General features: G+C 38.7%; 3 protein-coding genes across 4 annotated transcripts; all 3 read left to right on the top strand.

Annotated features, from left to right (window-relative positions):
• LOC109226754 lies at positions 27,619 to 31,371 on the top strand. The gene is made up of 3 exons (XM_019391604.1): positions 27,619 to 29,798; positions 29,918 to 30,000; positions 31,006 to 31,371. The coding sequence occupies exons 1-3, from the start codon at positions 27,911 to 27,913 to the stop codon at positions 31,108 to 31,110; spliced, it is 2,076 nt and encodes a 691-aa protein (XP_019247149.1). The 5' UTR covers positions 27,619 to 27,910; the 3' UTR covers positions 31,111 to 31,371.
• On the top strand, positions 37,675 to 41,414 carry LOC109226755. 2 transcript variants are annotated; one of them, XM_019391605.1, is made up of 3 exons: positions 37,675 to 37,816; positions 38,919 to 39,853; positions 41,120 to 41,414. In XM_019391605.1, the coding sequence occupies exons 2-3, from the start codon at positions 38,921 to 38,923 to the stop codon at positions 41,123 to 41,125; spliced, it is 939 nt and encodes a 312-aa protein (XP_019247150.1). In that variant the 5' UTR covers positions 37,675 to 37,816; positions 38,919 to 38,920; the 3' UTR covers positions 41,126 to 41,414. The 2 variants fall into 2 exon arrangements, with proteins under 2 accessions (XP_019247150.1, XP_019247151.1); XM_019391606.1 differs by having other exon boundaries at positions 37,814 to 37,902.
• LOC109227732 lies at positions 47,875 to 48,979 on the top strand. Its single transcript, XM_019392930.1, has 3 exons — positions 47,875 to 47,963; positions 48,049 to 48,178; positions 48,470 to 48,979. Exons 1-3 carry the CDS (start codon positions 47,875 to 47,877, stop codon positions 48,977 to 48,979), a joined length of 729 nt encoding a protein of 242 aa, XP_019248475.1.

Raw genomic sequence — 72,089 nt, forward strand, 5'->3', positions numbered from 1 at the left:
CTGCTCAGGGTTTTTGGGAGGCTTCTCTACTTCAGCTGAGAGATCAAAACGGGGAGTGTAGGAACATGGTTCTGGTGGTTTGAAGGTGGGTTCGGGTGGGTAATATTGGTTATCATGGGTTTGAAACAAAGGTTCGCTAGAGGATCTGTGTAAGGCGGCAGGTGGAGGAGCCACAAACACAGGGGTAACTGGTGGTGGAGGGCATGGGATTTGTTTGGGTGGTGGAGGTGGTGGTGCTTGGGAAGTGGTTCCGTAGTACTGTTGGTAAGTAGGAAAGGCCGGAGATGGGTTCACTGTGGGGGGATCCTGAGGCTGAGCTAACGGTGGGATGTAAGCAAGGTTAGCAGGATAGGCTGGTGGTGGATGTCCCTTTGACCAAGCCTGGTACATCTCGGCCATTTGCGCCTTTAACTTATGCATCTCCTCCCTCATTGCATTAATGTCCAACTCTTCCTCCTCCCTCGACGGGTCGACGATGCTTGCCTCTAACTCCTGGTTGATCATGTTTGATTTGTTCTTAGACCGAGTGTTGTAGGAATGGGTTACCAGAATGCCAGTCAACTAACCACCTACCTGGACTCATCATCAACAACAACTTTGTTAGCGGTTAGGGCATTAATAGATAGGTAGCCGCATATTTGGGGAATGAATGCACCTAAGCAGTTAACCATTTCTATTATGCCTTTGCCTGGTTGCATGCGTCATCCCGGCTGTCCTCTTTCTGTATTTGCCATGCCTTTCCTCTCATTCTTCCCTCTTGTTTTATCATTGTTTGTTTCTTGCCTTTCCCTCTTTTCTTTTGCTTTTCTCTCTTATTTTCCCTTTTTTCTTTTTCCTTCTTTTCCTCTTGCCTTGGTTTTTCTTGTTCCTATTCTCTCCTTTCCTCAAAATTGTTTTTCCGCTCTTTTATTTCCTTTTCTCTTGCTCTCTTTTTATTTTCTCTTGTTTGCCTTTTTTGTTTTTGGTTACGGTCGAATCCTATGGAGATTGCCTACGTATCATGACCCCGCATGAATCAGACCAAGCGTAGTTCTTGCAAATAAACGCAAAAATAAGGAAATAATTTTGGAATTTTTCAAATTTCATTAATAAAACCCCGATTACAAAGCTACTAGATTACTTGTTTTTCTTGAAAAGGAAACTACAAAAACAGACTCAAAATAACAAAATACAGACTCGATGATTAAAACTAGATTAAGAGTACATCAAAGCTTCAAATCCTGGGGCCCGCGGGGCATCATTCGGCATCGCCGCGGGCCTGCGTGCAAGACCCCTTTGCAACTGATCCAAATCATTCATAACCTGGCGAACAAATATCATCACTGAAGCAAAGAAAATGGTACGACCCATTNCCCCACTAAGCTTTTGCAATTGGGAGACTGGTAGTGAGCCTCGACATCCTTTCTTCTTTGTTTTGAACGCGACTGACATTGGAATATCTTGAAGAACAAACCTCAAAAGGAATGAAATGCAATGACCTTGAAAGTTAAGGATAAAAGAATCCATAACCGGACGATTTACAAAAAGGAAAGAAAAGGAAAAGGGACTTATCTGAGTGGAACAACTGGTACCATTGATCATGACATGCACTTCGGACTAATCGGCCCGATCCGTCCAACCAATCAATTTTCACCTGCCACGCTTTGTTGCCCCAGAATCCCATAATCTTGATTTCTTCAACCAAACCCTAACCTTGTTCATCCTGCAGCGTCTTGAATGGTTTTCACCCAAAGACCTATCTCATTTGATTTCTCTCAACTCACTTTCGTCTTATGGTGCCCGTGAGGGTTTTCACCAATAAGACTCTCTCATTTTTCATTTCTCTCAGCTCGCGTCGCCTTACGGCGCCCGTGAGGGTTTTCACCAATAAGACTCTCTCATTTTATTTCTCTCAGCTCCCGTCTCCTTACGGTGCCCGTGAGGGTTTTCACCAATAAGACTCTCTCATTTTGGATTATTCCTGCTTGAACCAGAGTGTTGCCCCTGACATGAATTACCTTGACCCGCTTGACTTGGCATTTCTTGAAGACTGATCGGAAGGTCTTTCTTTGGACCGTAATATGGGCTTTTGGATAGGGTTAGAAAGAAAGGGCATCAAGGGCTCAAAACAATTCAAATGGGTTCAAAATTACAACTTTCGAAATCAGATCTCTTGCACAACCACAACTTCTGCCCCAGTTTCTTCCTTGGGGACTTTTGGATTTTATTTTGGTATGGCTGAACCTTAGAGAGAGGCTGCCTACGTACGATTTCGGGATCAAGTCAAACGTAGTTCAGGTCATAGAAATTACTTTGTTGTTGTGATTTTTCCTTTCTTTTTCTTCCACTTTCTCTTCTTTTCTTTTCTTTCTTCCTTTCTCTTTTTGTTGTTTGTTTTTTTCTTTTTCTTTTTCTTTTTCTTCTCTTTCTCTTCCTTTTTTCTTTCTTTTCTTCTTCCTTTTTCCTTCTCTTTCTTTTCATTCTTTTCTTTTCTCTTTTTCCTTGACTTATCTTTCACGCTTGTGTTTCTGATCTTTGCTACTGATTCCGAAAGAGGGGTATGAAAGAAAATGAATGAGGCTCAAAGGGGGTAACAAAGGATAAAGTGTTTGGATAGCAGAACAAAATGCCTTCGTCATTCCAATCTTCAAAATATGCCAAGTACAAACAAATACAATTAAAACAAAGAAGATCATACATAATATCTCTTGACTGCATCAGAGTTGATAGCCATTTTTACATATTTCCCTTCCACACCCGTCAAATATAATGCACCATTAGACAACAAATGGTCCCTGCCAGTTTGGGGCAAACTTTCCTTTTGCTTCAGCCTGATGAGGCAAGATACGTCTCAACACTAACTATCCTACTTCGAACTTCCGTGGACACACTTTCTTGTTATATTCTCTCGCCATTCTCTGTTGCTACAATTGGCCATGACATACTGCTGCCAATCTCTTTTCATCAATCAGACTCAATTGCTCCAGGCCGGTTTTGACCCACTCATCATCGTCATGTTCCAATTCATCATCACACTCAATTTCTTGTATTATTACTTCAGAATTAGACCGGCTTTTAAGACTGGGCCGAAGATTCCTCATGCATGTCATGTCATTGAGACCATCATAGAAAGAACTGTACAAGAAAGAAAAGAAAAACAAAAATGAAACTATCAGGAATGAAGAAGAAGGGAAATTGCATTTCATTGAAATTGAAGATAACAAGGTTTAACACGTTTAAACGGACGGAACGTAGAACCTGAATCACAACCCTGGAATAATCCAGACAACTAAAAGAAAATCAAATCCCACTACCAAAACTCCCTCCGAGTAGGAAGAGGAGTAGCTTCCCAATTGTTGATCTTCACATTAGGCCTGACAAAATGCACTTCTCGTCACCAGAACCTCCCCCAATTTCCACCGTGTTTACTTCATCAAATAAACTTTGGACCCTCTCAAATCAACTCCTCATCACAGACAACCACAGGCTTCGGAACCGCTGACACCGGATGCTTCACTGCCTCTGGCTTGACAATGACGGGATCTGTGTGGGCACCCTCCACAATCACGACAGGCTTGTTCGACACTCCTGGCACAACCACTTTTGCCCTTTCTTGTTTCATTGCAACCTCACTTGAGGACCCTTTCTTGACTACCGCAGATGGCTCACTGTCTGTCCCGCCCAACCTGATCACTGATTTCCCACTTGTTGACTTTTCAACCAGCCCGACCTCACTGGACCGAATCATCATGACGGTCTGTGAAGGCTTCTTAGGCTCCCCTCCCTTATGCACTATCTCGATCATATTTGTCTCATGATGGGCTAGCAATGGATTTTGGTTTATATCGGGCGCCTTTTGTTGCCCATGCTTGATACATCTTGGCCATCTCTTGTTTCAGTTTATACATCTCTTCTTTCATCACATTAACATCCAACTCTTCCACCTCTCTCGAAGGATCGATAACACTCGCGTCAAGTTCCTGGTTGGCCATGATCAACTTGTTTTTTTGACCGGGTGTTGTAGGAGTGAGTTGCCAGAATGCCAGTCAACTAACCACCTGCCTTGACTCATCATCAACAATAACTTTGTTAGCGGTTAGAGCATTAATAGATAGGTAGCCGCACATTTAGGGAATGAATGCACCTAAGCAGTTAACCATTTCTATTATGCCTTTGCTTGGTTACATGCGTCATCCCGACTGTCCTCTTTCTGTATTTGCCATGCCTTTTCTCTCATTCTTCCCTCTTGTTTTTCCATTGTTTTTTTTTCTTGCCTTTCCCTCTTTTCTTTTGCTTTTCTCTCTTATTTTCCCTTTTTTTTCTTTTTCCTTCTTTTCCTCTTGCCTTGGTTTTTCTGGTTCCTATTCTCTCCTTTCCTCAAAATTGTTTTTCCGCTCTTTTCTTTCCTTTTCTCTTGCTCTCTTTTTATTTTCTCTTGTTTGCCTTTTTTGTTTTTGGTTACGGTCGAATCCTATGGAGATTGCCTACGTATCATGACCCCGCATGAATCAGAACAAGCGTAGTTCTTGCAAATAAACGCAAAAATAAGGAAATAATTTTGGAACTTTTCAAATTTCATTAATGAAACCCCGATTACAAAGCTATTAGATTACTTGTTTTTCTTGAAAGGGAAACTACAAAAACAGACTCAAAATAACAAAATACAGACTCGATGATTAAAACTAGATCAAGAGTACATCAAAGCTTCAAATCCTGGGGCCCGCGGGGCATCATTTGGCATCGTCGCGGGCCTACATGCAAGACCCCTTTGTAACTGCTCCAAATCATTCATAACCTGACGAACAAATATCATCACTGTAGCAAAGAAAGTAGTACGACCCATTCTTTCGCCGGCTTGACATTTCATGACAATATAATCTGCGATGGTTCTAATTCTTTCCCTGATCTGGCACTTTTCCTGGAGTACTCGGCTTATCTGCTAGTTGCGAGCCTCTAACACCTGGGAGTCGTGGAAATGATAGTCTTGTAACAGCCTTATTTCTTTTTCCATCTCGGCCATCAGCCTATAGCACTGTTCCCTTTCAGCCTGAAATTCTTTGTCCTGCCGGGCTGCCTTATCTTCAAGGGTGTTCATCTTTCTTTTCAGATTAGCAATGGTTCCCTCATAATTTCTTTTCATTCGTTGCACAAATTGGGCTCTTTATTCTGTCTTCTTTGCCCATTGTGCCCGGAGTTTCGCCATATTCCCCTCAGATTTCTCCAACTCATCTTGGCACTCTAAGACTTGCTTTTTCAGCCCATTTATCAATCTCTCATCGGACCGACTTCTTTCTTGATTTTTAACGGCTATTTTCATTTGTCAGATTTGCTCTTTAAGAACCTCATTCTCTTGAGTCAATTTCTTTTTGTCACCTTCATCAGCCGCAACTTGCACACTCTTTTCAAATTGAAGATCTCGGACTTGCTGCTCCAGCGCCCCTATCCTGGCTCGGTATTCCTTTTTCTTGGCTAGCCAATCCCATTGGACCTGGGCTCTGTCAGTGAATTGCTGTACATGTGGCCTTTTGGCGGGTCTCTCGGGAATCTGAAACCTTTTGCCGAACCAGGTCAAGTATTTGGGGTCTACTTCGCCTTTAGCCCGATCCTGTACCATAGTCTTAGGCTCAAGGTACCTGCACTCATTCCATATCTGTCGGATTTTCCCTTCCGGAAATGCAGCTTTTGGACCCAACTCAATGGTTTGTCCACTCAAGTCTTCATCATTGTGAACAGTTTGGAATCTTCCTAGTTGCCTCAGAACTCGATAAGGAGCGTAAGGTTGGATGCTTCGAATGCCCATCAAAAGAATATAAGGTACTTCTATCGATGTGTACACAGCCTTAGTAGCGGGAAGCCACCCGAAAGCCCATTCAACTTTATCTGCAGTCAAAGATCTCAAGCATGACAACCAAGCCTCAGTGCCCTCGGGGAACTCAATACCTGTTACCCGGATTCCAAACTCCTCGATACAACTTAGCCCAGTTAACCCATAGTTCATATACCCCGTGCGATGACAAAGGTGCTCCTGTATCCATAACTGTAACAACAGATTACAACCCTGAAAGAATTTTACACCTTCTCGGCATAAGGTCAAAGCTCGATACATTTCTGCCACAATCAGGGGAACTACCGTGCTGTTAAACTTCTTTATAGCAACATCCAACATTCCTACAAGGCCAATGTCTATGTGGCTGTCTTTTCGAGGACAGATTCTAACTCCCAAAAAGGCTACCATGAACGCCAACCCCCGTCGGGCCTCCCATTTATCTTTGTTCCCGGCGTGTGTCAAACCGGTGTTAGGCTCCTCGAAACCTCGCGGGTTGCCATATCGGTGGTATAAGAAATGGAGTGTGCAACATCCTTCTGCTAGATGCTTATCTTGAATGTCCCGAATAATGCTCAACAGGTCCAAGAATCTGTGGAGGGTGGCTGGTCTTGGTGCCAATGGGTATCGACCCCTGAGGTTCCCGTTAAGACCCGCCATCTCCTCTAAGGTAGGTGTAAGCTCGAAGTCCGAGAACCGGAATACGTTACGGGCTGGGTCCCAGAAAGGTATTAGTGCTTCAACAATGTCCGTCCTTGGCTTAATGTTCAACAATCAAACGAGACCACCCAGAATCTTTACCACTATTTTCCTGCTACCTTTTCCTAAGTCGTTCCACCACATGTGAAGCTTCAAAGGGATCTCACTCAGGACTGAGAAGGTTTCAATGTCAACTGTACTCATCCTGCACATTTATTTAAAGGAATTTAAGGAGAAGTATGACTATTTTAAGAAAATTGGCTATTTAATGACTCATTTTGACTTAAAAAAGAAAAAATGGCTATTTCCGAAAAAATTTTATTTAAGAAAATAAAGACTCGGTTTTGCAAATACGGCCTTTCAACACTTCCGGGAGGGAGATTTTAAGGTTGTGCCCGCAAACCATTTAAAAATGACTCAGGGTGCCTGTTCTTGCAAAAACAGCCTTCCGGCACCCTTTTGGGGACATTCGGCTTATTTTAAACAAGAATGGCGTCACCCGAATTATTTTGACAAAAAATAAAATTTTTGGCATTTCTGGCTGTTTTTGCAAAAGGGAGGTTGGACCCGATGAGGGTTGCCTACGTATCTCACGCCTGATGAGAATCAAACCAGCGTAGTTCGGTCAAATTTGTCAAAACCAAATATATTTTTTGAACAATCTTTTTTTTTTCAAATATTTCCATTTTCATTTTTCAAAAATCCGACAGCATTTCGGTACTATTTGGGCATTGGTTTTTCAAAACTAGCGGTTACCCTCACTTAGCCCTAACACTGTTATTACTTTTTTTTTTTCATTTTCTCTTATTACATACAAGCCGGTCAACATGCAAAGCCGAGCAAATAAATGCGCAAGTAGCACGTAAGATGCATCAGGATGGTCTTTTCATTTCAGGTCACCTGTCCTAGACGGACCCAACCCCTGTGTTGAATCCCCTAAGTCAAATGCACATGATGCAAACAAACGTTCCTACTGGGGATCCGGCATGAGGTTTTGTTCTTCTAGGTTTAAACCCTAGGTTTATTGGTCTAGACCTGGCTTACCCGAGTGGACAACTCGGCCCGAGGGGGAGGCAGCGTACCGGGGTTACAGAAGCTCCGCCGGCTTAGCAACTTATCCAAACCTCGTTCTAAATTGGGAAAGACTCTAAACAGAAGAGAAGCTACACGAAGTGCACCCTTCTCCATGATGTAGAAGACTTAGAGAGAGGAAGGGATTCACGACATTTTATATACAATTCAACAAATATCAAAGCGGTAAAACATTTAGCACATATAGCATGGAACATGTAGAAAAATCAGATAAAGCCAAATATAACAATTTAACTGAGCTTGAATTCTTGAACCCTGAACCGAAATTCTGGTTTCTTTTCCCCAGCAGAGTCGCCGGAGCTGTCACACCTCCTTTTTCGCTACTACACCCCGTAAAGGGCATAATAAGGGGAGTTTTCCAATTAAAGGACAATCGAAACGGGACTTTATTAAGAGATTCAGAGTCGCCACTTGGGAGATTTATGGTGTCCCAAGTCACCAGTTTGAATCCCGAATCGAGGAAAAGGTTTGACTTTGTTTAACAGTCGCGAACCAGAAATCCGAGTAAGGAATTTTGTTAACCCGGGAGAAGGTGTTAGGCATTCGCGAGTTCCGTGGTTCTAGCACGGTCGCTCAACTGTTATCTCTGGCTTAATTATCTGATTTTGTACAATTATGAATCTATGTGCAAATTTTAAAATTATTTACCGTTTTTAATTAATTTTAAAGAATGGTGAACGTCGTTTAAAACATGCCTTTGGATCGCGTCACATGAAATGCACCTGCAATCTTAAACATATTTTATTCAACGTTTTGGGATTTGGATTTGGGTCACATGAAATGCACACCCGAGTTTAGGAAGGTAAGATTTTTAAAGAACGCACCTAAAGCGACTAACGTATTATTAACTTTGTGGGAGGCCATGAAAATTCGCTAAACGGCACGTCCCGAGTTCTAAATATTTTAATAAAGTAATTAAAGAGGGCCACGCAATTTGTAATTTTATTTGGCGTGGCGCACCTCAATTTGTTTTTTAAAAGGACATCCTAAAGGAAGTACGATTTTCTATTAAAGTATTGTCTCTAGAAAGAAACTTAATTTGTTAACATTATGAATTAACTAACAACAAGGCAATCAAGGACATGCGGGCCCCAAGCTCAAGTCCAAACTCGAACAAGGACAATCTCCGTTACTGAAAAAGATCCTTAGTTCGAGTCTGCTACCTAACTTGAAAGGCCCAAAGCCTACCATTTAATTATTAACAAACCAATTACTATTTCAGTCCTGGGCCCAAAAAGAGCCCAGTCCACATGAGGCACGCCAAACAGACTTCACGAAAGGGGCTCACTTCGAACCCCTGTGACAACGATCAGACTAGCACCTTTATAGCAATTATAATACACACGGCAACTCAACCTCCCAGCTTAATGTTCACAAACGATCTCAAAATACTAATATTATGCTTAAAGGAAGTCAAGATTTAATACTAATTTATTAGACCTCTTGAGTCATACTGGCATTGAAGAATATGATCCATTAGCAACTCATTCATTATCGCCCTATTATGTTCATCTACACAATCTTGAACGAAACAACATTTGCGTGGTTTTAAGATATACACAAACGCCTATTAATACCTATTTCCGTTGGGGACTTATTCCTCTAATCTATGTTGGTCATCTCCGTAAACATGAATCATGAATGCATCCTAACAACATACATCAATTTTAAGCATGACTGAAAATAGATCTAGATATGTATGAGTCATTTGATTTATCTAATACCATAACCCCCCTAAAATTAACATTCAGATCCATCATTACCGACCAAATTCACAATTATGGCTAACATTCAACAAATAGCAGGCCAAGGAGTAAACTTACACAAGCTGTAACTAGATTAAGCTTGACAGTACAGGAGCCAACTCAAAATGGAATAAAATGAACATATAAACCTAGATCTATCATTACTGTCAGCAACATATATCATGATAAAACCATATGGAGTTATCCACCAAATGTAAACAATCGTTTGCAGCATATTTCCTGGTAACTACATACGAGCCATGTATTGAAAAGAAAGGAAGAACAGAGGATTTACATTAGGATATCAAACTTTATTCAAACTTGTATTTCGCTATTATACATCAGTTGATGTCCGTGGGATTTTGATAATACCTGGCAAAAAAACAATAAAGAAGATGAGAGGATCAGTAGTGCAAAGCAGTGACACTTAGCAACAAAACAGCCAATAGACAGTAAACCCAGGTCAAATTCAGTTCAAATCCAAGTTGAAAATCAACACACCGAATACCAAACTCAACTCAGACCAAAAGAAAAACTCCAATTCTGAACCCCGACGGTGATATCATATAAGGCTCAGAACAAAAATCCAATCAAAAGTGAACCAAAACTCGAATACCAGCAGATTCAGCTCATTTTCCTGCCTTTAGTCGCTTGAAACTGTTTCAAAATTGATGTTATAAGAGATTTCCGTCTAAAAAGTTTCCAATAGAACAGTGGTTTTTTCTTTGAATTTTTAACCGTCTGGTTTTGTGTGTTTTTTGCTCTCAAAATCTTTTATTCTCAGAATGTTCAAGGCTCTCTCCTCTGTATTTTTTCGGCTCTCAAAACTCTGCCTTCTCAGGCAAGAAAGATTGCCATTATAGGCAAGTAATTAGGGCAGCCCCTGCAGGTTTTATTTTGCATTTTAGTCCCTTTTAAACTCTTGTTTTTAGCTTAGAAGTCCCTACTTACTGACTTGCTACCCATCACACCACTATAATTCTGAAATTCAATTGACCCCTTCTAGGTGCTTCTAGTGGCTTCTAATTTCAGTTACTAAAGATTCCCTGATTCTAAAATACCCAGACTACCCTTTTCCAATTCTGAAAATTACTAAACTAAACCATCCCCCTTTTACCCTGATAACTTGGTCAAGAAGTGACCATGGTTAAACAAAAATCTAGCCTATTCAGCTATAACCAAACAGCTCTTTAATTAACAAAATCAAACCAACCTATTTTAATCTTGAATTAACTACTAAAATCAAAATTAAAACTACTAATATCTATTATCAATCAAACAGAATTAAGAATCAAACACAAACTTAAAGAAAACAGAATCATGTAAAAAAACAAAATCACAGAATTATGAGACCTCAAATCAAATCCCTAATTCTATGAACTTTTAACAAAACAATACAATCACTGCCATAACCCTACAGTTAAAACTTGACCTAAATTATACTAATTCAAGAAAGGGAATTAACCCAAAGCTAGGCAGAGTAAAACCCTAAATTAATCAAACCTAATTGACTGAATGAACAGAAACGGATCAAATAAAAGAAGAGATTGGGGAATAGAACAAAAGGAATATAACAGATAAAGAAGAAAAGTACCTAAATAATTTGAATCATAAGAAGAACAGGACCGGCCTTCCGGAAAATCTCTCCAATTTTGGCTCACCTTGAGATTAAACATGTATTTTCTTGTCGAAAATACATGCATAACCTCAAAGTTGAACCAAAACTCTGCCCGGAACTTGAGAGGTACGACATCGGCACTTTAGGGCTAAACTGATTCCAAGATTTGAGGTGTTTCAGAGTTATTTGAAGGCAAATAATGGTGGATTAGTGATGGGGTGGTTGGGGTGGACCTGTGATGTGAATATAGGGAAGATTGGGGTCAGCGCCGCTGTACACGCCAGAGGCGGCGCTAGGGTTTCGACTATTTGAGGAGACTGGGTGGGATTCGGGGGAAACTAGTTACGGATTTGGAATGGGGAGGATGATGGGAGTCCATGGTGTAAATTTGAGGGTGTTTGGTGGCCGGCCGCCGCCGTGAGGCGATTTCCGGCGGCGGTCTAGGGCGGTAGATGGCGGAGATGGGGGGGTCTCTGAGAAGGTCATGGAGAAGAGTGAGAGGGGGGGGTAGAGGGGGGTGGGCCTTTTCAGACACTTTTATATTAAAGGAGGGGACTTCTCGACCGTTGGATCAGGCAAACCTAGACGGCTAGGATTACTTGATACCAAACGACGTCGTTTGGAATAGTGGGGCTGGACCGGGTGAATTATGGGTTTGGGCTAGATTAGGACCAGATTAGGGGGAAAAATTATTTGGGCCTTGAGGAGATTTGGACTGACCAGCCCAAAAACGGGCTCCCTCTTTTGTTTTCCTTTTTTTCTTTTTATTTCTTTATTCTAATTTCTTTTAAATTAAAAATAAAGCCCCACTTAATTCCTAATCAAATTATCCTACTATATTAAATTAACTAACTCTAACTAACAATTACCACAAATAATTATAAAAGAAAAACTACTAAAATTCCAAAATTTAGAATTAAAAACAAAAGTAAACTATTTTTTGTGATTTTTTTTTGTATTTTTGTAAACTTCTAATTACTAATTAATTACAAAATATGTAAAATTAAACCCTAAATGCAATGCATATATTTTTTATATTTTTATATGAATTAAAAATGCACAAACAAATGCAAGGAATTAACAGAAAATGCCACAAAATCAACAAAAGTAAAAATAATGAAAAGAAATTATTTTGTTTGAAATTATGGGAGTAATTCATATAGGGCAAAAATCACGTGCTCACAGGTTGTTCACATAAACTATATTGATACTCTCATAGTTCATCCTCAAAGCATGTTTTAGACTCTTGGTTCATCATGTTGTTTTTATAATTAAGCTGAAGGACTTTGTATTTGAACATTTTAAGAATGTGAATGCTTCTGTAGTATAGGCATAAGCCAGTTAGGGAACATTATGATGGTTTGGTTTACATTTGCTTAGGTTAATGATATAATTTCAGTTCATGACTAGTATATGGCATGATTACATTGCCTTAAGTTCTTTTTTTAGGATTTGGTTCTGAGTTTGCATAATGTTGAGGATTATAATTCAAACAGGGAACTAATTACAATTCTATTTTTAGTAAAACACTTCAAAAGGATATGTAGCCTGTCATTGGGGTGTTAAAGTTTCAAAACCTTGCATTTATTTTATCATAATATGTTGATTTGTCATTAGAACATTACTCAGGCTTGGCTGATTCATTTGTGCCTAGTTTGAGGCAGGGATTCGATCCCAGGTTCGTGTGTTTGGGCATTTACCCGCCTGTGAAGTTTGGGTTCAAATTGGGCCCAGATTCTGAGTTCTCTTGGAAACAGAATAATGGCCTATTAGGGCCCTGTATGGTTCTGCTTTGAGCAAACTCACTGATGGCCATCATAAGCCCAAACTCGTTGTGTGCCATGTTATACCACTACAGGGATTCGATTCTTGGTCCCCGTTTTCTAATTGCAACAGGTTTTAAATTGGGCCTTCCATTGAGGCTTAGGCTTGAATCGTTTTAAACTCAGTGGCCTTGGCATTAAAAATTTTCAATAAGTTATTGGGCTTAGGTGTTAAAAGGGAAATGGACTTTTGTTTGTTTATTCTATTTTTTTTTTAAAGTTTGAACTCTAACATAGAACGCCTTTTGAATTCTTTTAGGTTTTTCCCTTAATTAACTTTGACCCTTTTAAGTAGAATAATTTGAGGTGCACCTTGCCGAACAAAAATGACAATTGCGTGGCCCTCGTTTTAATTAGTTTTAACTTAACCTTAGAATTCGAGGCGTGCCATTAGAAAATTTTCATGGCCCTCGCAAAGTTAACAACGCGTAGTTGCTTTTAGGCGCGTACTTTAATAATATTACCTTCCTAAACTCGGGTGTGCATTTCATGTGACCCAAATCCAAATCCTTATAACATTGAATAAAATGTGTTTCGGATTACGGGTGCATTTCATGTGACGTGATCCAAGACATATTTTAGACGACGTTATATCTTCTTTTAAAAAATGAATTAAGCGGTTAAAAATAAAAATGCACATAGGTTTAAATTGTTTCTAAAATCAGATAATTATGCCGATTATAACAGTTGAGCGACCGTGCTAGAACCACGGAACTCGGGAATGCCTAACACCTTCTCCCGGGTTAACAGAATTCCTTACTCAGATTTCTGGTTCGCGGACTGTTAAACAGAGTCAATCCTTTCCTCGATTCGGGATTTGAACCGGTGACTTGGACACCATAAATCTCCTAAGTGGCGACTCTAAATCTCTTAATAAAAAATTCTGTTTCGATTGTCCTTTAATTGGAAAAAACTCTCTTATACTATACTCTTTACGGGGTGTAAATAAAAAAGGAGGTGTGACAATCCTCTCCCACTTCCACTCCGGAATCTCTATCAGCTGAAGCAACCCACCCGGTCTCTAGTGCTCGTACTTTACCTGCTGAAATTGAGGCACCGAGCTACAAACCCAAATATATCTTTTTTCATCTGCCTTCACCAATAGTGCTGTCTCAAATCCTGGTACATCTTTGCGGCACCCAGATGAATGGAATACCGCGAACTATGGGCCTTCTCTGGAATCAACTCCCGAAGCTCATCAACATTCGGTACACATACCTGATCCTGCATCCTCAATACCCCATCATCACCAATGGTCACATCTCTGGCATCACCATACAGAACCTTGTCCTTGAGGAAAAGCAAATGAGGGTCATCATACTAACGCTCTCTGATACGATCAAATAACAAAGACCGAGAAATCACACAAGCAAGGACCCGACTGGGCTCCGAAAGATCCAATCTCACAAACTGGCTGGCTAAGGCCTGAACATCCATCTCCAAGGGTCTCTCCGTTGCTCGTAGGTAAGCCAAACTCCCAAACTCGCCGCCCGGCGACTCAAAGCATCGGCCACCATATTGGCCATGCCCGGGTGATACAAAATAGTGATATTGTAGTCCTTCAGCAGCTCGAACTAACTATTTGGCATATGTTCATGATTCTAGTGTTGAGGTCCCTTCTATTGATTATGTCCCTGTAGTTCGTGAGTTCCCTGAGGTATTTCCTTCAGACCTGTCGGGTATGCCACCCGACTGGGATATTGACTTTTGCATTGATTTGGCCCTAGGCACTCAGCCCGTTTCTATTCTGCCGTATCGTATGGCCCCGCCTGAGTTGAAAGAATTGAAGTAGCAGTTGCAAGACTTGCTTGATAAGGGCTTCATTAGGCCCAGTGTCTCGCCTTGGGGTGCACCGGTGTTGTTTGTCAAGAAGAAGGACGGATCGATGAGAATGTATATAGATTACCGGCAATTGAACAAGGTCACAATCAAGAATAAGTATCCATTGTCGAGGATCGATGATTTGTTTGACCAGCCTTAGGTTGCCCAAGCGTTTTCTAAGATCGACTTGAGATCTAGCTACCATCAGTTGAGGATTAGGGTATCAGATATCCCTAAGACAGCTTTCCGCACTCGGTACGGGCATTATGAGTTCTTGGTGATGTCATTTGGATTGACAAATGCCCCAGCAGCTTTCATGGATTTGATGAACCGAGTGTTCAGGCCTTACTTGGATTCGTTCGTGATAGTCTTCATTGATGATATTTTGATTTATTCCTGTAGCCGGGAGGAGCATGAGCAGCATCTGAGAGTGGTTCTTCAGACCTTGAGAGATAGTCAATTATATGCTAAGTTTTCGAAGTGTGAATTCTGGTTGAGTTCAGTTGCTTTCTTGGGACATGTGGTTTCAACAGAGGGTATTCAGGTAGATCCAAAGAAAATAGAGGCAGTCAAGAACTGGCCTCGACCCACATCAGCTACAGAGATCCGGAGTTTCTTGGGGTTGGCAGGCTATTATCGTCGGTTTGTGGAGGGGTTTTCATCTATCGTAGCCCCGATGACCAGTTTGACCCAGAAAGGTGCTCAGTTTAGGTGGTCGGACGAGTGTGAGGCGAGCTTTCAGAAGCTCAAGACAGCTTTGACTACAGCGCCAGTGTTGGTTTTGCCCACAGGTTCAGGGCCATATATAATTTATTGTGCTGCATCTCGTATTGGACTTGGTGCAGTATTGATGCAGGATGGCAAGGTCATTGCCTATGCTTCGCGTCAGTTGAAGATTCATGAGAAGAACTAGTCGGTCCATGATTTGGAGTTAGCCGCCACTGTTCACGCATTGTAGATTTGGAGGCATTATCTGTATGACATGGCATGTGAGGTGTTCACAAATCACAAGAGTTTGCAATACTTGTTCAAGCAAAAGGAGATTGAGTAGGAAGTCAGCCAGTATGGTCAGTCTTGCGTAGATTTAGGTCGGTGAGAGACCCCTTGCTCTGGATGTTCAGGCTTTGGTCAACCAGTTCGTGAGGTTGGATGTTTCTAAGCCCAGCCGTTTATTAGCTTGCACAGTTGCTCGCTCTTCTTTATTGGAGCGTATCCGAGATCGGCGGTATGATGATCCTCATTTGTGTGTCCTTAGAGACACGGTGCAGCACGGAGGTGCCAAGCAGGTTACATTAGGAGATGATGGAGTTTTGAGGCTGCAGGGTCGAGTTTGTGTGCCTATTGTGGATGGGCTCCAGGAGTTAATTTTAGAGGAGGCCCATAGTTCTCGGTACTCTATTTACCCGGGCGCCGCCAAGATGTATCAGGATTTGCGACAACATTATTGGTGGAGGAGAATGAAGAAGGACATTGTTGCATATGTGGCTCGGTGTTTGAATTGTCAGCGGGTTAAGTACGAGCATCAGAGACCTGGTGGTCTGTTCCAGAAGATTGAGATTCCTGAGTGGAAGTGGGAGCGTATCACTATGGACTTCGTTGTTGGACTCCCACGGACTCAGAGGAAGTTCGATGCAGTGTGGGTTAGTGTTGATAGGCTGACCAAGTCAGTGCATTCATTCCTATGGCAGTCTCATATTCTTCTGAAAGGTTAGCTGAGATCTATATCCGGGAGATTGTTCGCCTTCATGGTATGCCCGTGTCTCTCATTTCGGACCGAGGTACGCAGTTTACCTCACATTTCTGGAGAGCAGTTCAGCGGGAGTTGGGCACACGGGTTGAGTTGAGCACAGAGTTTCATCCTCAGATGGACGGGTAGTCCGAGCGGACTATTCAGATTTTGGAGGATATGCTCCGAGCTTGTGTCATTGACTTTGGAGGCTCGTGGGATCAGTTTTTGCCTTTAGCAGAGTTTGCCTACAACAACAGCTACCAGTCGAGTATTCAGATGGCTCCTTATAAGGCTTTATATGGTAGGCGGTGTCGTTCTCCGGTTGGATGGTTTGAGCCGGGAGAGGCTCGGTTGTTGGGTACAGATCTAGTGCAGGATGCCTTGGACAAGGTCAGGATCATTCAGGATAGGCTTCGTACAGCTCAGTCCAGGCAAAAGAGTTATGCAGACCGTAAGGTTCGTGATTTTGCATTCATGGTCGGTGAGCGAGTATTGCTTCGGGTGTCGCCTTTGAAGGGCGTGATGAGATTTGGGAAGAGAGGCAAGCTTAGCCCTAGGTTCATTGGCCCGTTTGAGATTCTTGATCGAGTGGAGGAGGTGGCTTACAGACTTGCGTTGCCGCTGAGCTTATCAGTCGTGCATCCAGTGTTTCATGTGTCCATGCTTCGGAAGTATCAAGGCGATCCATCCCAGATGTTAGACTTCAGCATTGTCCAGTTGGACAAGGACTTGTCATACGAGAAGGAGCCGGTAGCTATTCTAGACCGACAAGTTCGTCAGTTGAGGTCGAAGAGTTTCCCTTCTGTTCGTGTTCAGTGGAGAGGTTAGCCTGCTGAGGCATCGACCTGGAAGTCCGAATCCAATATGCGGAGCCATTATCCCCATCTTTTTCCCGACTTAGGTACTTCCTTCTTATGTCCGCTCGAGGATGAATGGTTGTTTTAGAGGTGGAGGATGTGATGACCCAAAAGGTCATCACTTGTTTTAGAAGCAAATTCAGTGTTCTGAGGCCTAAAAACCTCCTTTTTACCTCACCTTGATTTGCGTGCATGGTCCGAACCTATATCCGGAAAGCCTTCTATGTGAAAAGATGAGAAATAGAAATTTTTAGAGTTAAAAATTTGATTTTGGTTGACTTTGTTCAACATTTTGAGCAAACGGACCCTGATACGTGTTCCGACGATCCCGGGAGGTCCGCAGTAAAATATGGGACTTGGGCGTATGCCCGAAAATGAATTCTGAGGTCCCAAGCCTTAGAAATCAATTTTTGAAAGAAATTGTTTTGCTGAATTATCTAAGAAATGAAGAAAAAAATTAATGTTTGAAACCATTGGTATCGGGCCCGTATTTTGGTCCCGGAGCCCGGTACAAACTTGTTATAGTATTTGAATGATAACTGTGAAATTTGGTGAAAAATGGAGTCTATTTGACGTGAGTTGAACTTCCGGTTGAAGAGTTATGAACTTTAAGTGTTCTTGATGAAAATAATGAGTTTTGAGGTTTAATTCATGGTTTTACATGTTATTTTGATGATGTGATCGCACGAGTAGGTCCATATGTTGTTTTTGAGTTAGTACGCACATTTGGTTTGAAGTCCCGAGGGCTCGGGTGAGTTTCGGGTAGGTTCTGGGATGTTTTAGGCTTAAAACATAGCTGTTGCAAGTTTCGAGAAGTTGCAGATCTCTGAACCCGCCAGTGCGGTCCGCAATGATTTTGTGCTGCCGCGGAGGGGCCTTTGCGGCCACATTCGATTTTGTGCGGTCCGCGGTGAGGAAGAATCCGCAGGTTCACTGGTCTGACTTCGGAAGCCTATATCTTTTGATCTACAAGGAATTTTGAGATGATGAAAGTCGTAGCCCTTCGTGTCTAGTTTCCAGAAAGGTAAAGAAATCACAATTGGACATCTGTAGAGAAAGTTATGGCCAAAATACTAAAGCATGTCACTGCAGTCAACATCCTCCGCGGTGAGCTCCGCGGCCGCACTCCTTTTTGTGCGGTCCGAGGAGGGGGTCTGAGAGGGGTATATTTAAACGGGACTTTCAGGTATTTTTCACTTTTCAAAACCCTAAAAACATAATAGGCAATTTTTCAAAACAACCTTTCTTCTCCAAAACATTAGTAAGTGATTTCTAACTCATTTTCTTTACTCCTTAATTTCTTTTTACAATATTTCATCCTATAATCTAGGGTTTTCATGGTGGAATTGGGAATTTTGGGTAAAACCTAAGAATATTGAAATTTGGGGATTTAGACCTCAAATTGAGGTCGGATTCCAAAACCAATTATATATCTAGGCTCGGGGGTGAATGGGTAATCGGGTTTTGGTCCGAATTTCGGGTTTGGACCAAGCGGGCCCGGGGTCGATTTTTGACTTTTTGGGGGAAAACTTTAGAAAACTTATTTCCATGCATTAGAATTTATTCATTTAGCATTTATTGATGTAATTAAGTAACTTGTGGCTAGATACAAGCGAGTTGGTGGTGGAATCAAGAGGTAAACCGGTAGTTAAGGCTTGAATTGTGTTCGTGGCATCGAGGTAAATGTCTGGTCTAACCTTAGCTTGAGGTATTAGGAGTTGGGTCTTATCTGCTATGAGCTAATTGTGGAGTACGACGTATAGGCATGGTGACGAGTATCTATATTCGGTGTCAAGCATGCCCGTGAGTCTTGTATTGTAATCGTCATGACTCCGTTGTGGTTTATTGTGCTTCATATGAGGATTATCATTATTGTTACCTTGCCGGGATGTTATTGTGGTATTATTGTTCCCTTGCCGGGATGTTGTTGTAATATTATTGTTCCCTTACTGGGATGTTGTTATTATGCTATTGTTCCCTTGCTGGGATTCTCTTATGATTGGTGTTGATATATGAAATGGGAGCGGGTTGCATGCCTGCAACGGTAATATATGAAATGGGAGCGGGTTGCACGCCTGCAACGGTAACATATAAAATGGGAGCGGGTTGCACGCTTGCAACGGTAATATATGAAATGGGAGCGGGTTGCACGCCTACAACCGTACTATATGAAATGGGATCTGGTTGCACGCCTGCAACGATATTACATGTGTACTTGTTCTTCTTATTCCCTTATCTTTGCTGGTAATTGATTTATGGCGTTCCTTACATTTCTCTATTGTTGTTATGTTGTTATCTGTTACTCCCCGCAGCATGTTTCCCCCGCCCAACTTTAGTTGTAATTATCTGCTTCTATTTCCGATGTATATGATTTAACTGCACAGGTTTATTTGGTAGTCTGGTCCTAGCCTCGTTACTACTTCGCCGAGGTTAGGTTAGGCACTTACGAGCACATGGGGTCGGTTGTGCTGATACTACACTCTGCACTCTTTTGTGCAGATCCCAGTGCTGTAGACTTCGGACCGCAGTGATATTGCTATTTCTTGTTCATCAGGCGACCCGAGGTAGTCCTGCAGGCGTCCGCAGGCCTTGGCGTCCCCTTCTATCTACTATTCCTGTTTCTTTCATGTATTTCCAGAGACAGTATTGTATTTATTTCTTTCAGACCTTTCTTTGTAGTACTCGTAGACAGTCTGTGAAGTTGTGACACCAGTCTTGAGTAGATTTGTTATGGATTGGTATTAGCAGTATTATTAAAACTTTACAATGCAGCCTTCCGCTTATTCAATCCTGTTGTTATCTAATTGTTGGCTCTTAACTGTTATCGGATTAAAAATGGAAAAAAGGTAAATGGTTCAGTTGGTTGGCTTGCCTGGCTTTCACTAGTAGGCGCCATCACGACTCCCGAGGGTGGGAAATCCGGGTCGTGACAGAGTAGGAATTAGGCTAGGTAAAATGGGCAGTGGGTATGGACTTGAGCGAGTTGGGCTCAGATTTGGGCCTTTAGTGGCCAAATTTGTGCTCCAAATTTGGGATTTCAACTCTTAAAGTCCATCAATTAAGAAACTTAATAATTTTAATATATACTATTAATATAAAATTAATTCCAATTAATTAAGACAAACTATATGAAACTATTTTTTTGTATTTTTCAATTTTTGTGCTTTAAAACTAGAATTACAATTAATAATAAAGTAAAATCCTATAGAAATAAACTTAAATAAATATTTTAAAAATACTAAGACTATTAAAGATAATTCTAATGTGCGGGTCAAAAATTACGTGCTTACACTGCTGTTTGTTGGTTGCTCACCAACCGAAGGCGAAAGAGGACCAGTACTTGGCCTCACAGTACCGGGAGCAACAACTGAGATCGGAAAGGGAAAATTGGCATCCTACACCAAGTCAAACTCTTCCTAGAGTGCTTCGGCATCGTCCTAGGTTAGGGTTATAAGCTCTTCAGATTGATCATTATGTTGAGCTGATGAAGGATGTTCTCTCTTTTGTAGGGAAACCCCTTCATCACTGGCTTCCTATCATCGTCAATAACCACAGTGGTTGCAGCTGGCTCGGGTGCGGCTTTCTTCACCTTTTTATTCTTGCCTTCGTTTGAGGAAGAACATTGCCTTTTTGATTCCTTGTTCTCCGGTCGGACTCTGAGAGGAAGCGCTTTCATCGGAAGCAGATCCGATGGCGCCTGTTCGGGTGAAAGCCTCCTTTAACAACCTTGAGCCTCTACGGAATCAACCAAAATATCCCCCTCAGGGATGGTCACAGAGCCCTGTGGGAGACTAAATCCAACAGAAAAGTTGAGGCTAACTAGTTTTCTCATGCATAAAGATGAAACGAAGGCGGAATCAGTTTTACGAGTTAGCTTACCATGATTCTTGGCCCTCCATCCGTATTTGGGGGACAACTCTTTCCACCGGCAGGTCTCAAGCGTGATGATTTCCAGAATCTTCTGAATCCGCCAGTCCAAGCCTTCAACCCTTGGTGGTGTCACACCTCCTTTTTTTCACTTACTACACCCCGTGAAAGGTATAATAAAGGAGTTTTTCCAATTAAAGGACAATCGAAACAGGATTCGTTTATTAAGAAGTTCAGAGTCGCCACTTGGGAGATTTATGGTGTCCCAAGTCACCGGTTTGAATCCCGAATCGAGGAAAAGGTTTGACTCTGTTTAACAGTCGCGAACTAGAAATCCGGGTAAGGAATTCTGTTAACCCGGGAGAAGGGGTTAGGCATTCCCGAGTTCCGTGGTTCTAGCACGGTCGCTCAACTGCTACATTTGGCTAAAGTCTGATTTTAATACATGTTATCCTATTGTGCAATTTTAGAATTGTTTAACCGCTTTGAATTAGTTTTTATGAAAGTGAACGTCGTTTAAGAGTGTGTTTTTGGATCACGTCACATGAAATGCACCCAGATCCTTGACACCCCTTATTCAACGTTTTGGGATTTGGATTTGGGTGGCATAAAATGCACACCCGTAGTTAAGAAGGTAAAATTATTAAAAACAAACGCGCCTAAAGTGGCTAGCGTCTTGTTAACTTTGCGGGAGGCCATGAAAATTCGCTAAATGGCACGTCCCGAATTTCTAAAATATTTTTAATGAAGCAATTAAAGAGGGCCCCGCAATTTGTATATTTTTTGTTTGGCGAGGCTCGTCTCACTTTTGTTATTTAAAGGCCAACCTAAAGCAAACTAAGATTTTCTATTTATTTTTTTTATGTCTTTAAAAGGGTCAAATTAATTTACATTAAATTCGAGCCTCAAATTCAAGTCTGAATTCAAACAAAAGGGCAAGCCCTCTTAATTTGAACCCGCCACCTAACTCGAAACCCAAATTTATATTTGCAAATTAATCTCCTATTCCTAATATAATTTTAAAAGAATTGTTTGACTTCTAGCAAATTTTGGGCCTATGAGTTGGCCCAAACATGAAAGCGATTCGGTCACATGGGTTGGGGAAGAAGAAATCACTGGCCAGGCTTTAGGGCCAATAAGGCCAAAATTCTCGACAGATTTGGCAAAGGGGAGATCACATGGGCAAGGGAAAATTACTGGGCAACTTTTTAGGGCCAACAAGGCCCAAACCATAAGCAAATTTCGCAAATGGGAGATTACTGGACAGGGCTCCATTTGGCTCACTAACAATTAATCAAAATATGTTGTATCAATCAAGTCATACCAATATTTGAGTAAACATGTAATTAGACATGCTGAATTACAAACTTCGCTCATATCTAGATGCTTATTTAACTGAAGCAAGAATTGGCACTAAACTCCATAATCACTCCCATAAAATTCCTATACTATATGAGATTTTACTCTTATTAACCACATAAACCTGAAGCGATCTTACGATTACCCTAAATTAATTTGAAACCATTAACAGTCTGCAAGTCGATACATCTTTCTCCTTTAACTATTCTCGAACCCAAACTATATTACGGAAGAAAGCAGAACTATACGACTTCAATTTTTAATACATGATTAATACATAAACTGTTCAAATGTCCAGTTATTGAGTCAACAACAGAGTCCTTGCCAAGCCAAAAAAAAATAACTCACACCAACCAATCAATCACCCACACCCCTGATTTATTAACTCATGCAGACTCAAATTCGAAGACACCCTTGAAACTACAGCATACCAGGCAATGATTTCAACACCCATTTGCAGTTACAGGAACAATATGTGCCAAACTATCACAATCTAGTCATAAAATTGAAAGGCAAATAGAATCTACATAAACAATCACATTTTATTTCGTGTTTTTCAATTTCTGCTTCAAGCTACACCTCAATTACATCCATAGAGTTGAATGATACCTGGAAATTGAAATAGGAAAGGAAACGGTGAGATCAGTAGAGTGACAGCAGGGATGAATCAGCAACAACCACTATCCCAGATTCAGCGATTCAACAGTGAAATCAGTTTAACAATGCTCAATAGAACAGTACACAAGCAAGAAAAAGCTTGATCCAACACTTTCATAACACAGCTTCAAACCATTTTAACCCCCAGGACCAACAATTTTCAACTTCTATTGAATTGAACTAAACCACTAAGATCCGGTGAACCAAGACTAAGCAGACTTCAGTAATTTTTATGGGAAACTGCCAGAAATTCAAAGTTTGTTCCAGGATTTAAGGAGAAGCAGCGATTTTAAAGTTTCGAGTTTTTCAACCCTTTTTTTTCTCTCTGATTTTTATCTCTCCAGGTTTGTATTTTTAGCTCTCTCTTTCTTGCCTTCAAAGGCAAGAATGCTACCTTATATAAGCTCAACTATAGGGCAGCCCTCCTAGTTTAACTTTGCACTTTAGTCCCTTTTTAAATTCCTGCTTTTTAGCTTAGAAATCCCTCATTTACTGACTTGCTACCCAAGTCACACCACTATGTTTCTAAAACTCCAATTAGGACCCCTTCTAGGTGCTTCTAGGGGCTTCTAATTTCTGTTACCAAAGATTCCCTGAGTTGAACTCCCTAAACTACCCTTTTTATTCTGAAAATTACCAACCTAGTTAAACCAACCCCAACCTTGTTACCCTGGTCAAGAAGGTGACCATAGTTAACTAATTGGAACATTCAGCTATACTCAAACACTTAGAAAACTTAAAAATTGAACTAATTAACCAAAATTAGAATTTAACCCTAATTAATACTAAGGCTAAATTAACAATAGCAAAATAAAATCAATACCACAGCAACAATCATAAATCGAAATCGAACACAAAAATATGAATCAAACTGAGTTAACATTAATTCCAAGAAACCTAAAAATAACAGAAAAATCAAACTACTCAATAAAAGTGAGAATTAAAGGTTTAAAGCTTATGTTAATAAGACCAAGCAACGAATCAGACACACAGGAAAATTAACAAGGCCAAAAATTAAAGCTAACACAGAACGAACAAAAATCAATTAAAGACAAATTCCATATCAATTCACATGAAGAACAAGGATGGAATCTGAACAAATAAAAACCCAAGTGAAAAAGGAAGTCTTACTGATTAATCTTGACACTACGTTTGATGTTCTAATATGTACGAGTAGCGTCAATTTATGCAGGACGAAGCTTGAGCTCGAACCGTTGAAACTAGACCTCGGATCTAAGATTGGAGAAACTCTGAGTGGATTCGAAGGGTGTGTTTGCCATATTAGGCATGGAGGAGGCCTAGGGGTCATGGGGTATTGTTTTAGGGTGATTTGGAGGTGGCGCCGCCACCGGGGAAAGTTGGGCGGCGCTAGGGTTCTTGGCTTCAAACCTAAATTCCGGGGATTCTAGGCATGTTTGAAGGATACTGATCTTGGATTGGGGATGTGGGGAGTGAGGAGATACTAGGGTGTTCGTTCGGTGGGGTTTGGACACCGGCGCCGCCGTCAATGGCGGTGGAGAACAGGGCGGCGGGCGTTAGGGTTTTCTGAAGGGGTGAACGAGGGAGACGGGTTTAAGAAGGGGGGGGGTAGGGTTCGGACATATAAATACTTCAATTTCATCAGTTCTCAACCGTTGATCTGGAAAACCTCGACGGCCAAGATTGCAAGGCCCTCGAAACGGGGTCGTTTGTCTAAATGGGGGAAACCGGACCGGGTCAGGCATGGAGTTGGGCTTGGTCTCTCGGGTTTTGGGGGGGGGGGGAATCCGTTTGGGCTAGTGAATTAGTTCAAACTGGCCCAATTTCTTCTTCTCTTCATTTTATTTCCTTCTCCTTTTCTTTTCCTTTTCAACTTTCTTTTTAATTCCTTTTCTTTTTTTTTAAATAAAACCTACATTAATTCTAAACCAAAATTATCCTACTATATTAGATTAATGTTCAAAATAATATTTACAACAACTAATTAACTACCAAATTAAAAGAAAACTGCACCATTCGAAACTAAATGCCAAAATGAGTTATTTTTTGTGATTTTCTATTTTTGTAACACAACTAAATTACTAACTAATTTCAAAATGCCAAATTGAATCCTAAATGCAAATGCAACATATTTTTTGTATTTTTTATGAATTAAATAAAATAAACATGCACAAACAAATGCAAACAATTAACAGAAAATGCCACGAAAATCCACAAAATTGCAAGTAATGAAAAGAAATTATTTTGTTTTGAATTTATGGGAGTAATTCATATAGGACAAAAATCACGTGCTCACAGGTGGTGTCCACCGATTTGCTGAAATAATTAAAGGAGAAGTATCAACACGACATGAAACAACCTTTTTTCAAAAAAGAGAGAGAGATTTAGAACTTACGTGTAAGAGTACAAGACTTAGGGAAGGATGGAGTTGTGGCCGGGATGATATCCCTGGTGTCAATAATGACAAACCGCTCCATCCACCCACGGTCGTTGTCATCATCCATGTTGGTGAGCAAAGCATGGTGGCCACGTTTGCTGAAATTTATTACTCCCCCACGGAAAATTTTTGGGGAGTAGAGATTCATCATACGAGCCAAGGTGATCTCCTCCTGCGTTTCTTGGCACAACCGCCGTAGACAGGCCACCGTTCGCCTTACCGAAGGGCCCACCTATGCCAAACAAACTTGGTATCAGTGGCACAGTTCCAAAATCACGAGGTCAAGCACCCCGCTCAAAGAAAACGCACCCAAAGTGAATGGGTATGTATAAACGTACATGAAGCCCTTCTTAGTAAAGGTTACTCGCTCCACTAGTTCGGGAGCAATAATGTTCAGGTCATGGCAATTACAGTCCTCCTTCATAGCAGGAATGCTAGAAGGGCAAATAGAAGAAATGTATCTGCCAACAGCCCAAGTACGAGAGCTTGAAGAGGGGAACTTCTCTTCAAAGTCCTTGGTTGTGTTGAGACGTTTGGGGATAATAGTGTTCACCGTAGGGGGGTCAGCATCAACATCGATTTCTTTGTCTTTGCTCTCCTTCAGACCCCCACCGAAGAGAAGACCGAAGTTCTTGGAAGAGTTAGTGAAAGAAGCCATGATAAGCAGAAGGTGATAAGATTTCGTTGAAAAAGATTAAGGAAGGATGAAATTAGAAAAGAGTTGAATGCAAAGAAGTTGAGAGAGTTTTGAAAACTGATAAGTGTAAAAGAAGAAAAATGAGGCGTATAAGTAAAGGAATAGACAGCTAAAATCGTGGCCATGATTACCTCGAGAACCGGCGAAAATATTGCTAATTCGTGGAGTAAAATGTGTTCGGGGTATTAAATGCGAAGAAATGTGCGTGTTATCAAGCGTCAGAAACTTTTTAGAAGGTTCAGAAAATTTCCCGCCAAGAAAGGAATCTTCACTAGCTTTCCGGTGCCACAAATATGTGCCACCGGAAAGCAACGGGAACTATCTGTATAGGATAAAATCGGTTCACACTAAATACTCAAATGACAGAGTGACACGTGGAACCGGGAACATTCGAAAGACGAAGCGAGTGGAAACCAAGATCGAGGGAAACAACTTTGGTTGGCATCGGATATACCCCGAAGGGAACATTGTCGATGAGGGCAAATAAATATTTGTCACCAGATGACATTTAACGAAGAGTATTTCCCAGTATAAAATACACGTCCGTTACAGAGAATTTTGACATTCATGACATGCCGTTACATAATCATCAATGGTCCCCATTATTATCATTTAAGAGGGGCTTGATCCTAGGACCTTGTTCCCTAAATATAGCTATAAATAGTGGCTTCAACAACCATTATAACACAAGAAAAATCTGACAAACTTATGCTGCACATTATTCCAAGCTAAATAATACTTTACTTTCTGTCTAACGTCATTCTTATTATTGCCTTCGAAAGTCTTGCTCCGGGAACCAAGTTGTCTGCTATTTTATCTCGATCAATGCTAAGTCTTGTATTTTATTTAATTTGTTTATGTATTATTTTGGGATCAAATCAATTTGCTTGTCTATAAATCACGCTATAAATTCAACTGTGAAACGGGTAAACAGTAGATCATTTAACCAATGGATAAAAGTTTAATTTTAACAAATTTTGCACCAAAGCAAAACTCTTAACCTTTGACTTTGTAGCTTTGCCCATTTGTTAGGTGACATGCTCTGAAGGTCAAAAGTTAAAAACACCGTTGATGATGTCCTATTTTTGCCATTTTCTGATAGGTATCCGTTTGTACTTTGTAACACCTCTATTTAAAATATATTTAATTTTTAAAAATTATTTAAAGTTTAGCCAATTTTGGCAAACTTCAAAATCTTGAAACTTAACCTCCTCTTATTGTTGTTGTTTCTTCTTTTTCATACCTTGGAGTTTGAAGTTGGACTCTATCAAATGCTAACTTTAAACCTCAGGTTTACAACATTGAATTTGAAACTCCAAATTCGTGATTTTCTACTCCAAACGTGCATGTTTTAAGTTGATTATGGGCGGCTAAACTTTAAAAACTTTGTAAATTTCGGCTATTCATTAAAAAGGGTCCTAAGACGGCTATTTTGTGCACTTCGCTCCCTTCAAATGAAACTATTAAAGGATTATCTTCTTCCGCCATGACAATTGAAGCACCACCACCACTCCTTCCAACTCTCCCCTGAAATGAATCTGTAGGTTCCTCTCTCCCTCTCTCTCCCTCCCTCTCTCTCTCTCTGGAGTCTAAACCCCAGCCCCAAATTCTTGGTTGAGTAAGATTCTTGCTTTGTTTGTTCATATTATTTTTGATGGTTTTGCACTTTTATTTGATAATTTGCTCTAAGAAATTTTGACGGTGTATTAATTAGCATAACAATTATCATGGAAGCATCTGCTGTAAACACATTTCCTAGCTTCCAAAGACCTCCTTCCCATACCACAAGGACAAATTTCTTGCTCTTTGATCCTGCAAAGACTTCATTTTTAACTAGTAATCCAGGATTTAAATTATCCTCCAAGTTTCATATTCTATTCCAAAAGACTTGTCGTTTAGCTCCCAATTCTTTGGGGAATAAAATATTAGTTGATAATAAAGAAGAAGAAGAAGAAAAAGATTATGGTAGTGCTGATGGTTCTAGTGATAGTAAAAATCAGGAAAACCCGGCCAATGTGGACTGGGAAGCAAAGTTCCTTGGAAAGATGGACCCATCCGAAGATGTTTTGCCTGAGAAGAAGAAGAAAAAAAAGATAAATTCTAGATTGCTTAAGGATACTGAAACAATGGACTGGTGTATGAATGCTAGAAAAGTTGCTCTCAAGTCTATTGAAGCTAGAGGATTGACCCCTGTTATAAAGAGTATGGTTAGTGGTAATAAAAAGACCAAAAAAAAGAAGAAGAAAATAAAGTCCAAGGTTGATAAGCGAAACCCGGTTGAAGAAATTGATGAAGACTCCGAGTTAGACTCGGATGATGAAGATCTTGATTTGGATGCTGAAATTCCTCTAGGCAATGCAAGTCGCCTTAAGAGGACAGTTAGTATGTTTGCTGATGGTATGTTTGAGGAACAGAAAGCTAAAACCATGGAAACTTTTGTCCAAAGGCTATCTGAGTTTGCAGGACCATCAGACCGTAAGAAAGAAATTAGCTTGAATAAAGCAATTGTTGAAGCTATGACGGCTGAGGAGGTGTTGGAAGTTACTGCTGAGACGGTCTCAGCTGTTGCAAAAGGGCTTAGCCCTTCGCCTCTTTCTCCATTAAATATAGCTACAGCGCTGCATAGGATAGCGAAGAACATGGAGAAAGTTTCAATGGTTAGGAGTAGAAGGTTGGCATTTGCTCGCCAGAGAGAGATGTGTATGCTTGTTGGCATTGCTATGACTGCTTTGCCTGAGTGCTCGGCACAGGGTGTTTCAAATATTGCGTGGGCGCTGTCAAAGATTGGCGGTGAGCTTCTCTATTTGACAGAAATGGATAGAGTGGCAGAAGTGGCGTTGACTAAGGTTGATGAGTTCAATTCACAAAATGTTGCTAATGTCGCTGGGGCTTTTGCTTCAATGCAGCATTCTGCTCCAGAACTATTTTCGGGGTTAGCAAGACAGGCGTCAGACATAATCCACACTTTTCAGCCTCAAGAGATTGCTCAAGTCTTGTGGGCTTTTGCCTCTCTGAATGAGCAAGCTGGTCCCATGCTCGATTCTCTTGATAATGTTTTTAGTGATGTCAATCAATTCAAATGCAGCTTGAGTGATGGTAAACTATCTTATATTAAAGAAAGGACAGCAGATGGTATTGCGGATGTTGAGTCTGGAGCTATTAACTATCCCGTGCTAATGTTAAATAGGGATCAGCTAGGTAATATATCATGGTCTTATGCTGTTCTTGGGCAGATGAATCGAGTTTTCTTTGCTAATGTATGGAATACTCTCAGCTATTTTGAGGAGCAACGAATATCCGAGCAGTATAGAGAAGACATTATGTTTGCTTCCCAAGTTCATCTTGTGAACCAATGTCTCAAGCTAGAGTACGCGCATCTTGACTTATGCCTTAAAGGTGAACTAGAGGAGAAAATTTGCAATGCTGGAAGGACAAAACGATTCAATCAGAAGGTTACTTCCTCATTTCAAAAGGAGGTTGCTCGCCTTCTTGTCAGCACTGGACTAGATTGGGTAAGAGAATATGCAGTGGATGGTTATACTCTGGATGCAGTTGTTGTTGACAGAAGAGTTGCTCTTGAGATAGACGGCCCTACTCATTTCTCAAGGAACTCAGGTGCTTATTAATTTATTATCATCTGCAGACCTGTTAGTATCATTATTCATAAGTCTCCCAAAAGTTAAAAGGTAGTAACATTTTCTCAAATTGGTAATGACATTACTACCTCCTTGCAGGAATCCCCTTGGGACATACAATGCTAAAACGCAGATATATCACTGCTGCTGGTTGGAGGCTCATATCTGTCCCTCATCAGGAAGTGAGTGTTTTGGCATATTTTCATTTTTGATCAGTTATATTTCATTGAGGTTAAGGCATTCTTATCTTAATATCTTAAGTTAATCTGAATGTTAACTACTTTTTACCTTCCCTTCCTGCCTAAAACAAAAAGGGAGAAAACTGGTGGCCACATGGGAAATACTGAAGAATTTCCATCCAACATTAGGTTCACTTGCTCTCCTGGATTTGATATTTTCCACTCTCATTCATCCCTTACTTAACGAGCAACTAAATGTCAACGAAAAATAGACGGACAGATTGATGATATGTGTGATACAAACAAAGCTTGCAGGGAGCAAAGGTCTGGGTTTAGCATTATACCTCAGCCCCTCTATCCTCGAAAAATGAGCAAACCAAGTGATAGCAAGCCTCCATGTCTATTTCCCGAGTTTATCCCCTGATTCCCTCATTCATACATGAGGCAAGAGCCCTTAGAGTCAATAGTGGTGACCCTAGCTTGCCAATCTGTACGTTTAGGACGCCTGACCTATTTTGAAGGGTGAGTTACTATGGACTTCCTAAAATGATTTTTTTTAAAAATACCATGGGCTCCTATGAGCCATTACCGAAAGTTCCATTTGCTAACTGCCAAACCATGTGAAGTTGCATGTGTCCCCAGAAGTTTTCGGGTGTTATGGCCAACTTAAGAAACAAATTTTCTTCACTGCTATCTTTTTGGAGGGAGAGGAAATGAGTTGTTAAATCATTCTCTTCTCGTGAGAGCAGTTTCAATTAATGAATAGTTCTGTAGGTGTTATTATGACAGTGAGGCAATTCAATCCAACGAGGAAAACTATCCAGAGCAGCTTCAATAATTAGATGTTGGTCTGACACTGTATTTACCTTCTTTCTCACTTTTATTAACAATTTGTTAAGATAGGTCATAGACTCATACTCAAGTATGAAAGGACATCTTTTTGAGCATAACCGTAACAAAGGCAAATGATGAATTGACTAAGTGGTCCTTGTTGATTCTATTTTGCAGTGGGAAGAGCTCCAAGGAGAGTTTGAGCAGTTAGAGTATCTCCGTGGCATTATTGAAGGGAGCTTCAATGTGGAAATGGAAGATGGTCATTCAAGTATAGAATAGGGAAATCAATAGCTGTATTTTACTGTGTTTGCTCTTCGTTCCTCTGTCATATAACCGACTCAAATAGTTTATAATTGAGGTTTAGTTGATTGATTGAACAATATACACCACAAATACTAGAGTGAGATATAGCAGCAACCTTTCTTGTCTTTATTTAACCTTAGAAAGCCTTTAAATCTAACAGAAGAATGTTGTTTGCTATAGTAAACTGCTGTCTGCAATGCAAGTCCCAATAAAAGCTGGATACTCTTTGTTCAGTGACATCTTTATATCTCTTCTGCGCTTAGCTTGTTCAATGTACAGTGAGAACATAGATGCAAATGAAACCAGATGGATGACTTTCTGCATTAAGTTGATTGCTCTCTTCCTCTGTCATTTAGACAGTAAAAGTTCACTTTTTGGACAGACAATTTAGGCCTATATTGTTTTCTCCATTTTTCTTTTCTCTTACACATGGACAGCCACCAATGCTTGCATTAGGATAGGTTGTCTATATCGCAGCCCTTGGGTTCTGGCCCCTGCGTGAAGACGGGATGCCCTTTTTTACCCATGGACAGCTTACTTTGGGTGGACGACTAGTGTGACTGGATTAAATTGATGTAACAAGCCTCTAATTTTTCCGTTATCCTGCATCATGGTGACAAATATTTTTTTGCTCTGTTGGTGTGGCAATGTTCCTGTTGTGAAGTCCTCTTGGTGGGGTACTGAGAGCACTTCTGCTAAAAGATGGAGATTTATGAATTTCCTACTTAATATCATTCCTCTTTGTTGTTGAGAATTCTTTAATGGTCTGATTGGAAAGCCACCGGTAATTGAAATTGGTGTAATTATAATTACACAGCCTAGTAATTACACATTATTGTAATTCCAACAACCTGTTTGTTTGTCATAATGTCGTAAATTCCCGGGACTGTCTATTGTCCATGAACAGTAGTTATTTTAACATGTTGTCCATCTGTTCCAAAATAATGTTCTTATCACTACATATCGATTGATTAAGAAACTTAAATTTGTTATAAAACAATAAAAGAAGAAGAAGAATAAGTAGAGGGAGAATTCTTATTGATTTGGGATGAATTACAATGGAATAGAATCCCTCTATTTAAAGGGAAAGAGTGACTTAGCCACCAAGTAACAAACCCTAAAATCTCTCTAAAAATAGACATTCACCATAAATAAAATACTATTCTTAACACCCCCCTTGAATGTCTATTCAACAGATAATGTGCCTCGTTAAAACCTTAACTAAAATAAAACCCAGTGGGGAAAAAATTCTAGAGAAGGAAAAAGAGTACATGTTTAGAAATACGCCTTTTGGTTACCTCGTTAAAAACCTTGCAAGGAAAACCCAATGGTTCAAAACATTGTAAGGAAAAAAGAGTACAACGCGTATTAACTCCCCCTGATAAGAGCATCAATCCACATCTTTGAGCCTTCGCATCCCAATCTTGTGCACTAGCTTCTTGAAGGTTGACGTAGGGAAAGATTTGATGAATAAAATAGCTATATTAACTCCGATGAATATGTTGCACCCTGAAAATCCTTGCTATCACATTATCATGTTTATAGTTATAGCAAGATACATATGTCACAAATAGCACTTAGGATATGGTACTTCGGGACCAAGAATTGTATATGCTTTAAGCAATTTAAATCCTGCAGGGATTGTCATATAAGTTAAATCATATAAGCCATATGAATGGACTTTAGATGCATATGAAGTTTTTATGTCATGATTAGGGGTGGCAAACGGGCGGTCGTGTCGGATATGAGCGGGTCAAAACGGGTAATTTAAAAAAACGGATAAATATCCGATCCGACCCGTATTTGAGACGGATAAAAACGGGTTATACGGCGGATAATATGGATATCCATATTATCCATGGCTTATCCTAGTCTTCCAAAATTAAGGAACTCCAATTTGAGGCTTTACAAATGTAAAAGTTAAACACATTAGTTATCCATTTGGTTAACCATTTTCTAAGTGGATAATATGGTTCTTTATCCATATTCGACCCATTTTTAAATGGTTCATTATCCAACCCATTTTTGATGGATAATATGGGTGGATAACTGTTCTCTTTTAACCATTTTGCCACCTCTAGTCATAATAGACATATAAGATAGATAAAGGTGATTGCACACACCATTGACTTTATGCTTTCAAGTGTTTGAACCGCAGGTCCAAAACTACATGTCTTTCATATGAAGCCAATTCTACTTGAATTGTTTCTCCATACTTAAGATCCTCATATATATTTAGCATTATCATAGATGTAGTCGATGAACATTTTATATCGGTTCCAACCTTCTTCCTTGTTTCCTCATAAATATATAACATAGAGATCTCTTCATTCATATTTTTAGGGACCTGAACCTCTTCTGAGACTTTATGAAGTGTTATGTCATGTGATCTTCTCAATCACTTGCCTCCTTATTATGATCATTATGATCATTTGCTCATAGATTTTTATTTGAAACCGATTTGTCTATATGCTTTAAGCGTACCATAAATTTTGTCCTTCTAGGACTTATTTTAATAGGAGCATTTGCATTGAGAATATAGTTACTTTCTTTGGGTCAGCAAATGTGTCTGTCATGCTTTGCAATATAGTGCAAATGAATTATCTTTTAATGAACTTCAAGTTCATATTGTTTTATTCGAGGATCCAGATATACAAATGATAATTCATTCCACATAACTTTTTCTCAACTGCTTATCATGTCTCCCCTTCATGTTAGAAAAACTAACTTGTTTCCTCAACTTTGAGAACCCATCTTTGTGTGTTATGGTGTTAATCAAAATATACACCGCATCAATAATAATAAGATGGAATTATTTGGTTCCTAACCCCGAACCATTTATGAGGTGAGAATGCAATATACTTTCGTATATAACGTATATCAAACTAATATAGACAACTTTGTTCTCATTAGCAACAATTTAGCTATTAAGTGAAGGCACTCAATAAATTATTTTGCTAAATCAACTGTGATTCAAACCAACTTATCAAGATGAACTGTCTTGAATAGAAGATCTGGAAATTATGCTCTAAACTAAATTATTGAGCAAGTTATCACGCAAACGCCAGGTTGTGGGTTAATAATAATCGCACATGTAATCATCTCATAGATGCATCTTTATAAGGTTTACAAGGCAGGTGAATGAGCCCATGTTCACCTTTGATATTCTAGTTCTTTAATATTTACCCATATGAACTCTCTTTTATTTTTGCACATCTTACTTAAATTGATATGGCTAAACTAGTTATGCCAACTGGATAAATTATCAATATTGATAAACTTCATGTTTACACCATGACGTGTGCAATTATCAATAAACTCCAAGTTTATTATGATATAGGTTTTTATATCAATAAACTTCTACTTTACTGTTGCATACTTTTATTTGTGTAGTACAAATTGGAGAATAAAGTAGGTAGCTTTTCACATACATATTACCCCGCTACAAGTTGTAGTAATAGAAGATATTAAATCTTTCCTTTCTTTATAGTCTCAGTATAACCAATCGCTTTCGCGAATACTTTAGAAACTAAATAAGTTTCTACAATATAATGCCTTGTTGATAATCAATTGTGTTCCTCCAAAATAGTAATAATTGGCTCTTCCAGAGCTCTCAATTAATTTTGTACTACCACATATTCATCAACCTCTATATGGTGAATATATCTTTCAAGGAGAAAGTTATACCATTATGGTCATGGTCAAAATCATTATAGGCAAGATATGTTGCTTCTATTACTTTTGCCCTGTAATAATTACATTGCCATAATATTTTGGATTAATCATAATAGGTACGTGATTAAAGACCATTCATGTCATAATAATGAAATTATTTCTTATTTCATCCCAAACCTCTTTCTAGAGGTTAGTGCGGTATATTCACTACCACTAACACGTTCAGATTCTTCCAAGAATGAATATGTATTCATAAATCATATGTTGTTACGTTCACATCATGAATGGACCATAGTCATCTATATGTGCTTTATGAAATCTCATGTCAAATCGATGAAAAACATTAATTTCACAGAGTGAAGTATTATTTTGAGAATTATGACAACTTTAATTTCGTCTATTTCCATGTTCACATTCATTGATACCTTCACTGTAATAATTTTGTCTTCTTTCAGACTTACCACATATTGCTATCACATTCTCTTAAGGGAATGAGAAAGAAGCAAATTCAAATGGGACGGGCTTCTGCTTCTTGTGCTCACAATCATACATGAATTTGATCATGGCAAGACATAGATATTTTACCAATTCGCGTGGTTACGAATTCTATTAAAGTTATAATCATAATTTATTGTCTTTGCTTGTATTTAAAATCGAATTATAGAATGTTAAGAATTTAAAAGAGAAAAATAAGGTAAAATACTTACCTTAAATCCAAAATTTATTCTTGAGGGAATTTCATGGACAATTGACAATCATTATGCTCAATATTATGTATAAGTTGAGCACCATGCACGTATCCCAAAGCCTCTACTCAATTGATGGGAGCCTCGTGCTGATAACGTGTTATAAAACAATAAAAGAAGAAGAAGAATAAGTAGACATAGAATTCTTATTGATTTGGGATGAATTACAATGGAATAAAATCTCTCTATTTAAAGGGAAAAAGTGACTTAACCACCAAGTAACCAGGGGCAGCTCAACAAGATTGGTGGCCTAAAGCTAATTTTTAATATGGGGCCTTTCAGAAGAAAAAAAAATAATTCATCTATATTTTTAATTGAAGTCTATTTTTCTAACTTTTTAAGATGTAAAGTTGTTAATAGTTTCTTTTTATAAATAATTTCATTTCTCCTAAGATATTATTGATCTAGATAATAGAACCGGATTCAAGAAGTTAATAACTTGATATCGAAATAATTTTTGATGTTCTAATATACTAGTTGGAACGCTTGAAACCTGAGGGGAAAAAAGGAAAAAAAGAATTGGAATATAGTTTTATTCAACGGTACTCTTCGACTCTTGTTTCTTTATAGAAAAAATAAAATTTTTTTCTTTCTACAACGAGCAATATAACTTTTAATTGGAGAAAGAGAATCACTCCCCCTAAACCCTTGTCACGAATATAAAACTTTTCATTATTTAAATTTTACAATTAACATAATTAGTGAAGTACCTATATTATTATTCTCCTTTTACATCTCACTAAAAACGTGTAATAAACTTTTAGAATCCGTTTTTTGTATCTTCAATCGCTACTAGAAATTCGGGCAAAACCGTCCAAAAAAACCGACCAAAGTTGATCGGTAATGGCCAATAACCGTCCAAAACGTGACCATTTAAGTGTGGACTTTGGTCGGTCAATTTAATTAAAAAAAATATTGTCGAAAAAACCGACCAAAGTTGGTCGGTATTTTAATTCTTTAATTAAAATACACCATCTATGATAAAAACGGGGTTTGTACTGTGGTAGGATACTATTCTACCACTAGACCATTGGTGCATTTTGTTTTAAGACTGTCTTCTATTTCATTTATACTCTTTAATTGTATTTTCGCACGAAAACAACCGACCAAAGTTGATCGATTTTATTAAAAAAATAAAATTACCGACCAAAGTTAGTCAGTTTTTAAAATGACCGGCCGAATTAACCGACCAATTTCGGTCGGTTTTTTTAATACTAATTTAATTTATTTTAAATGAAAAACCGATCAAAGTTGGTCGGTTTCTTGAAAAATAAATTTTGCGGGACTCAAAAATAGTTTCCCGCATTTTTGCGCCAATCGACCAAAGTTGGTCGGTTTCGTAAAAAAAAAATTAAAAAATAATATATTTTGAAAAACCGACCAACTTTGGTTGGTTTTTTGGCCGATTTTTTGACCGACCAAAATTGGTCGGTCGACCATGGTCGATTTTTGCCGAATTTTTAGTAGTGAATAGTCCAAGTCTTATTTTTTATCTTTACCTTTTATAAAATATTTTACTTTTATATTTTAGAATACCTAATATATTTAGACCTTACCTCTAAAGATTGCTGTGAGATTTATATGATCCAACTTACCTTAATTAGATATATTGGGTTCGAGTCCTGTGGTTAAACAAATCTTGTTAAAATGTGTTCTTTCTTTTACTAGGCCTTACACGGTACGAATCTATATTAGTCGAAATTTCAATACAAATACGAGTAGAAAACAAAAAGAAAAATTTGGGGCCCCAGAATTTGGGGGCCTAAAGCCTTTGCTTTAGTGGTTTGACCCTTGGGCCGCCCCTGCAAGTAACAAACCCTAAAATCTCTCTAAAAGTAGAAATTCACCATAAATAAAATATTATTTATAACAAAATTGATTTTTTTGTTTTTATATAAGTAAATTTTTGTGAAACAAAAAAAGTTTGACCACCTATATATCGGATTGCGTTCATGGTGTTGAAATAGAATTAAGAAATTCTCAGTGTAAGGCTGGCTAATGGATAATAAGTTGATTAATAGTGTAAAATACAAATTTAAACCAAGAATATATATGGATTTAACATAAGATATAAAGTGTGTGCATGATAGATCTCACATGAAATGAAAAAAATGGGAGAAGACATGTGTCAGCAAGTCCAACAGCCTCGTACTCGATCGCTTTCCTTTTTCAGATCACCTTACTCAGGCAGGCTTTCCATTTCCCATCTCAATGGCATTTAATTCCAAAGTTTAATAATACAAAATAGTTCTACATATTAGGTAATTCTTCATTCTGATTCTGTTTCCTTTTCTTTTCCCAACACTATTGATCAAAATTTCTTCTTAAAGTTTTTCATGTGGTGACGGTAAGTGATTCAATCAATCTTGATTCCCCGTAATGATAATGTACAGTGGTTTTTTTTCCTTCTGTGTATTATGCATGGATCAGATATGATTATCTGATTAAGTCTTACGTATTAAGATGTGTATCATGACTTTCAACATTCAGATTATTACCCCAGCAAAATGTAATCGCACAAGTATTAGCCTTTAGCCAAATAAACCAAGTTTATATATGTTCCCTTATACTGTTAGGTGTTGTCTTGATTTTCTTATTATATTTGGTTATCCTATCTCTCGAAGAAAAAGACAACATATTTACGATAATTGGGTTTTCCTATTCTTAGAAGGAAACATAAATCTCTCATATTTGGCTTGTCACATTTCTTGGAGGAAAATGTTTTGGACTTCTATAAATTGGGGATCTTTCCTTGTCATTTAGTAGCCTCCACAATGTAGTGCTTAAGGGGGTTGAGAGTCTTTTTTAGTGGGAGAATTTCAGGACAAGTGTTAGCCTGTCACTTGTGTTTGCTTTTTCGTGATGTCGTTCTCTCGATATGTTGCACGCTATTTTATATAGTGGATTGCTCATCTCCGCCCGTGGGCGTAGGTCAATTGTGTGTTTCTTTTGGTATATTTTTCTCTGATTTATTGTCGTTCAAATGTTGTTTTACTAGCTTCTGCATGATACCTAATTATTTCGATCCTAACATATACAGTATTGCGGGTAACTATTATTTGCAGAAGCACTAACCTTTCGTGTTAAGTGTCGTCCTCACCACGATTATAACAAGCTGGTACAAGTATAATGTAAAAAAGAATTCATTTTGTCACGTCGACTTACCATAGCTAACTGCATTGGAGTTGGGAGTAAAGCTTAGCATTTATATGTTAAATAAAATGTGCGTTTCCTTTATTTCAATGTAGAAATAATGTTGATATACATTCAGTTCTAAAATGTTCTATACTCGGTCGTATTAAAAGTACATAGTGGTCAATCTGCTATCTAACTCATTGAACGTCCGTCTTGTTTGCTTGTAAGCTATGTCGTCTCCAGAGAATACAAAAAGGGCTTTCCGCAACAAAGATAAGGAGGATAAACAAGATGAAGAAAAGGGTGGATTTGTTGAGAAAGTTAAGGACTTGATCGAAGATGTTGGTGAGAAAATTGAGGAAAAAATAGGATTTTGGAAACCAACTGCAGATGTCACTGCAGTTCACATTCCTCATATCAATCTTAAAAAGGCTGAATTAGTAGCTCATGTGTTAGTGAAGAATCCAAACCCCATTCCAATCCCTCTCATTGACATAAATTACTTGATCGAGAGTGATGGAAGGAAACTGATTTCTGGATTGATCCCTGATGCTGGAACAATCCATTCACATGGTTCTGAAACTGTCAAAATACCCGTTAATTTGATTTATGATGACATAAAAAGCACGTATCGTGATATAAAGCCCGGAAGCATCATTCCCTATAGGATCAAGGTAGACCTCATAGTTGATGTACCTGTTTTTGGCAGGCTGACTCTGCCTCTTGAGAAAACTGGCGAGATTCCTGTACCTTACAAGCCGGATATTGATCTTGAGAAAATCCATTTTGAGAAATTCTCTTTCGAAGAAACTGTTGCTGTTCTTAAACTGAAGTTAGAAAACAAGAATGACTTTGACCTGGCGATTAATGGACTTGATTATGATGTTTGGCTATCGGATGTCAATATTGGTGGTGCAGAGCTTGAGAAATATACTAAAATTGGAAAAAATGGTATTAGCTACATGGATCTTCCTATTACCTTCAGGCCAAAGGACTTTGGGTCTGCTCTTTGGGACATGATGAGAGGAAGAGGTACTGGCTACAGTATGAAAGGTCATGTTAATGTGGACACGCCATTTGGAGCAATGAAGTTACCTATCAGCAAGGAGGGCGGGACAACTCGTCTCAAGAAGAACAAAGAAGATAGTGGAGATGAAGATGAGGTTTGTTAAATGTTCAGCTTTTACAAAACTTTGTGTTGCTTGCTTCATTTTTCGTCGAATATTTTTGTTTTACTTAATTCTTAAGAGGTTTAAAATGGGATTCATATGCATTCTGAGCTTTGTTGGTCTATTTAATTACATGTATAATATAATTTGTACTCTGACTGGGTATAGATACAATATGTTGGAAGAAATTAAACATGAATAGAAAATGTCTTCGGATATATACATGTGAAAGAAGGATGTCATCTACGTATATTCTTTCAAGAGAGACATGCAAAATTGTTGTAGTTGAGTGAATTGTTTGTAACATGTAAGTACATTATTGACCTAGATCATGTTTTCTTCTTTAGAGAAACGAGATAACATATCTTCTGGAAGGGTGATTAAAAGTCAAATATGTACTTAAATATCGGATGATTCTCTACATGATATATAACTAGTACCTCCAATATCCTCTTACTTGGTGCAATTGTGGCTTCAAGTAAGCTAGCATGTCATTAAGCATGTAGATCATCAGTTGTATAGTCATGACCGACCTTAGATATGCTCCTTTCGCGTGGTGATTATTAAAAAAAAATGTTTAAATCACTTGTGGCTCATACCTTGCATGCAGTTTAAGCTAACTTTTAACCAAAACGGCTTAAAAATATTGTTGGGAAAATTAAGGAGATGAGTGATAAGAAAGAAGGTATACATGTTAAAAGCGATACATGATGTCTCCAAAAGGATAAAAATGAATCTGCTGAATGTGTGATGTCTCTATATATGAGCAAATTGTATATTAAAGATGCACAAGATCCTTAATGTTCTTCTTAATTATTATAGCAGAATCCATTGCTATCTTTCTAAAAGTAGTGTGTTTCACAATTAATGTTACATCAATTCACTGATCTATGCGGGGCTCATGCATATTGTTTGTGTAGTATAATGACTCTACCTTGCATATATAGGAAGGAATTTGTCTTTGTAAATTATCATTATTTCTTGAGCTTGTGTGGGAAGATTCTTGATCACTTCAAGTCATCATTATATGTATTGTAGTATTATTGAGCATTATCATTGTGTGTGGATTATAATCAACTCTTGGTCCCTACTTAAGTAGAAGCCTGAAGCCAGATTGCCTTAAACCATCAGACAGCGCGACCTATCTATGCCCGTGCATGCTGTCATCTAACTGCTATATGCAGTCGTCTCTCCCTCCTTTAATTTTCACACCCTGCTGCCTGCACAAACATTAATTGAGCTTTTCCTTTCTGCTTACAGGATTAACTGAAGTTGCAAGAGACAAATTAACTGGCGGGCAACCTTTTTTGGTCCGATCCAAATTAATTTGCTAGAAAGGAGACCCCTGGAGTTATATATCTGTAACTTACTCCATATGAATTCATATTTTGCTAGTTGGTTCACATATATAACTAATCATTCACTCTTATCTTTTGTCATAAAAACAACAACTCAAAGATAAATATATGCCATCTATTCTGAAAGGAAATCTGTCGGGTTAGGCTCTGCACTGTGTATTTGATTACATAAAGTTTATTGTCTAGCATTGTCTTTCTATGCAACTTAGTTTCTTGTGTACGTATGTTTCACAAATATATACATAGTCTAATAAAATAATATGATTATAATGCATGATTGTTAAATTTTAAACCAAGAGTGATACTAATTAATTTCATTTAACCTTGATTGTGCGTGAAATCTTTTGAGATAAAGTTATAACCTGATTTAATCGTTAAATTTGAAAACGATAATAGCAATCACAACAAAACATGGATATCACAGCCACTGATTATCACTTGATATATTTAATTTCACTCTTCTTTAGGAAAAACGAAATAAAAAGTTAAAAAAACAGAAAGGAATGATTGATATGGTAGCATGCTTCGGTAGATCATTATTTATTTCAGAAACTACCACTAGCATAATTAGCCTATCTCTCTTTAGATTGAATTGTTATACAACATGGAGTCGTTTGATTTGTAGAGAAAAGTGATTAATAGTCATTGGAAGATTTTGTGGATTTGTGATTCTTCTCGTATCGTATAGTTCATTGCACAGAGCACTAAATATATGATGTATGATATAAATATGTGTTTGGTTTAGAATTGGATAAATTTTGTTTTCAATAATACACTAGTGTACATATGTCATTCCTTTGTCATAGAGCGGAAAGGATAGACAGGATTCATCTGCTCAATTCTACCTTTCACAACCATTTCTTCCTTCATTACCAGGCACAACCTCCCAGAATTAGGAATAGCTTATTTTAGGTTAATATCAATAAATAAATAAAAATAGGTTCAAGAATCCCTATGTTCGAATAAAATGGAATCGAAATACTTTTTAAATTGATAACAAAAGTGTCATTTGCCTCTTGGCTCGGTAACAAAAATCGGTTGTGGAATAGCTTTTAGTTGGCTTTCTCCTTAAGAAGATTTTTAATGAACCTACTTTATTGATAGTTAGGATGTCACATATATAATTGTGTTTGCCTTTACTTAGATACTCTCCACTTATTAGAGTAAGACACCCTCTCAAAACTAGATCCACTCGTCCTCCAGTAATTAACAAGTAGTCCGGTGATTAGCCTATACTAGCTATTTGAAGCCTTCGTAGGACTTAATTGTGTTGGGATATACTATTAACCATGCTATTTAGATATAGTATTGTGTTTTATTTTTTATGAAATAATTGTTTGTTTAATTTATTCAATTCAATAAAGTACTATTTTAAATAGATTATTTATAACATGTGTGCCCTTTAGTTATGTAGGTGACAATTTAATGTTTGGAGTCTTAGCTCATGCACAGAAGATTAAATTGTCGGTTCTCATAATTAATAAACTATGTTCAGGATCAAAGATATTATTGGACAAAATATCTTGATGATTGTAGTACAAGATTAAAGTATAATTTGTCTTGATTATGGGAGTGGTTTTACTCCGACTTCTTGTGCTAGTATACTTAGTGTATATTGAACGCACCAAGTAGAGAAAAAGATGTTTTTGTACTGAATATATATAAAATATTTTCTCTAATTCATTAAATGAGCTTATACTCCTAATCTTGATATAATTATTATGATCAATGTGATTTATTTATTATTTTGATTTATCAAAAGGTGCAACTCTATTCAGAGTTAGTGTATACGAATAGCATTTGTGAAATAATAATTAGTTGATAGAATCCATGACTTGATTTTGAGTTTGATGTGCCCCTTTATGTAAGCTTATAAGTTTTCATGTGAAACCCAACGGTTAATTTTGCATCCGTCACATTAAATAGTTTAAGCAGAATTATAAAGGATTTAATTAGTTGATTAAATTAAATTGTCAGTGATTTAATATAATTAACTGGCATTTGTTATCTTAACATGGGGAATTAAAATAAGTGTTAGTGAATTTTCGAAATTCATATTAAGGAGCTCAATTGCAGTTTTTTAGTGGAATAAACTTCAATTAATTATAGTAGGAATTAATTCATCCAAAATTTCGAATTAATGCTATAATTGATAGCCTCGTATTATTTCTGTGGTCCCTGCTATACCTAGTGAAAACCTGGAGTGACTTGGGTAAAAAGTGACTTGGGAGAAAAATCATCCTTTAGAGTTAGAGTAGGATTCTACTTGCACAGCAGAATCCTACACGTTTTTGGAGCCCTCTTTTGGCTGAAAACGGGTCTACATAAGGAAGACATTTTTCACCCAATAACTCACTTTCAGAGTTGTATTATTTTTGCCCACTCAAAATAATTTCGTCCAAGGTCTTATTAGGACCATAACAGAAGACTGCATCCCTGGATTCTTGCTCTGTGGAGGACCTGTGCAACGTTTTCAAGAGGTTAGTGCTTCTAATCTCGTAATTATATTATTATCTAGTTTACATGTATGTGATGCTTGAATTGTATACTTGCTTCCGCTGCGCATGTTCTAACACATTGTTGGGTATATATCGAAGTAGAGATATGGATATCGACTCATTTGAGGTTAAGGGATAGATAATTGGATAAAATCTTACTTAATGAAGAAGGTCATTAAATCAAAATTCTTTTTCTTGGAAATGCAGGGTAAGGCTGCGTACGATAGACCCTTGTGGTCCGGCCCTTCCCCGAACCCTGCGCATAGCGGGAGCTTAGTGCACCAGCTGCCCTTTTTTTTTCTTGGAAATGAAACTGAATAAATTGTAACTGTAAGTTTTTGTGATTTTAAGAATCTAAAATTGTATTACACGAGACTTCTTCTCTCTTTCTCACCGCCATTACCGACCCACCCTCTGTCTCTCTCTCTCTCTCTCTTTGCCATTAACACAACCGCCCAGCACCACCGTCGGTGACCCAAGGTAAGGTTACCCATCCTTCATCTCTCCTCCCGTCTTCCTCCTTTCTTCCTCTTTCTCTCTCTCTCTTTCCCCCTCCTTCCCGTCTTTCTCTGTTTTCTTTCTCCACATCGACTGGTCGGAGTTCAGCCAGTGGCAGAGCCAGAATTTTCACCAAGGGTTGTCAAAATATTAAAAATAAAAAGATACAACGAAAAGTTTAGGGGAGATAACATATAATAAATATACATAAAATAGAAAAATTTATCTAACAATACAATATAATTTCCTGCGAAAGGGTGTAGATTGACACCCGTTGGTTGTATGTCGCTCCGCCATTGAGTTCAGCGCCGGAAATCATTGAATTTTGGCTCTTTTACCTTTCTATTTCTCTCCTCTTCGCCTCATGCGTTTGTGTGGGGAAACGCCGGCTGAGTCCGTCAAGACCAGTCAATTTTTTGGCGTAGATCCCGTCACACGTTAGTGCGTGAGATCCTGTCCAGGTGGTTTTCCTGCGCGTGCATGTCCTCCCAGTAATCGAAGCTCAAGAACGACCGCAGGTGTCTTGGATTGTCCCTTTCGGCCAGCTCATCGCGACCCATCCTCGCCGGTCAGATTTTTGTCAACTTCAGGGGCTGCCATCTAGGTTCTATCGTTCCTCTCTTGTCTTGTTATTTTGATTTTGATATTCTAGCTTAATTGTATCCTCTATTGTTATGTTATTTTGATACTTTGATATTCTAGATTAATTGTCTCTTTTATTTTGTTCTTGAATCTTACTTAAGTGTTGGCCCTAGCAGTGCCAAATTAGTTGCACTAGCGATAGCGTTGCCTACCTGTTTCATATTTCTCTCTACGTGTTTATAGTTTTCTTTTGAATCTTTATTTAGTATATCCCATAGTAGCTTTCACTACTAAAAAACAATAAATTTGGGACAGTCAAATCAGCCGCAAATCGGTCGAAAATCGTGTTTTTTCGACCGATTAACGATTGAAAAGTGTCGGTCAGAAAATATATGGTCGCAATATATTTGTGACAGAATCAGTCGAAAATTTGCGACGGATTCCGTCGCAAACTGAAAAATACGGGGACATTTGATATTAAGTCGTTTGCGACCCAATCAGTCGCAAATTTAGCAACTGATTCAGTCGCTGACCAAAGTTAAAAAAAATAAATATAAATAAGAAGTTTCGATTGATTCCGTGGGAAAATTAAAAAAAATTAATTCGTAATTAATTATTCCGACTAAAATAGTTGTAAATATTGATTATTAATTAATTAAATAGATCAAAAATTCTCCATTTGCGACTGAATCAGTCACTATCTTAATTAAGTTTTTCAATTTGCAACTGAATCAATCGCAAATCTGGGTAATTCCTGGTGAAATTTGCGGTTGATTCAGTCCAAATCTGGGCATTTTAAAGTAGAATCTTGCTATATTTCTAATTACACCACCTGCCAAATAAAACAGCCAATCAAACACCCAACAATTAATCAAAAACCTAATACAACAATTTAAAAAAATAATATAACAATCTAAAATCAAATATTTACTACAAAATGAACAGTAATATTTATAACAGTTCAACCAAATAACCAACTATCAAACAACATAAATTAAACATGTCTCTAACTTCAACTGTAAAACATTCAAATAGCCTATTCAGAATCAGTCTCCTCTTCAGACTTAGACTCAGACTCCATTGCAGCTCATTTCTTACTTTTTTTTGAAACAATTTTTGGATCAAAGCCTGAGTTTCTTGAAATTCTTGCGACATTTGATCCACTTTTTGACGCATAGCTTCCATGTCTTCTTGGAAAACCGATGCCCCAGGACGACTGGAGGATGGTAGTACTCCAATCCCGTTGACTCGAGCTTTATTTATTATTTTCACGAGAAATAAAGATAAGAAAGTAAAAAGAAGTAAGAAAACAAACAAGAAACTTTTAAATTAACACCAAAACAGATAATTGTATAATATTTATACCTTTATTCACGCCACCAGCCTATTGTGTCCATCTGTGTAATGAATATAAAATATTTACATGTAAAAAAATTAAACATAACAAATATAAACATAAAGTATACCTAATAAATATAACAATATAAACATAAAAAAAAATGAAGATATCATTAAATTAATCCAATTTATTTCAAATTAGCATATAATGCGCTCTAATACTTAATTGATTGCATTTTCTTTATTTCTTTCCAATAATAAATGATATAATTAACACATAAATAGGGCATGGAGAATTTCCAAACGAAAAACCGAAACAGAGAAGTATTAACACTTAAGTTGTTTCTTAACTAACCAAACTTGAATGTATAAAAATTCTAACTCTTTAAAATATTTTTCAACTTTAACTATTATAATTTAAATTATAAGAAGTATTAACACTTAAGTTTTTTCTTTAGTTGTTTTTTTATATAAACAAGAATTCCATACTTATTGAACATATTCAAATTATTCCAAATTTTTTCTTGATTTACTATTGGATACATACAAGTATATAAGCCATTTTCACAAGACCATCTAACTAAAAAGAAAAAAATAGCCAATTAATCTAAACAAGTAAATTTTTAACAAGTCACTATATACATATTATATTGCAAAAAATTATTGCTAATTTATCTATACTATATTACAAATTATATAGCTAATTTATACATACTATTTTGTTAAATTAATGCAAAACAAATACCTGGAAAACGACCAACGGATGTGCTGCCAAACTAACACCGGAGGGGAGATAAGCCGCTGGATTCCTGCACCAAAAACGAGTTAAACAACTTGGGAACAAAAAAGTTGGGGGAGTGGGGCGGCTGGATGGGGAAATGGAGAGGGCGAGGGAGAGGGAGAGTGAGTGGAGTGTGGGAGAGAAGGGAATCATACCTTATATGGTTATATTAGAGGGAAAAATCAAGAAATATAGCGGGTGGGGGCAGAAAAGGAGAGGGGATAAGAGGGGAACAAACTAGAGAAGAAAGAAGAAAGAAGAAAAAACGGTCTAGGGCTATAATTAAAAATAAATTTGCGACCGAATCGGTCGCGAATTTGAAATTTGAATTTTCAAATTGCGACTGATTCGGTCGCAAATCCCGTTAACCTGTCAGACCTCGTTTGTATTGCACATTCCGACCAAATCGGTCGAAACATTTAATTTAATTCTTTTTTAATTTTAATTTTTGCGACTGATTCAGTCGCAAACCATAAAAAATATTTCGCGGTATTTTCTACGTAATTGAGTGATTGAATCAGTCGCAATTTTGAGCCAAAAATTTAAAAAAAATTAACATGTATTTTTAATAAAGTTTCCGACCGAATCAGTCAAAAATTGCGATCGATTTAATTCAGTCGCAAATTTGCTATTTTTTAGTAGTGTAATTTGCCCATTTTCTCGAAAAAAGGAAGATTAATATAGCTTGTATACATGAGACTCGATGGGTAGGAGATAAGGCGTGGATGTGGGCAAGTTCAAAATATGGTATTCTGGGAGGGAGGGGGCGGGAACGGGGTAGGTATCTTGGTTGATGAGGACCTCCATGATCTAGTGGTGGAGGTTAGGGGGATGAACGACTGGCTGATGACTATTGAGATAGTTGTTAAAGGATTTATTTTGAACATAACCAGTGCGTACGCACCCCAAGCAAGCTTGGACGAGGAAGTCAAAAGGTGTTTCTAGGAGGATTTGGATGAGATGGTATGTGGTATCCCGCATACTGATAAGCTTTTCATAGAAGGAGATTTCAACGACCACATTGGAGCGACGACTGGGGGTATGATGAGGTGCATGATGGCTTTGGTTTGGAAGATAGGAACAAGGGAGGAACTTCTCTTTTGGACTTTGCTAGAGCGTTTGATTTGGTGATAGCAAACTCGAGTTTCCCAAAGAAGGTGGAACACTTTGTCACCTTCCGGAGTTAGGTAGCATGACTCAGATTGGTTATTTCTCTGCAGGAAATCCTATAGAGGTCTTTGCACGGATTGCAAAGTCATCCAGAGTGAGAACCTCATGACCCTTCATAGGATCTTGGTCATGGACCTTGAGATCACAAGGAAGAAGAGGAAGAGGGTGGTGTATAGCCAACCTAGGATCAAGTGGGGAGCCTTGACGGAAGCCAAAATATTGCTTTTGGGGGGTTAAGTTGATAACTAGGGGGGTTTGGAGGAGTAGCTGGGACGCAAGCACTATGTGGACCACGACTATGCAGTGCATTAGGGAAGCCGCTAGAGAGGTATTAGGAATCTCAAACGGTTACTCTGGTAGACACAGAGGAGACTAGTGGTGGAAGGGAGAGGTGCAAGGAAAAGTAGAGACCAAGAAAGCGACGTATCTGAATCTAGTAGAAAGTGTAGGCGGGGAGGAGAGAAGGGTGAATAAGGAGAAATATAAGTTAGCTAAGAAGGAGGCGAAATTAGCAGTTACGGCGGCCAAGACTGCAGCTTTTGGTAGTTTGTATGAAGAACTCGAGGGCCGAGGTGGGGATAAGAGGTTGTTCAGGTTAGACAAGGTGAGAGAAAAGAAGGCTCGTGACTTGGATCAAGTGAAATGCATCAAGGACGAAGAAGGTAGAGTTTTGTTGGATGAGGGGCTTATCTGTTGGACATGGCACACCTACTTCCATAGTCTCTTGAACAAGGAGGGGGGCAGGAACATTGTACTGGGTGATTTAGAACTCTCCAGGAGTCGTTGCGACTTTAGGTATTGTAGACGGATTAGAGTTGAGGAGGTTGAGGGGTCTATGTATAAGATGAGTAGGGGCAAAGCGACCGGGCCGGATGAAATCCCGGTGGAGTTTTGAAAGAGCGCGGGCAAGGTGGGCTTGGAGTGACTCACTAGGTTATTTAATGTCATTTTTAGAACGAAGAAGATACCCGAGGAGTGAAGGTGGAGCATGATGGTTCCTTTATACAAGAACAAGGGTGATATCCAAAATTCCAATAACTATCGGGGTACCAAGCACTCAACTACAGAGGCCATTCACCTTGTTAGGAGTTTGATGGAGCAGTATAGGGAGAGGAAGAATGACTTACATATGATGTTCATCGACTTAGAAAAGGGTGTACGATAAAGTCTCGAGGGAAGTTTTGTGGAGATGTTTGGAGGCTAGAGGTGTACTTGTTCCCTACATTAGGGTGATTAAGGACATATATAATGGAGAAAAGACCCGAATGAGGACGGTAGGAGAGAACTCAGATCATTATCCGGTCATGATGGGTTTGCACCAGGGGTCGACACTTAGCCCTTTTTTTGTTTGCCCTGGAGATAGACGTTCTGACGCGCCACATCTAAGGGGAGGTGCCGTGGTGCACGTTATTTGCAGATAATATTGTATTGATTGACGAGATGCGAGGCGGTGTGAATGCGAGGTTAGAGGTTGGAGGCAGGCCCTGGAGTCTAAAGGTTTCAAGCTGAGTAGGACCAAGACAGAATACTTGGAGTGTAAGTTCAGTGGTGAGACTCAGGGAGGGGAAGGGGAGGTGAGACTGGACTCACAAATCATTCCTACGAGAGGAAGTTTTGAGTACCTTGGGTCTATTATTCAGGGGAATGGGGAGATTGATGGATATGTCACACATAGTATTGGGGCAGTATGGATGAAACAAATACTCGCTTATGGTATTTTGTGTGACAAGAAGGTGCCACCAAAACTTAAAGGTAAGTTCTACAGAATGGTGGTTAGGCCGACTATGTTGTATGGGCTGAGTGTTGGCCTGTCAAGATCGCCCATGTCCAGAAGATGAAGATAGCAGAGATGAGGATGTTGAGATGGATATGCGGGTGCACCGGGTTAGATAGGATTAGGAATGAAGTTATTCGCGACAAGGTAGGTGTGGCCCCTATTGAGGACAAGATGCGTGAAGCGAGGCTTAGGTGGTTTAGACATGTGAGAAGGGGGAGCACAGATGTCCCAGTGAGGAGGTGTGAACGGTTGACATTGGAGGGCCTACGGAGAGGTAAAGGTAGGCCGAAGAAGAAGTGGGAAGAGGTGATTAGGCAAGACATGGCGCAGCTTCAGCTGACCGAGGACATGACCCTTGATAGGAAGACGTGGAGGTTGAGGAAGGGTAGGTGGTCTAGATTGTTCATCCTGGTAGTATTAGTACGCACTCTTGCATTCTATTGGTAGTAGGTTTTTTTGACTACCCGTCGTTTTCTTTCATATTGATCATCTTATTATCGTATTGTTTTTACGCTGCTTTAACATGGCTTTTTGGTATTGTCCCTCCTTGTCTATCTCTTAATTAGTATGGTGCTTATGTTTTCCTGAGCCGAGGGTCAATTGGAAACAGCCTCTCTACCTTCACAAATTAAAGGTAGGGGGATAAGTTCTGCGTACATACTACCCTCCTCAGACCCCACGATGTGGAATAATACTGGTATTTTGTTACTGTGAAATTGTATTACACCAAAGCGATGAATTAGCTTTAATCATCATTACGAATGTATTTTTTAGTAAAAAACTTTAAATTAAAAATAACGAGAAATCATTTTAGGTATTGTTAACCCGTGTTAAAGACCTATATATTTTAATTTATGCCAGCAATGAAGAGGGTGACTGAATATTTCATTAATAATGCAGAGTTCTATGTAGAAATTATTTTTTCTTACGCAAAGAACAAAACAAGTCCTAAGAATATATTTTTTAGGCCTACATCTATATCAATGTCCATGTCTGCGGTATGTATTTATGTATACGGTCAAAATTGGGCCTACCCGATTTTGCTATTTGATCGAAACAAAAGAGTTGCATCAGGGGTAATCTCGTAATGAGTTAGGCCCGTGCTCGAAGACGAGGCATCGAGTCCAAAGATCGAAGTGTTCGTCGAGACCGAGGCCAAAATCAATCGAGACTAAGTATGACCGACTTCGAGTGAAATGCAATAACGGAAAGGCGAAATGTCCGTAACTGGTCGGAGATCACGGCGGAAATCTCGGAGCAGATCAAATAAAGGGCGGTTATTTGTATCAATCATGAGATTTACTTTCGTAATTAGAATTGTACCACAATTAGGATTCCTCTAGTATATAAAGAGGGGTCCCCGTCATTTGTAGACACCTTACATTCATACTGATCAAAGAAATATAATATTTCTCTATTGATCATCAATTTATTGTTCTTTAACTGTTCTTGCTTAACTATTCTCGAGGGTTCATGAGCTCGAGGACGCTGTCCAAACATCGGTTTGTTTCATATTCTTGTCAATTCCATCACTTATCTCTAAATTAATCAATTGGTATTAAGTGAAATCATGCCTCCCTAAAACCACATTACAAGTTTAATTATTACTCAATTTTTAGGGTAAACAGTTTGGCGCCCACCGTAAGGCTAAGGATAATAGTGAATGCTTAATATTTTAGCCTTCATAACACACATTGCTTTTACGCTTGTTCTTGTGAGTATTTTTTATTTCAGGAATCAATATGTCAAACTCCCAAGCAATACCTACTCACACTGACACCGGCCTTGGTCTTCATGGCAAAAACGAGCACGTAGTCACCCCGGGAAACGGAGTACCTCCAATCAATCCCGACGCACCACAGGTCGTGGATCCAGTTGATGTCAATTATCATGTCACCATTCATGGAGATTTAGGCGGTGACCTTGAAAATAGCGTCCGTAGAGACGCCCGAGCAGCCGATTGGAACACACAAAATGGTGAAGAAGGCGGAATTAGCCATCGAATGATATCTGATATGCTACAAACTTAGCAGGCCGCGATAACGCAACTTCAAAATCAGAATCGAGCCCCAAGCATAATCGAACTCGATACATCACAGGAAGTTGCTCATAGGGTCGGACCCGTGTAGGAAAAATTGAATGATAGTCGATCGGGAACTGATCCCGCCATCATGAAAATGCTCGAGAAACTCACTATAGAATTTGGTGAATAGAAAATCGAGGTTAATGACCAAAAGGTGGAAACGTACAACTCACGAGTCGACCAAATACCGGGGGCACCCCCGATCCTAAAGGGTGGATTCGAAGAAGTTCGTGTAGAAGCCTTTTCCTCAAAGGCGGCTCCGAAGCCCATTCCTAAGAAGTTCCGTATGCCAGACATCCCCAAGTACAACGGGACCACCGGTCCTAATGAACTCATCACTTTGTACACATTTGGAATAAAGGGAAATGACTTAGAGGGTGATGAGATTGAATCCGTTTTGTTGGAAAAATTTGGAGAAACTTTATCAAAGGGGGCAATGATATGGTACCACAATTTGCCGCCAAATTCCATCGATTCTTTCGCCATGCTCACTGATTTGTTCACACACGTCGGAGCAATAAAGGTCGCGACCAGGAGTCGGACCTCTTCAAAGTGAGACAAAAGGACAATGAAATGCTAAGGGAGTTTGTATCTCGATTTCAGATGGAGCGCAGACCTACCCCCGATTACCAATGATTGGGTTGTCCAAGACTTTACTCAGGGTTTGAAAGAGCGGAGTTCGATAGCATCACGTTAACTAAAGCAGAATTTGATTGAGTATCCAGCAGTGACCTGGGCCGATGTGCATAATCGGTACCAATCGAAGATCAGGGTTGAGGATGACCAGTTGTGAGCTCCATCCGATTCCGTTTACCTAAACAGGTCCGAAGGTAGGATTCAAAGGGACATCGATAGAGAGCCCCGATCAAACAGAGATCGATACCAACCATATAGCGCAGATCGAAGGATTAACGGATCGGGACATAATCCCATTCGAAATGATCGAAGGAAAGATCGAGGTCAAAATTCTCGAGGGCTCATGAGTAAGAATGGCTTCGATAAACACGTCGAGCCTAAGGAAACACCACGGTTATCGGAATTCAACTTCAGCGTCACTGCTTCAGGTATTGTGTCGGCCACTGGACGAATCAAGGATACTAGATAGCCCTGACCCCTGCAAACCGATCTAGCTCAAAGGAATCCCAATCAAATGTGCAAGTACCATGGAACCCATGTTCACAGGACCGAGGACTGCAGATAATTAAGGGAGGAGGTAGCTCGTTTATTCAACAAAGGTCATCTTCGAGAGTTCTTGAGTGACCGAGCAAAAAATCACTTCAGAGACAGGGATGCAAACAGGAAAAACGAACAAGAAGAACCGCATCACATGATTCATATAATCATCGGTGAGGTAGATATCCCTCAGGGTCCGACATTTAAACGTACCAAAGTTACAATCACAAGGGTGAAGCGTACCCGGGACTACTTACCAGAAGATACCTTATCCTTCAATGACGAGGATGCAGAAGAGATCGAACAACCTTACAACGACGCACTGGTAATATCTATCCTTATGAATAAAATCCAAGTTAAACGTGTGTTGGTTGATCCAGGTAGCTCGGCGAACATTACTCGATCGAGGGTGGTGGAGCAACTCGGCCTTCAGGATCAAATCGTGCCTGCAGCTCGAGTGCTCAACGGTTTCAACATGGCGAGTGAAACCACCAAAGGGGAAATCATGTCGCTAGTGAATGTGGCCGGAACTATCCAGGAAATGAAGTTCCACGTGATTGAAGGAGATATGAGGTACAATGCGCTGCTCGGAAGGCCTTTGATCTATAATATGAGGGCAGTACCTTCAGCGCTTCATCAAGTCCTAAAATTCCCAACAACGGAGGGAGTAAAATCGGTGTACGGCGAACAACCAGCAGCCAAGGAGATGTTTTCAATTGATTAAGTAATACCAGTATCGGCACTGACATCAACCAAGGGATCAGAATCAAAGGAAAAGTAGGGAGTCAAATAGCAACCACAGTCGCCGGCTTCGACCAGATCAGGACAGCAGGAGACTCTCGAGGTTGATGATTGTATAATACCTCAAACATTCGTAATCCCCGATGATTTCGATGCCACAAAGTCAACGGTCGAAGATCTGTAGCAAGTCATACTGATCGAGCATCTTCCCGATCGAAATGTATACCTGGCACGGGGTTAACTCCCGAGCTCAGGGAAAAACTCATTAAATTCCTTATCGAAAATATGGATTGTTTTGCTTGGTCCCACCTTGACTTGACAGGGATCCCATCGGAGATCACCACTCATTGATTGAGTTTGGACCCGAAGTTCGGACCGATAAAGCAAAAGAGAAGGACGCAATCCGAAGTAAAGCATACATTCATCAAGGACGAGGTAACCAAACTTCTCAAAATAGGATCCATCCGGGAAGTAAAATATCCCGAGTGGTTAGCAAACGTAGTTGTAGTTCCCAAGAAGGGGAATAAACTTAGAATGTGTGTAGATTACAAAGACTTAAAAAGAATTCCCTAAGGATTCTTTTCCACTGCCGAATATCGATCGCATGATCCATGCCACCGTCGGCCACGCGATCCTCAGCTTTCTCAATGCCTACTCCGGAAAAGACCTCGTTTATCACTAAGTACAGTACTTATTGCTATAATGTAATGCCGTTTGGGCTAAAAAATGCTAGTGCTACTTATCAACGCTTAGTGAACCTTATGTTTGAAGAACAAATAGGCAAATCAATGGAGGTTTATATTGATGACATGCTAGTTAAGTCCCTGCGCGCAGAAGATCATTTGGCACATTTGTAGGAAACCTTCGACATATTGAGACAGTACAACATGAAGCTCAACCCCGAGAAATGTGCATTCGGGGTTGGTTCAGGCAAGTTCCTCGGCTTTATGGTATCAAATCGGGGTATCGAGATCAACCCCGATAAAATCAAGGCAATCGAAGATATCACAGTCGTGGACAGCATTAAGGTTGTACAAAGGCTAACAGTACGGATAGCTGCTTTAGGCCGGTTCATCTCGAGATCTTCTGATCGAAGCCACAAGTTCTTCTCACTTCTCAAAAAGAAGAACAATTTTACTTGGACGCCGGAATGCCAACGGGCATTGGAAGAATTAAAACAATACATTTCGAGCCAACCGTTGCTTCATACTCCGAAACCGGACGTGCAACTCTACTTATATTTGGCAGTTTCGGAGGTCGTGGTAAGTTGTGTCTTAGTTCGAGAAGAACAAGGTACGCAATTTCCTGTTTACTATGTTAGCCGAACGTTAAGTGAAGCAGAGACCCGGTACCCACACTTAGAAAAACTAGCGCTTGCTCTAATAAGAGCCTCTAGGAAATTAAAACCATATTTTCAATGTCACCCGATTTGTGTTGTAACCATTTATCCCCTTCGCAAACATTTTGCACAAGCCCGAGCTCTCGGGTCGACTGGCCAAATGGGCCATCAAAATCAGTGGGTACGATATCGAGTATCAACCCCGAATGGCCATCAAGTCTCAAATCTTAGCAGACTTCGTGGCCGATTTTACACCAGCCCTCGTGCCCGAGGTCGAAAAGGAGCTATTGCTAAAATCGAGTACATCCTCAGGGGTGTGGACCTTTTTCATAGACGGTGCTTTGAATGTGAAGGGGTCCGGGCTAGGCATCATTTTGAAGCCACCCACAGGCAATACGATTAGACAATCTATCAAAACCCCTAAGTTTACTAACAATGAGGCCGAGTATGAGGCCATGATTGCAGGTCTCGAGCTGGCTAAAAGTTTGGGAGATGAGGTCATCGAGGCCAAGTGTGATTCCCAGCTCGTGGTTAACCAGGTCAACAAAACCTTCAAAGTCCGAAGATCGAATGCAAAGGTACTTGGATAAATTGCAGGTAACCTTACACTGGTTCAAAGAATGGACCCTACTGCATGTACCTCGAGAACAGAATGGTGAGGCCGATGCTCATGCAAACTTAGGGTCATCAGTCGAAGATGATGAAATTAGCTCGGGGACTGTCGTACATCTTTCAAAATCGGTGGTTGAAGAAGGTCACGCCGAAAGAAACTCCACAAGCCTAACTTGGGGTTGGAGGAACAAAATATCGATTATCTAAAGAACAAGAAACTTCCATCGGACTCTAAGTAATCGAGGACTCTTTGAACAAAAGCTGCACGATTTACATTGGCCGAAGATGAAACGTTATGCAGAAAGATGTTCGATGGGCCGTTGGCAATATGCTTGGGTCCGGGAGACACCGACTACGTCCTATGAGAAATTCACGAGGGCGCTTGCAGGAACCATTCCGGCGCCGAATCACTAGTTCACAAAGTCATCAGAGCAGGATATTATTAGGACGGTATGGAAAAATATACTAAGGAGTTCGTTCGAAAATGTGACAAATGCCAAAGGCATGCGCCGATGATCCACCAACCCGGAGAGCAACTTCATTCGGTCCTATCCCCCGTGGCCATTCATGAAATGGGGGATGGTTGGTCCTCTGCCATCGGCCCCAGGTAAAGCTAAGTTCATTTTATTTATCACTGACTATTTCTCTAAATGGGTTGAAGCGCAGGCTTTCGAGAAAGTCATAGAGAAAGAAGTAATAGAATTCATCTTGGATCATATCGTATGCCGATTCGGGATACCCACCGAGATAGTGTGCGACGATGGAAACAATTTATCGGCAGCAAAGTAACAAAGTTCCTCGAAGATCACAAAATAAAGAGGATATTATCGATGTCGTATCATCCTAGTAGGAACGGACAGGCCGAATCAACGAACAAGACCATCATTCAAAACCTAAAGAAAAGGTTGAACGATGCTAAGGGGAAACGGAGAGATATTTTTTCCCGAAGTCCTTTGGGCATATCGGACAACGACAAAATCTAGTACGGGGGCAACGCCGTTCTCCTTAGTATATGGCGCCGAAGTTGTGATCCCGGTCGAAGTCGGGGAACCAAGCGTTAGGTTGCGGTACACAACGGAAGAATCAAATCACGAGGCTATGAGCACAAGCCTCGAATCGCTAGACAAAAAATGGGAAGCCGCCCTCCTTCGAATGGCCGCCAGAAACAACGAATCAAAACATACTATAATCGAAAAGCCAATCTTCGACACTTATAGGGGACTTAGTTCTGAGGAAAATCACCCTCAATACTTGAGACCCACACGAAGGGAAACTCCGCCCAAAGTGGAAAGGGCCATATCAGGTCCTAGGTGTCGTCAGAAAGGGATCTTACAAACTTGGCACAATGGAGGGCGAACAATTGCCAAACAATTGGAACATATCACTCCTCAAACGGTATTATTGCTAAGGTATGACTTTCTCCCGTTTCATTTGTATTTGATACTAACTTATTGCAGGTGTTCGATCGAAGACGTCGAGAAGCTCTTCAACACGAATACCTTAGGTTTTAAAGCACGCGTTGCACTCTTTTAATCTTAGATCGGTTTTTATCCCAAATGTGCTACTTGGGGACAAGTCAACAGTATCCGAGGGTGATTTACAATCAACCTCGAATACTGGGGGCCATCACCCTTGGATGTTATATTTTCAAAGAAGATGTTTCGTGTCAACAGGGTCTCGATAGGAAAATTTTGTAAAGGGTCAAACGATCAAACAAACCGTGCCCATGTAGATTGCCCGAGCCCTAATGACAAAACATGTACGCATGAATGATCCTATGAAAGAAGTACCTTTTTCCTTATCGGATGTCCCATGCCTTAGTGAAATTTTGACTTTACAATTTCATACTTACGATATTTTACGGAAACCGGCTCAAGATCCAATCACAACTAAATCTCGAGCAACTAACTCCGTACTCGGGAACTGTCATCCGAAAATCGACACGCTCGAATTGTTAAACTTTGAAATCTTAAGACCTTAAAAAGGCAATCCTCGATTTGATAGGCCACGGCCACCCCACTCGGGGACTAACACTTCGAACAGGTTTGAAGTATAATCGATAGACAAGCCCAATGAGCAAATATCAAGTTAAAGGCTACGGCCAAACTAACACGGTTCGGAGACGTCCGAATTCCGTAATCAAACAGATCTTCAAATATTTTCATAAAACCGGTTAAAAAAGGGCTACCCTCGGCAAATTTACATAGTGTTTCGATAACATCAACCCTCGAAACCCTTAAGAGGTACCAAATTGAACAAAATGCTAAGGCATAAAAAAAAAATTCGATAACACTAATGGGTACAAATCTATCTCATGCTAAGACATGGCAAATTTTTATTAAAAATTTTGAGCCAAAAATAGGGGAAAAGCCACTCTTTCGAGGCCATATAGGCCCGATTCAAGAGCCTAAGGGCCATTACATTGTTGAGCTCGAGGACCCGCCCTCGCTTAACCAAAAAACCTAAGGGTTTTTCTACTCCAAGTTTGAGAAGTACTCACTCGACTATAGAAACTATAGTACTCCGATTTCAACAAAATTTTCATGGGGCAACGAAGTGAGTTAAATTCCTCACAAGGCCTAAAGTATATCGAAATTATCATAAGGCAAAAGCAAAACAAAGTTTTCACAAAACAAAAATCAGAGAGTAATCGGAAAGTAAAAGGATCTTTCATATATACAAGAGTATTTACAAAGACCACTCAGGGTCTTACACAAAAATCCAAAAGGAAGAAAAACGTTCTAAGTATCTAATCTTCCTCGGGAGCTTCATCTTCATCTTCTCCGCTCTCGGATCCACTTGCGCTCCTGGAGTCATCATCATCAGAGAGCAAAGCTACGGCTTCAGCCTCTAACACTTTCGCATTCTCGATATCGGCTGTGAGGTTAAAGCCACGAGCATGAATCTCTTCGAGAGTCTCTCTCCGAGACTGGCACTTAGCATGACCGACAACGCAGGATAATCGAACCTCAGCAGCATTGGAAATGTCCTTTGCTTGAGAATTAGCGGCTTCAGCATCGGCCCGGTAGACGGCCACGACCGCCTCCGCCTCGGCTTTTACTTTTTCCGCCTTTGATATGGTTTTGCAAGCTCAGAGGCCAACCGAGATCGAGCTCCTCAATTTCCTTGGCTCGGGCCAAGCTTTCCTCCTTTACGCTTTGGAGTTGACGCTCAACCGAAGACAGCTGGGCTCGAGCCGTATCTTTTTCTGAGGCGAGGCGGTCCATGTTCTGCTTCCACCCCAAAGTCTCTGCCTCTTTCACCTCAGCCTCCTCGTAAAATTGCTCAATCTTTTCGGCCTTCTGTTGAACCTGTAGGATAAGTGTTAGTCACCAAAATCAAATTGATATGTAAAGCTCCCAAAAATGTTACGTTACCTGCTCGATGAGATCGGTCTGCTCTTTATGAGCTCTTGCCAATTCAGCTCGGAGGTCCCTGATCTCCTCATCTTTTTGCACATAGAGGAGTTTGAGGGCATCTCTCTCCTCCATGATCCTTTTGAGATTGATCTCACACCGATTCAGCTCGGCTTGGGATTTGGAAAACACTTCTCGATGAAGCGCCACAGCCTATGGAGAAAGGAAGGAAGTCAGACAAAAGGAAATAAAAACAAACATAAACCTAATGACCGGAGCTAAAATCTACCTGGTTCAGGAGTCGCTGAGCCTCATCAAAAATGATCGATGCATCCAGGTCGGAAACATCATCGACCCCCGTGAAGCAGCCACGGAAAAAGTTATCCCCTTCGTGGGTCGTTCCCACAACAGGGGTCTCCATATCCCGATCCTCCCGAATTTGCCCCATAGAAAATGAAGGGAGGGGAGGTGAATCATCAATATTGATTGCCCCAAGCACGATATTTGGGGCGCTCTCTCCTTCCCGAAGGGCCTTGGAGCCGGACCCTTTAGGCACACCCACCGATTGTTCATCACGGCGGACAGGCACACTCGCCGATTGTTCGTCAAGGCGGGAGACATCTTCAGCCTCCGATGATTTGGGGACTCCGCTCGAGGCATCTTCCAAGCCCTCCTCAGCCCGAGGCTGAACGTCTTCGATTATAGCCGCCCAGCGGCCTTTGGGCCTCGTCGCTCTTCTTTCGAGCCACTAGTTTGAAGCCTCCATCCTCTTCTCCCTCCTCTTCTTCATCTCTTAGTTTTTGGGCTACGCCGGCAGACAGAGAGGCGGAGTCATTCTTCGACTTGCGAGCCTTGCTCTTCTTAGGCTTCGGAGAGTGGCAAGCTCAGCAACGAGAAGTTTTCCTCTGCTGGAAAGCAGTCCTTCACGGATATGGGAGCTAGCTCCGATGTTGCTGGTTTAGTAAGCTAAGCATTCTGAAGGCGAGACTCTTCTCCTCTTCTTATCCTTAGACGGTTTCGGGGCCTCCTCTTCCCCAGGTGGGGCCGACCTCATTTAGCAACATCGCTGAGACCTGCAAAAAAGGGAATCAAGCATAAATAAAAAGAAACATTTTAGAAAAAGCATCAAAAGCGTATAGGATAAGCTTACCATGATTCTTGGCCTCACATCGGCCCCTCGCTAAATCACGCCACAAGCGCTCAGCATATGTGGAAGTCGAAGCCAGCTTCCGAACCTGACTTTCGAGGTTCAGGATTGTACCGGGCACCCAGGGAACCGCTACATCATAAAAAAAGTCATGGGTTAGAAAAGATATGGGTGAAGGAAGATAAAAGAAACAAAGCAATCAACATAAGATGTTGATGGGTTTACATACGCTTCATGTTCCATTCCTTGGGGAATAGCATTTTCTCGGCCGGGATTATATCGGAGGTCCTCACTCGGACAAACCGACCATACATCCCCGATCCTTGTCCTCGTCTGTACTCGAAAACAATACCTTTGTGGCTCAATGATGGAGCCTTATTAATCCGCCCCGGTAGAGACGGGGACTATACAGTCTCATGAAGTGGTCGGGGGTAAATGACATCCCTTTGACCTTGCTCACGAAGAATCGAAGCAAGATAACGATGCACGAAAATGAGGGGTGTATCTGGCCAAGAGTTATTTGGTATTGGCGGCAGAAGTCGACAATAACGGGATTGACGGGACCCAGCGTGAAAGAGTAAGTGTAAAACCTTAAAAACCCTTCCACGTAAGTAGTAACATCCTCCTCGGGGGTAGGAACCACCATCTCTGTATTTTTCCAATGGCAGTCCTTTTTTACCTGCTCGAGATCGATCGCCTTCGGTTATCGAGCATATGTACCTCGACATGGGCCCACATCGGCCAGCGATCGAAGAGGGTTTTTCAATTTTGAAATCAGAAGTAAGGTCGCATGACCCGGGAACCCACTCTTCGATGCGTGGCTCTACCAGCATTTTATCACCGGCCGGCCGTGATGAGGAGGTTTTATCCTTTGTGGAACGGTTTTAGATGTTTTCTCCATGTCTATATGTGTTCAGAAGAAGATGATATTTGTTGTTTTAAGAGAGGATTGACGAACGGGATGTAGATAGTTTGCAGAATTGAGGAACTTGAAGGAAGTAGGAGAGTTTTGAAGATTAAGAAAAGTTTTGAAAGTAAAGTTTGAAAAAATTATGAGGAGGGTCTATTTATAATGTTATCCATGACGGTTCAAAGGCATTAATGGCCGACCATCAACTGGTGCCAATTAATGATCTTAAGAATTGTGATGACGCGACGCTTCAGTCGCCTCCGTCGCTTACGTCACGAGGGTGACATCATAATTGTTCGAGGTGCAAAATCGAAGGCTCACTTCGTTTTTTCTCATTACACTCTAAGAAACAAGGGGACTATCTGTATACGGTCAAAAATGGGCCTACCCGATTTTGCTAATTGATCGAAACAAAAGAGCTGCATCGGGGGTAATCTAGTAATGAATCAGGCCCGAGCTCGAAGACGAGACATCGAGTCCAAAGATCGAAGTGTTCGTTGAGACCGAGGCCAGCAGCAATCGAGACTAAGTATGACCGACTTCGAGTGAAATGCAATAACGGAAAGGCGAAATATCTGTAACTGGTCGGAGATCGCGACGAAAATCTCGGAGCAGATCAAATCAAGGGCGGTTATTTGTATCAATCATGGGATTTACTTTCGTAATTAGAATTGTACCACAATTAGGATTCCTCTAGTATATAAAGAGGGGTCCCCATCATTTGTAGACAACTTACATTCATAATGATCAAAGCAATATAATATTTCTCTATTGTTCATCAATTTATTGTTCTTTAACTGTTCTTGCTTTACTATTCTCGAGGGTTCATCAACTCGAGGACACTGTCCAAACATCGGTTTGTTTCATATTTGTCAATTCCATCACTTATCTCTAAATTAATCAATTGGTATCCTTAAAACCACATTACAAGTTTAATTGTTACTCGATTTTTAGGGTAAACATTTTAAATATTCATTAATTAGATTGCGATATCATTTTATAGCCAAGTACCGTTTATTTTGATGGAAAAAAAAAGTACTCCCTCCGTTCCAATTTATGTGAACCTGTTTGACTGGGCACGGAGCTTAAGAAAAAATGAAGACTTTTAGAATTTGTGGTCCTAAACAAGTTTAAAAGGGGCCCAGAGTATTTGTGTGGTTATAAAAGCTTCTCATTAGAATTGTAAGTTTAAGCTAAATTGTTACCAAATTTAGAAAGGGGTCATTCTTTTTGGAACGGACCAAAAAGGAAATAGGTTCACATAAGCTGGAAGAGAGGGAGTACCGTTTATTTTGAATAGAGGGTAATTTAAAGTGATATAGTTCCCAAAGCAGTACGTAGTAAATTTCAGAATGTACCTTTTATATTGTAATGTAGAAAAGGATTGATTCTGTAAGATATGAATATTCATAGTGTACCAGAGAGCAGTACTTGTTATTTGGCCAAGTTTGGTGGAGTTTGTGGTAAAGATGGTCTGAACCTCAGGCAGTAAGTCAGAGGAGTAACTGTACAACTCATTCAATGTGGGTTAGATACATCGAACTGCGAAATCAAATGAAAAGAACACGTGAATATTCATTCAAAATGGTTAAGCTAACAAAATTGCAGTCTTAATTTGAATTAGTATTTTTGTTACGTTGATTCTTGAATTCTCAGTCCTGCCTAATTTTATTCGTTTTCTTTAATTGAATGCCACAGGCTTTAATTTGTGTTCATGCATTTCACTTTTTATGTACATCAGCACATGCCCCCACCTCCCCCTCTTTATTATTCTTACCTAATTAAGTTCACATTCAGCCACAAAATTACTTCCTCCTGTCCAAAGTAAGTGATTTGGATATTTTCACATAGATTAAGAAATTTATTTTTTAGCATTAATTAGCAATAAAATTGACCATATTCACCTTTACTATCTCACATAAACACTCTTAACACATACTCCAACACTATTTACTCCAAGGACAATGTAGGAAAAAAATAATTAATTCATTCTTGAAATCTGAAAAAATCACTTATTTTGGACCACAAAAAAGGCCAAAAAATCACTAATTTTTTATCGGAGGGAGTAACTACTATTTCTTTGATTAGTCTCTATTTTTATTTTATTTTTGGTAAAATTTGACAACTTTGCCTTTGACGATACAATTGCTTACAGCTTACCCTATGCTATCTTTACTCAGTTTCCTAGAAGCCTCGATATCCTTTTCCTTTTTTTCCCGCATGTGAAAAACCTGTGGTCAACAAATAGTAAATTTTCCCAACTATAGATGAATAATAAAATTATTTGATGGTAAATTCTTTATTTAGTCCTTTTGAAAGGAAAATGGATATGATTCTAATATTAGACAAGCATCATGCGGATTTATAAATAAATAAATAAAAAGTGGTCTTTTTACATGAAAACGTGTAAAATGAATTGAAGCGTTGCCTAATTTCTTTACCTTATTAGTTATTGATCTTTAAGTTTAGTTACACATAATTGTTGTTTTATAGAAGCATCAAAATAAGTCTAGTGTATAGAGTCATACACTCTAATATTCTTAATTAAAGTACTCAAAAATACAAAACTGAAAATATTTGTTGACAAAAAATTTGTCCAAAACTAGCAAATATTGACCCAAATAGAGAAAATTATACATAAAAGAATATTTGATCATTAGAAATGTCTTGTTACTTGTTTAGAGTTAATTGATGAACTTTGAGAATAAAGGAAAGCAAAATTTTAGATTTTTTATATTTATGTTATAATTGATAATATATGTTTTGTGTAATATAATATATATTTCGGTATTTTATCTTAAAATACCAAATACCATACCTAATACCAATTTTTTTTAAAACTTAAACCAAATACCAAAATATGCTTAGCCCTACTTGTAGGTGTGCGTGTTAGGATTGGGAAATAGGGTTGAGTCCAAAAATTAGGTAATTTAGTTAGTTTTGTATTCCTTATATTTAGGAGTAATTTAGTTTTGTAATTTAGTTAGTTTTGTATTCCTTATATTTAGGAGTATTTTCCTTTTATATTTGGATCTTAATGTTTTTTAGAAATTATTTTTAATTTCAAAAAGGGCTCAAATAGAAAAGACTTTTAATAATTAATATTTCATGAAATTATTTAAATACTAAAATATAGTATTAAACATAATATCTAAAACAACACCATTGTTAACACTTTTATTATTAGTGTGCAATATATTTTTTTGATAATGAGGAGTGAAAGTCTTATTTAATTTTTTTTTCTCCTAGCGATGTCTTGTACTTGTTTTAGGACAAGACTAATTCAGATCCCGCCAGAAAGAATATTTACCACTCCATCAGAATCTTTGGCAGTAATATTTATGGTTCTGATAATGGGGAGTAAAAGTTTTTTCTTCTTTTTGAAGATTATGCAATTTATGAGCCCGTTTGGCCATGAATTTTTTTTTAATTTTTTTCGAAATCGGTATTTGGCCATAAAATTTTCAATTTTTACTTGATGATGAATTTTGGAATTTTTCGAAAATTTGAAAACTTCAAAAAATTATTTTTCAAAATTTTTACTCAGATCACTCACAAAAATTCAAAAACAACCGAAAATTACATTCATGATGTTCAAACACAACTCTAATTTGCAAATACCATTTTCACCTAAAAAAAGATTTCACTTTTTTTCGAAATTTTACAATTCTTATGTCCAAACGCCCATTATATATAAGGTGATGGAAAGAAGCGAGTAGTGATAAGAAGGAATTGGCATGCATGTGCAATTGGCAAGTGGTGGTATTTCTTAGGCAAACTCTTCTAACTTCAATTTCCATCTAAAAACCAGCCCCTAGTTTTGGTTTCCCTTTTTTTTTTTTTTTTTTTTTTTTTTTTGAGGAGAAAATACTAACATGCTGGTGACTTGCAAGTATTGGTGGCTTTCTAACTTTTTCCTTTATTTGTTTTTTTTAAAATTGATTTTATATGGTCAATTTGGACACTTTTGATGAGATTAATTATGCTTTCTCTAGCTAAATCTTAAACTTTTTTTACGCCAAAACAACGAAAATGATAGAGAACATGAATAAACCATTTATAGAGTTCATAATTTTCTAAAATCTCCCTGAAAGCTTTTCAAAAAGTACATTTTATCAAGATTTATTTGACTTTAAAGAGTTAAAAAGAAAATTATTTTGTGATCTAGGGAGAACCAAAATCTTCTATTATTTTTGTTCAAAGGAGGAATTAGGGGGTTGCCAATTGCAACTACCCCTAAATTTGTGCAGTCTTATACCCGTCAACTTTTCTAAAAAAATTAAAGTGAAAGTATTTTTCTTCTTTAACGATTTAAAAGTTATATATTTCTTTTTTTTTTTCAATCTCTTTTTGAATTTTTGCTCCAGACCACTGTCTTTTTCTTCATACAAATTAAGATTGACTTGGGAAAAGTGGACGAAGGACGTAATGTAATGATTCCATGCAAAGAACCAAGTGCCAAGCATTAAGCAAATGGGCCAAGAATATTTTGACTTTGATGGCCTAAGCAATATATTATAGAATTAAAGTAATGTGCTTTCACCAAAAGCAATGTGCTATTAGAAGTGTATTTTCGTAGTCAAAGGGTTAATTTCACTATTTTCTAAGTTTAATGTTATCTTAATACGTAGAAAGAGAGACAGAACGACAAATAATTCAAGTGGACTGCTTTCAGCAGCCAATTGTTTTGCGATCCGCCCTTAGTTAACAAATATTAAAAATGTCCACTAGATTTCCACATATAATAAAGTTTACTTTGGAGACAGGTCATCTTAGGCTAAGATTATTCTCCTGAAAAGAAAAAGAAAAAAGAGATGATGGAGCAAACACACTTATTGTTGCTATATATATATAGTGGTGTACATAGGTTGGGTTGGTTCGGGTTTTTCAATTATTAAATCAATGGTGTCGGGTTTTTAAATTTATAAACCAAACCAAACCAATAAAATCAGGTTTTTCAATCTCGATTTTTCTCGGATTTTTCGGTTTTTTTCAGGTTTCCTGATTTTTATTCCGCCGATAAATTAAAGTCTTAATAGCACAAAATATGTAACTTGTGCTCCAAATATTTATTTTAGTTCTAGTAGGATACAACTATATAACATATTTTCCCAGAAAATAAAGTAATAATATGAGATAAGTCATAACATTGTATTAAAATATTCAATAACATAGATAATAAAATCGCACACGTAATTAGTACTGTATAATGACTAATGAGGAATAAGCAGCGACATTTGCTTCTATGTTTGCTAGAAAAAGTAATTAAGATTGTTTGATGTATGTTATTTCCAAAACATCATGCTTGGTTTCGACTTTTGAGTAGTATCTAATTTCACTTTGATTCTTAAATATAGTAGTAAATAAAGACCAACTATATACATATATTTCGAATTTATAGAATTATTTTGCTCTTATCAATTAGAAAAAAAGATTTTATCACAATAGTAACCAAATAGGAGTACAACTCATGCTTAATAGAACTAATTTGATAAAATAACTAATCAGCCGTGTGAAATAGTTTAAACCGAATACAGTGCTCCAACATATTGACAATTGTGGTGTACTTTATGTCTCCCCCAATGCTATGATGATTAAAACATGAACTTATCATTTTCGTTTAAGAGAAGTAAAAGTTGCAAAAATGCAATATGAGTTGCAAGTTTGAATTCTAAATGACTTGCAAATTGTATAATTACAAACTAATTAGCTTCTATTTGAAGGTTTAAAGAGGAAGCTGGAGGACTCGTCCAAGAAGGTTTCAAAACGCGACGTAGTGAGTATATGTGGTCAAGAAAACATTTTTAGAATATAAGGGAAAAAATTAGAAAAAAGGTAGTAATAATGAAGAAAAGAAAAGAGGGGTTCCAGTTTACTTTGAACAAAGTAGCTAGGTTATACGAGGAAGAAGTATCTAAAATTCTTTAGTAAGTAATTGGTACAAATATCTTGAATGGAATTCATTGAATCAAAAGGTTGGACCACATGCACATCACATACCATCCATTTGTCCACTTTTCAGCATTTTTTATTCTATTTTTCTGCAATGACATCCCCTCTCACCCAGTACCCCATATATATTTTCATGCATGCATGTATGTTTTCATTCTTTTCTTTCTAGTTTCTCCTTATATTTGCTGTATGGGTCAAAATCCGACCCCGCGATAATTAACGGAGTTAATCTCGTCCTGAGCTAAGACATAATTAATGAAGTGGTATGGCCATTTATTCGTAACAGGACTCGACTCTTGTCCGATTTAATCTACGAGGGTACGGCCCAGTCATTCCCCCATGGGGACGGAACTTCAGCATGGCCACGGCCATTTATCGCCAGCTCACAAAGCTCACGTCTATAAATACTAAGAGCAGTAGCCCTAGAAAAGGGGGGCTTCTTGACCACTAGTGAGAGGAGAGAGAAACGAGAAAATATACCCCTCTTATGGGAAGGGAAAAACACCATTGTAAGACTCTGAACCTCTTCATGGAGAGGCAGACCAAACAAATATTATCAATAAAGGTTTCTAATGCTTCTCCCCCTAATTCTGAGTTCTTATTTTAGTTTCTTTCATTTGGTCCAATGAATTATTACGATTTGCTATGATTATCCCGGGATTAATTTATATTGTTTTGTACTCGTAAGATGTGTAACATTTTTTGAGCAAACATTTGCAATTTTTTTTTTAATATTTCATGAACAGCATTAATATATTTAAAGACAGATCCAAGTTCCAGAGATAACTAAATGATTTATTGCATCATGTACTCACTAATCCGCGCCTCTACTTGCATCATATTAGTAGGAGAAATTAAAGTGAATGACCAAATAGAGATGTGGCCTTTTAAACTTGTTCGATTCTTTATTTAAACACTTATATTGAGGCTTGTTTTTATTAAACACCTGAACTCAAACTTTAATGTGTCATTCAAACATAACTCGCCGACATGGCACGTACAACTAGGGATGGGCATATATCGGGTAAAACCGATAACCCGAACCGTTAATTGTTTATTGGGTTATCGGTATCGGGTTATTGGGTTAACAGTTTAGAATTTTTTCACTATTGAATTATCGTTTCAGGCCTCGATTTGTCAATTTTATTGATGGATAACCAATAACCCAATAAGAATTAATAAAAAATTACAACTTTACTATATGTTTGGACTTATTAATTTTAAGGATTGTGTAGTTGTTGTCTTGTTAACTTGAATTTGAACTGTTAGTACAAGATGTTTGGACTTAATAATTTTAAGGTGAATTACTACTACTTTGTATTATTATTAATGTATTTGTCAACTATTGTTGAATAATTAGTACTATTCCAGTTGTGGCCACTGGACAGGACGCAGAAATGGGTAGTATACTTACTATATGTGAATTCTCTTCCCATTTTTGCTTAACTCCTGTGAATTGTCTTCTCTTTTTTGCTTAACTCTAGATTGAGTTATCTTATCGGGTAAACCGATAATCGAACCGATAATGATCGATAACCGATTAACCGATATCCGATAACCGATATCTTATCGATTCGGTTATCGGTTTATCAAATTTGTAAACCGATAACCGATAATATCCATAACCAAACCGAACTGACCGATGCCCACCCCTACTTATCACACTTTAAACATAGCGTGTCTCACCGAAAAATATGAAGGTTTTGCCGTAAAAAGTATTGCATCCATCTTTTTTTCAGATCCGACCACCGTCACCTCTCCTTCTTCAAAATCAAGAGTTGCTTCTTTTATTCTTTTGGACAATAGTCATCCTTTTTCTTCTTTCAACCCAAAACCGATTTTTAACCCACTTTTGGAGAAAAGTTTCGGGTCAGCCAAGTTTTAGTTTGCAATCGATAGATAAAATGTAAAGAAAGATAAATATAAGTATAGCTATCCATCAACACGTCCCATTAATTAATTTGGTAAAAAAGAAAATGTATTCCGGCCGGCAGTGTTTCTTTTTACGCCGGACTTCTTCTTTCCCAATTGGAGTTTCTTTTTTGTTTTCCAGATTTTGACTTTTTCATTTCTGACGTGGCCTTTTCTCATTGGTTATTATTTGCTTTGACAAGTGCGTGGCAGTCAGGCTTCTGAACTTAGTTGATTTAGAATGGTAAAATATGTGTCCAATTGACGCAATTTGATCAATAGGTGAATAGTTTAATAGGAACAAGACTTTAGAGCCCAAAAATGCTTTTTTAAAACTACTTTTGTGTTTGGCAACTCATTGAGTAGTATTTTTTATAAGTAAATTATTTCTAAAAAGTATTTTCGACTATCAAATTACGAAAAAAGACTGTAAAAGTTTAGTTTCCAATTAGTATTATTTAAAAGAGATAAATGAATTTAAATATTTATCATAATAAATATAAAATATAGTTATTCGGAAACGATAATATAGGGGCATTTAATATTACTTATGTTTACATGATGATTTTAATATATCAAAATACATCACTCAATATGAATTAAAAATATACTATTATAAATCACTATATAAAAGACGAAAACTACATAAAAATTTTCAAAAAATACTTTTTGCTTCCCAAAAGCTTGTCCTTAGGGTTTGTTTGGGCTTTTTTGAGGCCAAAAGTATTTTTTTTATCAAAAAAGTAATTTATGGAAAATTTGAGGTGTTTGGCCAAGATGAAAATTGTACTTTTGGCCAAGACTCTTAGCACACGTGTCTAAGTGAAAAATATTAGGTAAATTTAAGGGATCACTTATGTATTTAACCAATATATTTTGATGTGATTAAATCTGTTTAAAATGTCGATCTGGATATATGACGATTAAGGTCACGTCTCCTTTCTGATTCTTCATTTTCTTTGAGAGTTCTATGTCATATTCTGCAAATTAAAAGAAATTATTAATCCATATGGTCTTCTTGTAAGTTTTATTCTCACAAATCGGAACTATTTTTCATTTGCCTGTATTTGAGACATGCATCATGCCAACGTGAGCTAAGACTTAAACTTTTCCATCAATTTTGCTTTCTTAATTAACATTTTTAAATCCAGTTTGGTCCACTTGTTTGACATAATATGTGGAATTTTGGGAACAAAAGGCATGCATAATGATCACGTGAGATATGTATAGGCCAAAATGGGACATGAGCTAATTAATACTAAGAATGTGGTCCTTCCTTGTACCTCTCGTTTTAGTCCTAGTACATGCTTCCATGTTTCCAAATGACGCTGATTGCTCAACTAACTTATTTATCCCTCTAAACAAAATATTCCAAGCCTTTTTTATTTTATTTTTTTTGGTGATCCTGGATAGAAAAAAATTATGAGGAATTAATGTAAGAATCATAACCCACTACTAAAGTAAAGTACATTATTAATACAAATTTAATAATTAGTTTAGTTCATAACAATACTCCTGTCACCTTTTAAATGGGATAAATTAACCTTCCTTTGACCATAAAATTGAGGACCAATTACTATGGATTTTAGCACTTCTTTTTTTAAAAGAAAAAAGTTCAATAATATTGTCAAAATGTGTAAATTGTTTTTAACGCATATAATATTTTTAGGTAGGAGAACAAAACTCTTTCATATTTTATATACAAGTTGTGACTCCCCTTTGTATATATGTTACTGTCAATTCCAGCCCCAGTGATGCCTGGAATTGACATTAACATAGTCAGGGATGACCCTTGCTTATCACTTGTACAACAGCAACAAATGCTAGTGCCTGTGACAAGAGAGGAGATTATAAAGGTTGTGCAAGACTTGCCAAGCGATAAATCTCCAAGGATGGATGGTTATCCAGCTGAATTTTTTAAAGAAAACTGGCAAGTGAGTGGTGAAGATGTTATAAAAGCAGTACAGCAATTCTTTGAAACAGGAAAACTACTAAGAGAGATCAACTGTACCACTGTCACGCTCATGCCTAAGGTGGCAAATCCAAATTATGTAAAAGAGTTCAGACATATTGCTTGCTGCTCTACAATGTACAAAATTACAGCTAAGATACTTACTGCTAGGCTGAAAATGGTTATTGATTACCTAGTGGGGCCTTCCCAGTCTGCATTTATAGAAGGGAGAAACATTCTGGACAATGTAATACTAGCTCATGAACTGATCAAAGGATATACACAGAAAGCAGTATCACCAAAATGCACAATCAAGGTGGACATTAGAAAGGCCTATGATTCAGTTGAATGAAGCTTCTTGAGAGATCTTATGCTGGAACTTGGGATCCCATATAAAATGGTTAATCTCATTATGGAATGTGTAAGCACAGTTACTTATGCTCTACTGATTAATGGAGGATTAACACCTAGGTTTCAGGCAAGAAAATGGTTAAGGCAAGGGGACCCCATGTCATCTTACCTCTTTGTATTGGTGATGAAGTATTTGAACAGATCGTTGGAACAACTTAATTCAAATCCAGACTTCAACTATCATCCTAAATGTGCAAAGTTGGGAGTGGTACATACTTACTTTGCTGATGACTTGTTGTTGTGTTGTCGAGCAAACAAGGTGTCTACTAAGCTCATGATGAAACAATTTTCTGCTGCCTCATGATTGCAAGCAGATATGGAGAAAAGCTCATTGTATGTAGTAGGTTGCCTTAATACAAAGATGAAATACTGGAGGAATTGCACTTCAACACTGGAGCTCTGCCCTTCAAATACTTAGGTGTGCCATTGTCCTAAAAAAAAGCTTACTATCAGTCACTGTATGCCATTGGTGGACAGAATTGCAGAGAGAGTGAGATGTTGGACTGTTAGATTCTTATCATATGCAGGGAGAGTCCAACTAAGTAAAAGCATGTTGTTTGAAATGCAAGCTTATTGGGCACAAGTATTTCCACTCCCAAAGAAGGTGCACGATATGATTACAAGAATATGCAAGAACTTTCT

The sequence above is a fragment of the Nicotiana attenuata genome, chromosome 6 (assembly GCF_001879085.1).
Source record: "Nicotiana attenuata strain UT chromosome 6, NIATTr2, whole genome shotgun sequence".
NCBI lineage: Eukaryota > Viridiplantae > Streptophyta > Magnoliopsida > Solanales > Solanaceae > Nicotiana > Nicotiana attenuata.

Excerpts from the sequence above, each read along its gene's own strand:
- LOC109226754 (XM_019391604.1), top strand. The coding sequence starts at position 27,911 with ATGGAAGCATCTGCTGTAAACACATTTCCTAGCTTCCAAAGACCTCCT. Across the intron at positions 29,799-29,917 it reads TCATTTCTCAAGGAACTCAG|GAATCCCCTTGGGACATACA; the intron begins GTGCTTATTAAT and ends ACCTCCTTGCAG. Across the intron at positions 30,001-31,005 it reads TATCTGTCCCTCATCAGGAA|TGGGAAGAGCTCCAAGGAGA; the intron begins GTGAGTGTTTTG and ends TCTATTTTGCAG.
- LOC109226755 (XM_019391605.1), top strand. The coding sequence starts at position 38,921 with ATGTCGTCTCCAGAGAATACAAAAAGGGCTTTCCGCAACAAAGATAAG.
- LOC109227732 (XM_019392930.1), top strand. The coding sequence starts at position 47,875 with ATGGTATGTGGTATCCCGCATACTGATAAGCTTTTCATAGAAGGAGAT. Across the intron at positions 47,964-48,048 it reads ACGACTGGGGGTATGATGAG|CAAACTCGAGTTTCCCAAAG; the intron begins GTGCATGATGGC and ends ATTTGGTGATAG. Across the intron at positions 48,179-48,469 it reads GGATTGCAAAGTCATCCAGA|GGAGAGGTGCAAGGAAAAGT; the intron begins GTGAGAACCTCA and ends TAGTGGTGGAAG.